The sequence below is a fragment of the Pipistrellus kuhlii genome, unplaced genomic scaffold (genome assembly GCF_014108245.1).
Source record: "Pipistrellus kuhlii isolate mPipKuh1 unplaced genomic scaffold, mPipKuh1.p scaffold_m20_p_2, whole genome shotgun sequence".
Classification (NCBI taxonomy): Eukaryota; Metazoa; Chordata; class Mammalia; order Chiroptera; family Vespertilionidae; genus Pipistrellus; species Pipistrellus kuhlii.
Genome location: NW_023425515.1, coordinates 121,860,206 through 121,929,896, shown reverse-complemented (window position 1 = coordinate 121,929,896; position 69,691 = coordinate 121,860,206). Strand labels below are relative to the sequence as shown.

The 69,691-nt window shown below is 42.1% G+C and overlaps 1 protein-coding gene and 1 pseudogene across 1 annotated transcript; both read left to right on the top strand.

The window, feature by feature from the left end:
* The first annotated feature begins 8,609 nt into the window (after positions 1-8,609).
* Positions 8,610-10,273, top strand: NHLRC1 (NHL repeat containing E3 ubiquitin protein ligase 1). The gene has a single exon (XM_036447159.2). The coding sequence runs from the start codon at positions 8,677-8,679 to the stop codon at positions 9,862-9,864; it is 1,188 nt and encodes a 395-aa protein (XP_036303052.1). The 5' UTR covers positions 8,610-8,676; the 3' UTR covers positions 9,865-10,273.
* Positions 10,274-22,575: 12,302 nt separating this feature from the next.
* Positions 22,576-53,709, top strand: LOC118723056 (annotated as a pseudogene).
* The last annotated feature ends 15,982 nt before the right edge of the window (positions 53,710-69,691 follow it).

Sequence of the window (69,691 nt, the reverse complement as noted above, 5' to 3'; positions counted from 1 at the left end):
GCCACCAATAAGTGAGGACAGCCCTGGCCAGTGTGGGTAAGTGGTTAGAGTGTTGGCCCTAACAAAAAGGTCACGGGTTTGATTCCTGGGCATGTACCTAGGTTGCAGGTTCAATCCTGAGCCCCAGTTGGGAGGCAACCAATCTATGTGTCTGTCTCACATCAATGTTTCTCTCTCTCTCCCTCCCCTCCCCCACTCTTCCACTCTCTCTAAAAAAGCAATGGAAAAAAATATCATCAGATGCGGATTAAACAAAAAAAAAATTAAATAATGAGGACAACATTACTTAGAGCAGGTGGGAAGAGAAGATAAAAAGACCAAGGATGGTGTCCTAAGCAACACTCAAATTTTTCGAATTTGAGAAACATTAAAGTCTCTAGGTTCCCATTTCAACTATCTATTCCAGCTCATTTTTCTGTGGGTGCTCAAAGCATACAGGCCTGAACCACTGGTCCCCGCTCCATCAAACCCTCACCCCTGAGGAGCCCAGCACATGGATGTGAGTTACAAAATTAGATAAGTGGTCAGAGGGGCACTAGGAAGGTAAGATGCCCCAGGGCCGTGGTCGGCAAACTGTGGCTCTCGAGCCACATGCAGTTCTTTGGCCCCTTGAGTGTGGCTCTTTCACAAAATACTAGGGCCTGGGCAAGTCTATTTAGAAGAAGTGGCATTAGAAAAGTTTAAGTTTAAAAACTGTGGCTCTCAAAAGAAATTTCAATGGTTGTACTGTTGATATTTGGTTCTGTTGACTAATGAGTTTGTCAACCACTGCCCCATGGGAAGGGCAAAGCTAAGATGTCATCAGAGCCCGGGTCAGAGTCCAAGGAACCACACAAGCTACAGAGACGCACCTATGGAGGAGGTGGGCTGAAGCTGGCCTGACCCTCCAAACTGAACAACCCAGGAAGGATTCAGAGTAACAAAGACAGCAGGGTTTTTGCTCTGTCGGCTCACAAGCTCATGCTGAAGTGCCTACTGTCTTTGTTCCTTGTCTTTCAAGAAGTTGTGCCTCTCTTCCCTGATTGAGATCATGCCATTCCATGTGTCTTGCGCCTCATTTTTTTCTCCTGTCATTGTCAGGTGCAGAATGAAAGGTCACTGTGTCACTGGACTTGCTTTGGAATGCCTTCCAAACTGCATGTGTGTGGCCTATTTTGCCACATTTGCAAAACCAGGAGCTCCCCTGCCTAGACACTAACTCCTTCCACAGGTTCTATAATACCTGTTAACCGAGCAGGACCTATAAATACGTCAAACGTAAACACTATCGGGAACGGGTAGGACGTATGAATATGTCCTTGAAATATATGTTGCGCCCTGCGAGGGACGGTATATATTTTTTGTAATCTTTATAATTGTTTGTAAAATTTATAATTTTTTAATTCGATGTTTCCATTTTTTTGTTGGTATTCTTTTCTATTTGTTTGTAATTTTGTCTTTTCCTTTCTGCTTTATATATAAATAAACAAAAAATATATATTTCATTTATTTTAAGAAAGTATAAATTAAAAAAATAATAATAAAAAATTACGTCCACTGGGCGTGACGTACTGACACGTCCTAGTGAAAGAGTATGCGCCCGTTGTACGTTGCGTAATTAAAAAGGGAACTCCCGGGTTAACAGGTTAACCCAGGTGTCCGCAACCTACGACTCCAGAGCCGCATGCGGCTCTTTTGAAGCATTGCCACGGCTCCCAGCAGGGCCGACACTAGCAGGGCCAATAGCAGGGGCCGGGCGGGGAGCTGTATCACTTACCTTCGCCCGCCTCCGCCTCCGGCGCTCCCAGCGCTCTGTGTGGCAGGTTGCGGGCGACTTAGCGTCGCTAGGCAACCACAGCGTCCCTGTCCTGGCCCAGACTCCTTCCACTCTCACTAAAAATCAATGGAAAATAAATTAATGCCATATCTACAAATGTGGATAATCTATAGGTAAAAAGTGATGGATGTGGTCATTCAGATTGTTAATAAGATAATGGTTTAAACCACTGCCAGTTCCGTTTGCTATTGGGTGAGGTGGAAAGCATATATTCTGACCTCCTGCTCCACAACAAGGTCCGGTGGCTGTCCAGAGACGAGGTGCTAAAACGCTTTGTCGCATGTTTGGAAGAAGTAAAAACTTTCCTGGCCAACAAAGAGCTCATCTTTGCTGAGCTGGAACAACCAGAGTGGCTGGAAAAATTACACTTTATGGTAGACATGACAGCACATCTAAACACACTAACTACAACCCTTCAGGGGAAAGGAGGCACAGCCCTGCACATGCTGGAGGAGGTTTTGGCATTCGAGCGCAAGTTGACAGTGTTTGTCAAAGATTTACAGGGAGGTACACTGTCTCACTTTCCCTCTTTGAGAGAGTTCAAACAAAGTCATGATACGATAAATTTGGAATATTTGAAGTCTGCAATCACCACAATGCAAAGTTCGTTTGGGAAACGATTCTGTGAGTTCAGAAAGGAAAAAACCACATTATCCTTCCCTGTCACTCCCCAGGCGATCGCTCCATCCCTATTGAATATGACTGCATTTGCAGGTGTAAGTCAACCTGATCTTGAGATGGAACTGGCCAATATAGCCGACAAAGATAAATGCTTGACCACTACTCTTGAGGATGTTGCCAGTCAGAAGGCCATTCTGGCTCAGAATCTTAATTGGAGTGATATTGAAAACCTTCCCAAACAGGACAAACTTGTATTCGAAACATGGAATGCCATCCCCAACACTTATATAAACATAGAAAAAGTATGCATTTGGAGTCCTGTCGATCTTCGGCTCCACATATGTATGTGAGCAGGTCTTCTCCAACATGAACTATATTAAAAACAAACATCGATCATGCCTCACAGATGACAACTTGCAAGCCTGTGTGAAAATGAAGGTAACGTCTTACAGCCCTGATGTGCAGACACTGTGCACTGAGGTTCAGGAGCAAAAATCCCATTAACCAAGTAAATTAAATATTTTAATTAGCTATTAATTTGCAAAAATATATTTTACATTGTTAAGTGAAAAAGTCCTTTTTTTCTTCAGATTGACAGCTAACTGCACGATCCGGTATATAGCATTAAGGTAAGAAACAATATATGCAGTGTTATATTTGTTTTAAGTGTCGCAATGGTTTTGAGGCTCCCAGGTTTTTTTTCCTTCAGAAATGGGTCCAAGTGGCTCTTTATGTCTTAAAGGTTGCAGACCTTTAAGACATAAAGGTCTGGTTAACTTATTATAAAGATCTGGTTAACTGGTTAACTTATTATAAAGGTCTGGTTAACTGGTTAACTTAACCAGTCCCCCGCGCTCCCGCTTCTCCGCTGTAACCACCTGCACTAGGTCTCCATCCTCCCTCCCCTGCGGGTGTTACTTTGCACACAGGCCCAGCCACTGGCCACATGTTCTATTCTTTAAGCCCTTTGTCCTCATACCCCTCAGGGCTCATTGTAGGTGAGAGCGGGAAGAGATGGGCAGGCTATTCCAGGACTCTCTAAATGAGGTGTGTTGGAGGGAAATGGGAGAAATCCATGGAGACTCTGGCACAGAAAGATTCACCATCAAAAACTCAAAATGTTAGCGTTAGACTCAGGGCATTTATTTTATTAACCAGTGTGTGTATTCAGGTGCTGCGGGTGTTATAATGTAAGGTATTTGAGAAAGCCATTATCATTGACTCTAGAGATAGGCAAAATGTTTAGCACTGTTCCTGGCTAAATACTACTTTCCCAATAGTGCTTCTTATAAATCCTAGAGAATCATCGAAGAAAAGATAGAACATTTGGGTTTACTACCTATAAGCAGTATCCTTCTAAGTATTCATTCGTTCATCCATTTAATTGATGTTCTTGGCAACTACTTGTGTATCAGGCACGATATGGTGCTGAGCAAAACCAGACCTGGTTCCTGCTCTCCTGGAACTTAGTTGATCTCTCCAGAGTCAGGAGCAAAGAAGAGGTAAAGGTAAAGAGCAATGTGAAGATTGCTCTTAAAAGGGAAAATGGACTCCATATACTTGGTAAAGTACAAAAAAGACAAAATGAGGCCCTGGCTGGTTTGGCTCAGTGGATAGAGCATTGGCCTGTGGACTGAAGGCCCCGGGGTCGATTCCATCAATGGTACATGCCTTGGTTGCAGGTTCAATCCCTGGCCTTGGTTGAGATGCATGCGGGAGGCAACCAATTGATGTTTCTCTCTCACATCAATGTTTCTCGCTGTGTGTCTCTCCTCACTTCCACTTTCTCTAAAAATCAATGAAAAATATCTTCAGGTGAGGATTACAAAAACAGAAGACAAAATGCAAAAGGCAGGAGGGACTGAGTTGGATTGGCAGGAATACTGGAATAGAATCTGTATGTAATTCTGTGAAGAGGCAGCAATCACTGAAGAAAATGGTTGGCAAAGATGTATGGATCCTAAATATGAAAGACTTAAACCTATGTGTTGTTAGTTCTGAAAGCTTTGTGTAATTGAGAAAACCTTAACTCCCAAATGACCCCAAATATTTCCATGCTTTAAAGTTACCATTTGAGTCTGGTCTATAATTCATGAAGGTAGATTGTCTGTTTATGTGCCAAAATGTCTTGCAGAATTACTGTGCTGTCTACCAAGAGGTAGAGGGATTACCATGATCATTCTTTTAAAAATGTCAGGTTTATTGTAGCTTTTTCTGGTTTACCTTGTCTGTTGGTGCAGTACTTCTGATTGCCCCGCAGGGGCAGCAAAGCAAAAAAAAAGAAACCTTGGGATTATCCTGGAGTTGAGCAAGGGAGCTGAGCCCTCCAGCTCATCTCTTCTGTCAGGCTAGCCAAAGTCATTGAAGGGTCTAAGCTCAGCCACAGTCACCAATGAGTTGTGGGTCTTTGGAGACATTTTATTTTATTTTTTCATATATTTTAACCTGTTAACCAAGCGGGACGTATAAATACGTCAAACGTAAACAATATCGGGTTCGGGTAGGACATCCTTGAAATACATGTTGTGCCCTGAAACAGGCGGGACGTATATTTCCGAACAACGAAGTCATCCATGCATGTCTCAACATGAATTTAAGACACGGAAGGAATCAGTATAATTTCGCTATTGAGAGTGGTGGACGTGTTCTGGGTGAGCAGTGAAGGGTACGTACTTACACTTACCTACCTATTTTCGTATTATATATTATTTACTTACATTTTTTTATATCTCCAGCCTTTATATAATAGAAAAACATATAAAATTGATCAAATCATCAATAATTTGTCAGAAAAGTTTAAAAGTTTTTATGTATGTGAACGAGAAATATGCGTAGATGAATTTCTTTTATTATGGAAAGGGAATTTATCTTGGAAACAATATATATCTACAAAAAGAGCTAGATTTGGAATGAAGTTGTTTATTTTGAGTGAAAGCCAATCTGGATACGTACAAAATATAATTTTATACACAGGCAAGGACACAAATTATGGTTTGAACTACCCCCAAGAAAAACAATCAACAAGAATTATTTTGGAGTTAACACATGACTTACTGAATAAAGGATATAGGATTTATTTAGATAATTTCTATACATCAATTCATTTGGCTGAACTCTTGTGTCAAAACAATACAGACATTGTTGGAACAATGAGGATAAACAGAGTCGGAATCCCCAGTAAAATAAAAAAATTACAGAAAAATGAACATATAGTAAGAATCAAAGGCAAACTTATGGTTTTAAAATGGAAGGATAAAAAAGACGTATTGATGCTCAGTTCTATTCATAATGACAAAAAGACAATGATTGAAAAGAGAGGAAGAAGGCAAGAAAAACCGAATGTTGTCCTGGATTATAACAAGAATATGGGCGGCATAGATTTGGGAGATGGGTTATGGTGGCCCACATGGCTGCCCGTAATAGGGTAAAAAAATTTTATAAAATTTTTTTTCTACGATTAATTGATATGTGCTGCTTCAATGCATATATTATATACAAAAAAGATAAAGGTCATTTGGATCGATTACACTTTTTGATAGAGTGTGTAGAGAAATTGGTAGATAACAACATAGTGAAAACCTACCCAAAGACATCAACAAGCAGCTCTACATCTAAACCATCACGCTTAGTTGAAAGGCATTTTCCAGAACAAATAAAAGCGATATAGGAAAAACTAAATCCAGGAAATGCCGAGTTTGCTACAAAAAAGGTGTTAGGAAAGAATCTACATACTGGTGTCTGGATTGTAAGGTAGCACTATGTATCAACAATTGTTTTAAAATATATCACACGGAAGTTGAATTTTGAATTTTTACATCTATATTTCAATTTTTTAAACTCAATATTTCTATTTTATTTGTGTGCTTTTGTTTTTATATTTTTTATTGGGTATAGAAAAAAGAAATATATATTTTTTGTAATCTTTATAATTGTTTATAAAATTTATAATTTTTTAATTCGATGTTTCCATTTTTTTGTTGGTATTCTCTTCTATTTGTTTGTAATTTTGTCTTTTCCTTTCTGCTTTATATATAAATAAACAAAAATATATATTCCATTTATTTTAATTAAGTATAAATTTAAAAAATAATAAAAAATTACGTCCACTGGGTGTGACGTACTGACACGGCCAGGTGAAAGAGTATGCGCCCGTTGTACGTTGCATAATTAAAAAGGGAACTCCCGGGTTAACAGGTTAATTGACTTCAGAGAGGAAGGGAGAGGTAGAGATAGAAACATCAATGATTGTGAGAGAATCATTAATCTGCTGCCTCCTGCAAACCCACGACTGGGTCTCGAGCCTGCATGCCATCTCGTGTTTGGAGGTTTTTAAACATCTCTGTGCTTTCCATCTTGACTGAGTATGGAAGAATTTAACCTGGTACCATTTGAAGGGATTGTTGTAGTGCAGTTGTTAGTGGTTGTCAAACTTGGCTGCACATTATAATCATCCGGGAGCTTCAAAACTTCCAGCTGCCCAGCCCACACCCAAACTAAGTAAACCCAGTTATGAGACCCAGCTATTTACCATATACAACCATATACAACCAAGTTGGAAAAACACTGGAATATGCCTGGTCGGTGTGGCTCAGTGGTTGAGCGTTGACCCATGAATTAGGAGATAATGGTCCGACTCCCAGACAGGGCACATTCCTGGGGGTTTGGGCTCGATATCCAGAATGGGTTGTGCAAGAGGCAGCTGATCCATGATTCTCATCACTGATGATTTTCTCTCTCCCTCTGCCTTCTTTTCTCTGAAATCAATTTAAAAAAACATTAAAAAATACAACACTAGGATAGTTAAGAGTGTGAGCTCTGCCATTAAACTGCCTGGCCTCAAATCCCAGTACAACTGCTTCCTAGCCATGTGACCCTGAACACGATGCTTAACCTGTATGAATTCTTTTGTAGAAAGGGGATGATGAAAATAACATGTTCTGCCTCGCCAGTTTTGCTCAGTGGATAGAGCATTGACCTGTGGATTAAAGGGTCCCAGGTTTAATTCTGGTCGAGGGCACATGTCCAAATTGTCTGCTTGATCCACAGTGGGGAGCATGCAGGGGGCAGCCAATCAATGATTCTCTCTCATCATTGATGTTTCCATCTCTCTCTCCCTCTTCCTTTTTCTCTGAAATTAATAAAAATACATTTTAAAAAAAGGAAAGAAAGAAAACATGTTCTTACAGGACTGTCATGAGGTTTAAATAAGATAATCTATATAAATCACATAATAGAAAGAGGCATGGCATAAGTTCTACAGCAATTATGATGAACAGCTTCCATTTGCTTCCATTGATTCTTCTGGGAGACATTTCCAGCCATTGTTCCCCCACCTGACACTCATTCACCTAGTGGGTTTCTTGTATTGCCCTATCCCATGCCTTTGCTCGCACATGCATCTATTTTACACATATTCACTAAGTAAGTATGCTCTGGTTTCTCTTCAGACCGCATAAATCTTTCGCCTTTTACATATTCACTAAGTATATAGTTTAACTACAAGTGTGATCAAGACACACGCCTGCCTCACCTCCCTCGAAGTTCAACTTTCCTCGTGTGTCTGTGTTTTCCAATTCAGTCAGAAGCATCGTGAACCACGAGACCCTGTTTTCCCGCCAGCCCTAGCCCCTAGCCCCCGGCACCATGAATTGGAAACTGCAGGGTTGAAAGACGAGGTTGCTCTAGCTCTGGCTTTGTCACTTACAGCCTAGGTGATAAGGAGGAACCTTCTTGTTCTCAATAGGTGCATTTCTTCATGTGAAATGTGGAGCTAACCCATCCACGATTTTGTTAAGATTAACCTACCTGAGCCGAAACCGGTTTGGCTCAGTGGATAGAGCGTTGTCCTGCGGACTGAAGGGTCCCAGGTTCGATTCCGGTCAAGGGCATGTACCTTGGTTGTGGGCACATCCCCAGTAGGGGGTATGCGGAAGGCAGCTGATCCATGATTCTCTCTCATCGATGTTTCTAACTCTCTATCCCTCTCTCTTCCTCTCTGTAAAAAATCAATAAAATATATTTAAAAAAAAAACAAAAAACAAAACATTAACCTACCTGACCATGCGCTGGAATACAGGCTTTCAAGCAGCAGTGCCGCCCGCGCCCACCAGGGGGCAGCAGATCTCGGCCTGGCGGCGCCGGGATCGACGTCAGAACCGGCGCCTCCGCCCCGTGACCGTGAACTCGGGCGGGCGGCGCGGAGGTCGGGCGCGGCGGGAGGGAGCCCCGCGGGCTGCGCGATGGGCGCCGAGGCCCCGGGGGGCGGGCCGGCGCTGCGGGAGCTCCTGCGCGAGGCCGACAGCGGCCTGCTGGAGTGCCAGGTGTGCTTCGAGCGGTTCGGCCCCCGCCAGCAGCGGCGCCCGCGCAACCTGCCCTGCGGCCACGTGGTGTGCCTGGCCTGCGTGGCCGCCCTGGCGCAGCCGCGCACGCTGGCGCTCCAGTGCCCCTTCTGCCGGCGGGCCTGCCGCGGCTGCGACACCAGCGACTGCCTGCCGCTGCTGCACCTGCTGGAGCTCCTGGGCCCCGCGCCCGGCCCGGCGCAGGCCGCCCGCCGCGCGGCCCCCGCCGGCCCCGGGGCGCTCACCTGCCGCCTCTCCTTCGGCGGCTGGGGGACCCTGGTGAACCCCACGGGGCTGGCGCTGTGCCCCAAGACCGGGCGGGTCGTGGTGGTGCACGACGGCAAGAGGCGCGTCAAGATCTTCGACTCCGGGGGCGGATGCGCTCACCAGTTTGGAGAGAAGGGAGGCGCTGCCTGGGACATCAAGTACCCGCTGGACGTCACGGTCACCAGCGACTGCCACGTGGTTGTCACCGATGCGGGCGACCGCTCCATCAAGGTGTTCGATTTTTTGGGCCAGCTCAGGCTCGTCTTCGGAGGCCCGTTCTCCTTGCCGTGGGGTGTGGAGACCACCCCTCAGAACGGGGTGGTGGTCACGGACGCGGAGGCAGGGTCCCTGCACCTCCTGGAAATGGACTTTGCAGAAGGGGTCCTCCGGCGCACCGAGAGGCTGCACACGCACCTGTGCGGCCCCCGAGGGGTGGCGGTGTCCCGGCTCACCGGGGCCATCGCGGTCCTCGAGCGCCCCCTGGCGCCGGGGGCCGGGACCTGCGGCACCACGGTCAAGGTGTTCAGCGCCACCATGCAGCTCATCGGGCAGGTGGACACCTTCGGGCTGAGCCTCTTCTTCCCCTCGGAAATAACGGCCTCCGCGGTGACCTTCGACCACCAGGGGAATGTGGTGGTCGCCGATGCTTCCAGCCACGCCGTCCTGTGCTTAGGAAAACCTGAGGAGTTTCCCGCACTGAAGCCCGTCATCACCCACGGTCTTTCCCACCCTGTGGCACTGGCCTTCACCAAGGAGAATTCTCTTCTTGTGCTGGACAGTGCCGCCCATTCTGTAAAAGTCTACAAGGCTGACTGGGAGTGATGGGCGCGTGCTGAGGATTCTGGGGCTTGGGACCAGAAGCCCTGGAGCTGCCACTGATGAATTGTTTAGCCCTGGATAAATTATTTAATCGCATACATCCAATAGGGATCATTATAACTGCCTGGCAGACTTACAAAAGGAGAGGCAATTATTCAAGAAGATTAATGAAATCTATTTATTGAATATGTGCTTCATGTGCTAAGAATTTTTTTTTTAAAAAAAACATTAGCTCATTTAATCCTTAACAGATACCCAGTAAGGTAATTTATATTATTAATCCCAGTTTAGATATGGGAAAACTAAGACCCAGAGAGCTGAAGTGACTTACTCAAAGTGACAATCACCATTGGATCTCAATTCGGACTCCCAAACACATTGTCTTAAATAAAATAACTTATGTGGGGGAAAATATGTGAATGTATATTATTGCTATGTGTATGCTATTTACAAGTAGTCATTTATTGTAGTTGGATGCACAGAGGAGACTTTACAGAGAATTCAGAAAGAGCGTTTTGTGGTGGGTATCAACTCAACTTGCAACTCGTCTGATGGCATACTGCGTGGAGTTATTGTGGTTCCGAGTTACTTGACTAGGAAAAACAACTTTACTGCTTATTCAGAAGGTAAACGTGTCTTCTGGCATCGGTATCTCCCCCACTCTGTAGGCATCAGGAAAGGTTGCCTATACTTGGTTGAGAAAAGGCCTGCTTTGGTGTCTGTTCTGAATTACTGTAGCACACACTACATTTATACAAGTGTTAGAGGGCTGGATGATACTCCTGTTACATGTTTATGTTAAACAGAGATAAATCACCACAATTAATTCGTGGTAAAAAATTATTTTGGTGGCCTTTTTATAATCAGTAGTAACCTGAAGCACTTCTGTGATGGGGTATTTGTGCAATTTAAATTTGCCCCAGGTGTTGCAAACACTGTATACTCAAGAAATACTTCCCTTTTATTTTATTGAATTTTTTACAGAGAGGAAGGGAAAGGGATAAAGAGTAGAAACATCGATGAGAGAGAAGCATCCATCAGCTGCCTCTTGCACACCTCCTACTGGGGATATGCCTGCAACCAAGGTACATGCCCTTGACCAGAATCGAACCTGGGACCTTTCAGTCTGCAGGCCGACTGAGCCTAACCAGTTAGGGCAAGAAATACTTCTCTTGATCCTAAGTCAGCATTTAAGTCACTGGTAAACACTGAAACCTTTCTTGAGCCTTGACCAAGATAACACTTGCTTAATGCTGTGATTGATTCAATGAATGGGAATTTCAGGTGAAGTAGCCAGTTTTTCCTCAGTGGTGTGTTTTTAGCTGGTGTAAACATCTCAGTTTGGTGCTGCTGGAATAGACTGAGTAACTGGCACCTCACAAGCAGCACAACATTTTTTCTCAAGGAGAAAATAACTCGTTTTGAAAGGTGAATCTTTGCTTCAGATAATAGCTGATGCTTTATCAACTACAGGATTCTGTTATACTAAGGATTTAGTAGACATAATGTACACACTAGAGAGAGTCCCAAAATTATGAGTAAAATGTGTTTCAAGATTTTAAGTTTGTTCTTTGGAACTAAAAGAGCCTGTTTCATATGCCAGTCCACAAAAGCCCATTTTGCTTCTGTGTTTTATCAACTAGCATTAATCATAAGGTCTCAGACACCCTGGATCACCTTTGTCAGTGCATTCCAAATAGGGATTCTGGGGACAACCCTTCCCCTACACTCACCCCACCCATGGAAGCCATCCTTAGGTCAGTGACTTCATAAGTATTCTCTGTTGTGTAACAAGAAAAGTCTCCTGTGGAAATATATGTTCAAACTTCTTCATTTTCAAGTAGGGCCACGTGCCTTGATCTTTAAAAAGTTTTCCTTATGCCTTCACTGGTTTTGTTCAGTGGTTAGAATGTTGGACTGAAGGGTCATGGGTTTGATTCTGGGCAAGGGAACGTGCTCAATTCCTGCCTCCAGTTGGGGTGTGTGCAAGAGGCAGTCAACTGATGTATCTCTCTCCCATCGATGTTTCTCTCTTTCTCTGTCTCTCCCCCTCCCTTCCACTCTCTCTGAAAATCATTGGAAAAAACATCCTTGAGTGAGGATTAATAACAACAAATGTTTTTTAGGAAAAATGACATTTTAATGGCTTTAGAGTTGAGTCAGTTCAGGGATTTTCTCCTGTTTGGAATTATCAGTGGAATCATCCTTGGCTGTGGTGCTGTGTATATGTCTTTTTCAGAGAGTACTTGGAGAAAAGATGGGGAACATGTGGAGATGTGTGACCAAGGTATTGCTTGTTTCCTGTGGCTTACCTCACCAGAAGAATGAGGTAAGAATCCTTGAGATGATGTAAGAGAAAACCAGAGAGGTAGTAACAAGCAAACTTGTTAACTGGTACCTCTCCCTGGGAGTGGGTGAAGCAGGATATGCAACATAAACAGATAGCAGCTCTTCCCAGGAATGGCATAACAGGTGTGTGTTTGTAGCGGGAGGGAGCGAGGAGGCAGGGTTTCCCTGGGAAAGATGCAAAGCTGGGCTGTTTTTTATCTCCTGAGAGGCAGGAAGAGATCAATACAGTGGAAAGTTAAAGGTTTCAAGATGATAGAGGAGATCCCAGCTGGTGTGGGTCAATGATAGAGCGTGAACCTATGAACCATGAGCTCACAATTCAGTTCCTCTGTCAGGGCTTATGTCTGGGTTTTCGCTTCCATCTCCAGTAGGGGGTGTGCAGGAGGCACCTGATCAATGATTCTCATTATCAATGTTTCTCTCTCTCTCTCTCTCTCTCTCTCTCTCTCTCTCTCTCTCTCTCTATCTCTATCTCTATCTCTATCTCTATCTCTATCTCTCTCTTCCCCCCACCTCTGAAATCAATAAAAATGTATTTTTAAAGAAAGGTGAAGAGGAGAGTTGGAATGACCCTCCAGGGACAGGAGATAAAAGGTTGTGACCAAGAATAAACGGTTAAGAAGAAAGTCTCTTTTTGAACGTGTCCCTCAGTAACGTGCCTTTAGGCCAATGATACCCGCTATGTACCATCTGTTGAGTCCATAAAAGCAAAAGCAGTCTCTCTCAGCAGTCATCACTTCACCTTCCATCTGTTGCAGTTTTACCCAATTCCTGATCCTTGGCTGGTCTCTTTTTACCCTTGTTCATGTTGTGCAGGGCCACTAGATCAGCCACCTGAACTTGGTTTTCTCAATTTTTTTCTCTCCACATTTTCCAAGGACTTTGGTTCAGATTCATAAATCTCTCCTCTGGCAAGTCTCACACAATAATTACCGTTTGGCAAGGGCCTTATCTAGATCTTCCCTGACTCCTCATTAAGTGGGGTGCAACCCACCCGAAGTGAATAATATACCTTTTGAGGAACAAGCAGAACATCCCATGCATCTCAGAAAAATGAAGAACCACTCATGATGGCTGACTTAATCATCCTGATACCTGCCACCGAAAGAAGAGGTGTGTATTGGGGGTTAGTGCTTTACTTATGGTGACACTGTGGTATATCTTGATTAATAAGGAGATGACTGCTTTCTTGAAGAGTTTGCAGAAAATATGACAGGGAGGCTTCCAGCGCTCACCATCACTATCACACTAAACAGTCATGGAGTCTGCTGAGCCCACAGCTACTTCTGAGAAAAACTGTGCCCCTCCCACAGGCCTGCTGACTAGCCTGCCCTTGGACACCATGTTTTCTGTTACATGATCCCCTCTAGCAATAGCTGATTGGATAGGAGTGCTCATCTAACTAAATAACAGCCCACTCATCAATGTCCCATCAAAGGTATGAATTAGACCAAGACTGCCCTACGAATTGGCCTGGGGTAATTTCCCAGAAAGCAGCAAAGAGATGGAAACACAGGCATGGGCCACTTACTGACGGGTATCCATTCTAAGCAATGCACTGGTAGGCAATTCTGTCTTTGTGCATACATCATAGAGTGACTTACACACACCTAGATGGTGCCGCCTACTACTGCAATTGTATGTGCTATACTTTTACATGACTGGCAACCCAATAGGTTTGTTCACACCAGCATCACCACAGACATGTGAATAAAGTGTTGTGCTGTGATGTTATGACAGTTTATGACATCACTAAGCGATAGGAATTCTCTAGTTTCATTATAATCTTACTAGTGGCCCAGTGCACAAAATTTGTACACTGAGGCAGTGGTTCCCTCAGCCCAGCCTGCACCCTCTCCAATCGGAGACCCCTTGGGGGATGTCTGACTGCAATCTGGGGCCACTGGCTCCTAACCGCTCACCTGCCTGCCTGCCTGATCACCCCTAACTGCCTCTGCCTGCCTGATCACCCCTAACTGCCCTCCCTTGCTGGCCTGATCTCACCCCCAACTACCTGCCTCTGCTGGCCAATTTTATTCTAATTGTTCAGTTTCTATGACAGCCAGTGTCAAAAACTCCACCTCCTAGGCAGCTGTTGGCTCCTCATAGTTGATCCAGATTTAGTTCTGATTGGTCAGTTTCTATGCCAGTCAGCATCTCTGGGCCTATCAACACGGCCTGATAAAAAAGACAGGGCTGATCAGCCCTGGTGGAGGCCTGGAGAGAATTGGATGCAGGGCTGCTGGCCAGGCTCTGAGGGAAAGAGAGAGGCAAGTGTTAGTCAAAAGCTGCCTCAGGTGCTACAGATCAACCCCTGCTTCTCTCCTCAGTTCTCTGATTCAAAGCCCCCTCAGCAGTCACTGCTGAGTCACTGGGCCTGCAACCCCAGTAATCAGTGCTAGGTTGCCATCACTGACAGCCCATGGTCAGCCTTTGGTCCTGATCTGTCCTCACACCCTGTCTCTTTATTATAGAGATGGGACCACTGACATATATGCAGCCCATTCTTGACCAAAACGTCACTATGTGATGTGTGACTATAGATTCCTATCCCTGAAATTTTGAATGGAGATATATGGAGCAAGTCAGGTGAGGGCAGCCTGGGGGGAATGCTGAAAGCATGCTCAGTGAGAGAAGCACAGAGCAGCTGTGAGCGAGCCAAAGTCACAAATGAGAAGAAGCTATGAGGCAGAGAAAAGATAACCACTATGAAGAATCCAGGTCAGAATGGGTGGAGAAAATGCACCCAGAGAAGCTAAACTGAGAGATTTTTTTTTTTTTTCAACAGAAAGTGTCTAACAAAAGCTACTCTATGTTGTTGATCTGTTTGGAAGATTTAAACGTAAACTTGTGGATTTTGATGCCATGAGCGAGGAACGAATTCTGAGAGATTCCTCACACTCCCGTCAACACATGCACCCCTCATCCTGGTGGGGCCTCAGACCAGAGGCCAGCCTACCAAAGGTCTAAATATCTGAGTTGTAAGTCAATCCACCAAACTGTTAAATAAAATATATTCAACCCTCCTATCTTGATAAAGACAAGTGTATAAGTTAGAAGTACCCTTTCATTACGATCTGGAAGGCCAGGTTCCATTTAGAATGCTTGGATGGAACCTTTGCTCACTTTGAGGTGCCAAAGTTTAAAGGAAGATCGGATAGGCTGCAGCCTGTTTAAAAGGTCTGAAGAAAAACCTCAGATGCTTGTGCTGTTCACAGCTCTATCCTAATGCCTAGAACACAGCCTGACACACTGTAGGCATCATATTTGGTGAGATATTTGGTGAGTTACTCTATGTTTTTCCAAGGACTTTTTCTAGACTATGTATTCCTTTCACTAAAAAGGAAGTGCTGTAGGCAGCTGGGTAGTGTGGGGAAGCTGGTCGAGAATGAAGACAATTTGTGGTGGATTTGCTGAGTGACTTGGAGAGAGCACAGAGCCATGATGGTGACTTTGTGGTAGCCTGGGGTGAGACCGCGTGAAGAACTTCTTGCCCTCAGTCACCGCATTTCCAGTTCTCCAAGCACATGGTGAGGTATGAGCACGGCCCGAGTTTACATGAGTCAGGTCTTTTGTCAGACCACAAAGAATGATAATATGAAACTGGGCTTCAAGCCATAGATTTTGGTACTGGAAGGAAACTTTGAAATTTTTAATTACCATGCACTCAAATGACAACCGAAACCTGCAGAGTTGTAAAAGGACGATTTTAGGTCACACAGGTAGTTCAGGGTGGAACGAGGACTAGAAATTGGACTTTTCTGTATTCCACACTGACCCCTGGAGTGGAAAAGAATCTTTGAAAGTCAAAGGCTGGGGATACACACACACACACACACACACACACACACACACACACACATATGTATGTGCTGGCACTAGATCTTTTACTGGTGAGCTTCTTATTTTCTTTACAAATAGATCTTTTGCCCCAACTTTCCTAAGTCAACTTTCATTTTATTGTTTCACTGCATCTACTGGGATGTCTTACTGTTTCTTTCTCAAATAACATCCAGGTTTGTATGCACGCTGGCCCAAGAGAACACCATAGTATTTCCAAATTGTCTGCTCTTAGGCCATAACCAGCAGGCCTGTCTCTTTAGTCATAAGTAAGCCTTACTGAGTCCAAAGCCATGAGCTCTCTCCCTGCTTCCTTCTGCTTCATGATCATCAAATGGGCTCCTGTCTGTTATAAAAAGGAGCTTCTTAGAAAAGAGTGTGATTAAAGAACTTAAACATAACTAACCTTTGCACACTACATGAAGATTGTTTCACAAAGCTGTTTATTTGGCCCTCACACTGTCTCTGAGATAGACGGGCAGGTTCTATTAGGGCAGTGTTTTTCAACCTTTTTTGGGCAAAGGCACACTTGTTTCATGAAAAAAATCACAAGGCACACCACCATTAGAAAATGTTAAAAAATTTAACTCTGTGCCTATATTGACTATATACAATATAAAGTAATTCTCTTGAATAGGAATCAAATAAACACAAAGAAAGTATTTTATAATTACTTTATTATGAAATATTAAGTAAACAAAATAGTGAAAAATTATAAAATTCTTGTCTTGTCTGCACCTACGGCACACCAGGCAACATCTAGTGTGCCGCGGAACAACGGTTGAAAAACGCTGTATTAGGGTGACTCTATAGGTGAAGCTGAGACTGACAGAAATAAGTGACGCCCGAGATCACACGTCCACATCCAGCTGTGTTTGGGGCTGGGGAGAGCACGTATTTGTAAAAACTCTGCAGCCCCCCACCCAGGTGACAGTATGTGCAGCCAGGATTGGGTCCACTGCTCTAGAGAACAAACAATTGCCAGCGATCCCCACTAGAGGGCCTACAGGAGGCAGCCAATCAATGATTCTCTTTCATCATTGATGTTTCTCTCTCTCTCCCCTCTCCCTCTCTGAAATCAATAAAAACATATTTTAAAAAGAGAAATAAGCATAAAGATATTTAATCACTTTCAATGAGAGAAAATGGCTGATAACATTTTGAATTGAACTGTCTCATCATTGTGGAATTAGCATTCCTGAAACTCACTTTATCAATCCAAATTTTGTAAAAACTGTAAACAAATCACGTAAATTGAGAGGTCTTCTGCAAGGTAAAGTTTAGGTAATGCTCTGTGGGAACGTCCAGCCAAAGTTCAAGTTTGGAGATCCCACAACCTGAGAAGCAAAAGCTCCATGGCAGAGAGAGCGGTGTTCACCAAATATTCCATCTGCCCACACAGGTCCCTGCAGTTGGGCTGGGCCACGTGACAAGCTGTGGACAGAACCCAAGATGAAGCAGTATAATTAGCTTGAAAGGGAAGAATAACAAAGTGAGGACTCAGGCTTTTCTGAGGTGAAACAGAGGTCTCAATGTCAAAGTGAAAGTACCATAATTTATAGAAATAAAATATTGTGCCTGCATTTTATAAAGTGAAATCCAAGCGGAGTCTGATTTAGCTCCTAGTCTTTCCAGTCATTCCCAAGCTAGCACTATAGCCAGGAGAGTTCAGTTTAATGTATGTTTTCAGGGTGTGCCCCTCCCCCATCACAGAGGCAGCCCGCCCCGCTGCTTTCCAAAGGGAGAAAAGCTCCTGGAAATGCGTGGACTCACGGGTCAGCAGCGGGGCTGTGAGCCGCGTGGCTCCGTGTGGCCAGTTGCATGGTGACGTGAGTAAAATCAGAGGAACCTTCTGCTCCAATTTCTGCACTTCAGCCCTTTCTGCCCTCTGCCCAGTGTGCTCTCTGATGAGCAAGGTGTTCCAAAATAGACTTCAGCAAAACGGCCTTTCTTCCTAGTCTATTTCCATTTCCAACCACCGATTGGAATATCTGAGACTGACGGTGAAACTGATGGCACAGGAGCCAAGTCCATTACATGTTGGAATTAATTTCAAGTCTCCCCTCTCCCACCCCCCCCACCCCCCACCCCCCGGTGAATATTAACAAATAAATCTTAAATTTTTCTTCTTCTGACAAATGAGTAAGAAATACTTTCTATGAACTTGCTAGGAGCATTCTCTGTCCGAGTGAAGCACATAAGATCATCAAAATGTATTTTGATCCTGTAGGAAATTTATCAGATTACTGTTTTTTTAGTAACGTCTTTGCCAGGTTTTGGCAGTCGGGTTGTGCTGCGAGTTGGAAAGTGCTCCTTCTTCCATTATTTTCTGAAATAATCTGTGTAACACGGATGTTATTTCTTCTTAAATGTTCACAGTGAAATTTTGTGGCCCAGGTGGTTTCTCTCTCTCTCTTCCTCTCTCTCTCTCTCTCTTCCTCTCTCTCTCTCTCTCTCTCTCTCTCTCTCTCTCTCTCTCTCTCTCTCTCTCTCTCTTCCTTCCGTGTGTGTGTGTGTGTGTGTGTGTGTGTGTCCAGACTATAGTTTTGTGTGTGTTTTTTTGTTTTGTTTTGTTTTTCAGTAGAATGATTGGCCAGTTGGAACTCACTTTACCATACTGGAAAAGGAAAAGGAAGTTTATCAATTTAAAAAATAACTTCTACATTTCTTTTATTTATTTATTTATTTTTTGCAAGCTTCTATCCAGTAATATGTCCTATGTGACCACTCTGTGTGCAGCAGTTTGCTAACAGTGGAGCTCTAAAGATGCTCGGAGGCACTGATGGTCTGGTGTGGAGCTGGGCAAGACGATCAGAGAACATGGTGCAGAATGGTAAGTGCTCTCTCTGCACAGGTTGCTCCAGGCACTATGAAGAGAAGAGGGAGAGGTAACCCCAAACAGCCACAACAGAGGAGGCGTATTGGAAGAGATGATGTCACCCTAGAATTCCAGACTGATGCATGTCATAAACCCTGGTTGCTTCATCCCAAACAAGCTAAAAGTAAATAGTACCCTGTATCTGGTCAGGGTTCTGGGGCCATAAAAAGAAGACAAAGATGACAGCTGTGTTCCAGGACATCAAAGGGCATTTGTTACTGTTATTTTCACATTTAGCTAAACATCCCAGGACTGAATTTATTAATATCTGCCCAGGTCAAATGTGTCCTTTTTGAATAAAGCTTATGCTGTTACAATAAAATATTCCCCACAGTGAAATCTTCTGAAATCATCTATGTGTACCCCTTATCTATCATCACGGAAACCACAAATTCTATAGGAGAAGTAAAATTGATATAACAGACACTTCCCTAATGGGAAGATACGTCACTGGAGGTGTCCTTCTGTCTTCTCTGTGCTCTTGTAGCTCCCAATGCTCAGTATCTGCCACCAGGCACCGAGAAATCAAGGCCTTGGCCCTGATTAGAGTGTCATCCTGATATGACAAAGTTGTGGGTTTGATCCCCGGTCAGGGCACATACAAGAATCAGCCAATGAATGCATCAATAAGTGAAGCAACAAATCTCTCTCCCTCCCTCCCTCCCTTCCTTCCTCCCTCCTTCCCTATCTCTCTCTTTTCCTCCCTCCCTCCTTTGCTCCTTCCCTTCCTCCCTTCTTCTCTCTCTTTTAATCTCTAAAAAATCAATTAAAAAAGAAAAGAAAAAAAGACCCCACTAGACACTTGGGCACTGATGGTCCTCCCCTTACACAACTCAGGTGGCATAGTTCCTGCACACTAACCGAGGAATCAGGGAGAGGCACAATATTCAAGATAAAGAGATTGCAAGATTTCACCTGGTAGCTCTGTTTAACTATTAGAATGTATTGTTTAAAGAGGTTGGAAACGTTAGCTAATTTCAAAGAACGATGTAGGATAAATATAAGCCTTAGGATAGCTTTGGCTCCTGGCACCCATCACTTGGTCAGGAAATCCAGAAGAGTTTCTCCAGTTTCAATGGAAACCACCCTCAATGATGTGTTGATTTGACGGGTTATTTTATAACTGAGTAAAGTTTTTTTTGTTGTGTTTTGTTTTTGTTTTGCCAGGGTGTGTGTTAAATTAAGATTGTGTCTATAAGATTTTGTCTCTGTTGTGAAACTTGCCAAATAATTTATAAATAATATTTAGCAGCTTCTCTTCATGTAATCACCGTTAATGAAAGGCTACCTGCCAGGATATGACCTTCTCTTGGGTTCCATACCCTCTCTTCCAGCTCAGTCCCCTCATTAGCATCTCCCTCGGGGAGAGTGGGCTCTCTGAAGCCGGCTCCCGCCCCAGCAGGTGCAGTGGAAGAGGCTTCCTGTTAAAGGTTTTCCTTTCTGGTGCCCGGGGTCTGCCACCCCAGACATAGACCCTGTTCCTCACTCTTAGCTAAGCTACAGTGGCAGCCCTGACCTTGTTCTTACCCGCAGCTCCATTGTCCCAACATGGATACATCTAGGTCCCAACTTTGCCTCCGGTCTGCTGTGTTGGGCTCGGGCGGGATGAGTAGTGGGGAAAGGGCGGAAGAAAGAAAGAAGAAGAAAGAAAGACAGAAACGAATAAAGGAAGTACGGAAGGAAGGAGGCAAGTGATGTAGGGGAGGGATAAGGGTTATGCTCCTGTTTGCTTTGGTTCAGTCTTTGGAATAACTACACCAGTCCACAGGTGGTGAGGTTTCGATTGTGTGAGCATATGGTGGATTCTTGGGCGTTTATGTGACTTTCATGCCGTAATTGGATTCCTGCCGTTCCTCTTCTTCTTTTCACCCCTCATTATCCCTCCTCCTCCCTCCCTCTCCCTCCATCCCTTCCTCCCTTCCTTCCTTCCTTCCTTCCTTCTTCTCCTTCTCCTTCTCTCTCTCTCTCTCTCTCTCTCTCTCTCTCTCTCTCTCTCTCTCTCTCTCTCTCTCGATCTAGACAAGGAAGATGGAAGCGATAGTTTGTTTCTTTTTGCTCCTCCTGCTCCCCAAAATAGCACGGGCACAAGTCAGTCCATTCTACTTTCCCTGTCAGAGATAGGTCTTTACGACCCATATAACGGGTAGAAGGTAGCTATATGGATCCAATTTGCGTCCGGACCTTTTCCAGCGCCTTTCTGTCCAGCTGTCACTAACGAACAATAACAAGGCAAGCAAAGACCAAGGCCACACCCACGTCAGTCCCTTCAAGTGTCCAGAATGAGTGTGACTCCATCAGAGCTGAGCGGCAGCTTTTGAACTCATTCCTCTTAGATAAGCTGCCCGGGGTTTTCTCCCGCCCCCTGTGGACCCACGTTCAGGGTGGGGGTAGCCTGCAGACTAGAATGGGAAGCACACTCTTCTGCCGCTACGAACTCTCCCACCAGCCGCACAGCAAACGGGGGTGCTCACCGACAGCTTCTCCTCCCGCCGCCTCTGCGGGTGGAGCTGTCAGCGACGTGCAGAGCGGCCAGGAGAGGTGCCGCGGCCTGGAGCGCTCAGGGTGCACTGGGGACCCAGAGTCCTGCTGGGTTGGTCTCCTGCCTCCTCCGAGGGAGGAGCGGAGCGCAGAGGAGGCGCTTACCCTGCAGCCCTCCGGGAGGCTCCAGGTCAGGACTGCGAAATGCTGGGGTTACCTCAGGTCACAGGCCCTATGGGGAGGTCCCATGGCCCCGAGAAGAGACAATGAGCCAGGGGAGGGGGGAGGGGGGTGAGTGGGGAGGCGCCTCCACTGTGCACGGCCCTTCCCCTGAGAAGGCGGGGCTGACCGCTGTTTCCCTTAGCTGGCTCTGACACTTCCTATCTTATCTTTCGCTCTCAGAGACCAGGGAATACAGGAAGTTGAATTCTTTGCACCAGTACAGGGGAAAGGGCAGGGGTGTTGGAGGAGGTCATCAGGAGGACGCGACGGCAGGTTGACCTGTGAGTGGGACCTGCACAACCCGAGGCTCCTCATCCCTCCCCTGTCCTTGGAATGTGCATTCTGCCCACGGTTCCCACCAGTGAAGCTGTTTTCAAGAATGCAGCCTTGAAAGAGCACCGTGTTGCTGATACCATCTGGACTAACACGTGACTGACCCCAGTGAAGGCCTCCATATAAACTGAGATTGTAGTGGGCATGTTGGGATAATGACATCTCCTGTGACTGGCTGCCCAAGGCAAGCCTCATGTGTACGTTGCCTTGCTTGTTAAACCTGCCACCTACCAATCTGGAGTGCCCCTTTCTTCCCTCCCTCCTGGCCCTCTGGCTACAGAGGCCAGTTTGTGAACCAACAAAGGGATGACAGACTAGTAAGTGGAAGTGGAAGCAAGAATTATCGGCTTCTCATTGACTGCAGTGCTCTTTGTGGAGTGCCACCCTTCAGTTCTTATATATCCAATTCTCACTGCAGCTTGGAAAATAGCTGTTATTGGCATTTTTACAGATGAGGAAGCTGAGACCCAGAGAGCTTAAGTCATTTGCCCAAGGTCACACATTCAGAAAGTAGGCAAACTAATCTCTCTGAGCCTTAGTTTCCTTGTCTGTAGAATGAAAGTTTAGTAATACCTGTTTTCTAGAGTTGTTGGGTGGCCTAAATAAATGCACACATGGGCATTGGATCCGTACCAGGTAAGTGCTCAATAATTCTTAGCAATCGCTGGGTTTTTTGGAGACAAGGCAATCCTATATATATATATATAAAGGCTAATATGCAAATTGACCAAACAGTGGTACCTCTGGTCACTATGACGTGCACTGACCACTTGGGGGTAGATGCTCAATGCAGGAGCTGCCCCCTGGTGGTCAGTGTGTCCTGCAAGGGGAGCGCTTCTCAGCTAGAAGCCAGGCTCATGGCCAGTAAGTTCAGCGGTGGTGAGAGCCTCTCCCATCTCCAGGGCAGCACTGAGCATGTCCGACTGACGGAGTGGGCCTGCCATCAGTCGGACATACTCCGAGGGCTCCTGGACTGTGAGAGGGTGCAGGCCAGTCTGAGGGACTTCCCCCCCCCCCCCTTTCCCAACGAGTGCACAAATTTTATGCACCAGGCCTCTAGTATCTCTATAAGCAAGAAGGTGAGGACCAGGAGCTGAGATGTACAGGAAGCCATATTTGTTCCCAGGTGGAGACAGCCTGCCTGACCATGGAGCCATAGAAAAGAAAGCAGAGTTGAGACACTAAATAAGACTTTAATTGTGTGGGTCCCCCAAATTGTTCCCAAAGCAGGATGCAACCCTGGATGTCCTAGTTATTGCTTTTATTCTTAAATAAGTTTGAGTTGGGTATCTGTGACTTTCATCTAAAGGAGCCTTAAGAGAGTCCAAGACATAAACTTCTATATATATATATATATATATATATATATATATATATATATATATATAAAATATCAATATATTATATTGATTTTTTACAGAGAGGAAGGGAGAGCGATAGAGAGCTAGAAATGTCGATAAGAGAGAAACATTGACCAGCCGCCTCTTGCACACTCCCCACCAGGGATGTGCCCACAACCAATGTACATCTCCTTGACCGGAATCGAACCCAGGACCTTTCAGTTCGCAGACTGACGCTCTACCACTGAGCCAAACCGGCTTCGGCAAGACATAAACTTCTAAAAAAACATAACATATTATAAGAATTTTGCTTTACACCGTATGTCAAGGCAGCATAATGCCAATTTTCAGTCTGTGCTCAGAGGTCTGCAGTAGAAGAAAATCATTTGGTTCCATTGACTTTTGAGGATGTCAAACTGCTAATAGGTGGTTTGATTTTTTTTAAGATATGTTTTTATTGATTTTTAGAGAGATAAGAAGGAAGAAACATCACATCGATCGTTTGCCTCCCACATGCACCCAGACACAGAATCAAACCCACAACCTAGGCATGTGCCCTGACCAGTGATCAGCGACCTTTCAGTGCATGGGATGACACTCAACTGACTGAGCCACACTGCCCAGGGCTGCTAGACTTTTTTTTAACAAATGGTTTGAGAGTTGCCTGGTACCGATTGAAAAGATGGTTTTGGATTATTAGAGCTACTTTGCTATATACGGTTTTAAAGTTTGGCAGGATCATAGAGACCTTGATGTCTAACTCCTTTATTTCCTCACTGAGCACACTGAAGCCTGGAGAGGCTAAGTAACTGGGACAAGTGATTAATCTTCTTAGGAGAAAAACCAGAATTCTAAACTCGTGCTGCCATTTGAATTCTCTATGATTTTTGGATTTTCAGCAATATAAGCTACACGTAGCGTTTTTTTCTACATAGATATGCAGAATTGAAGAGAGTCAGCAGCTGATGTCAGCTCTCCTGACTCCTAACCTAGTTTGGTTTTCCCATTGTATCATGCTTCTTCCTGTAAGTAAACAATTTCTCATGGCTGCTATATTTACTTAACACACTATAGCAGCATATAGCAAATGTGTAGAACTCTGGCCCTGTGTGATGTTACTAGAATGGGGTAATCTGGAAAAAGAGGGTCTACATTTAAACATATCTATTAATTAAATGGACTTCTTTATTGCAGTATTTCTCAGAGCCATTAATAAGTTATTTTGCTTATAATTGCTAGATATGGGATACAATGTTTTCAAAACTTATTTCACTCCAGATCTAGTTATCTGGGATATGCTGATGGGATGTCTTACTTTTTTTTTTAATTTTTTAAATTAAATTATTATCTTTGTACATATACCATTTTCCCCCTCCCCCATATATGTCCTCCCTCCTCAGAATTTTGTGTCCATTGGTTGTACTTATATGCATGTATATAAGTCCTTTGGTTGATCTCTTATCTCCCCCAGATCTCCCTAACCTCCCCGGTGTAATTTGACAGTCTGATTGTTGCTTTACTGCCTCTATATCTGTCTTTTGGTTCTTCAGTTTATAATGTTCTTTATCATCCACAAATGAGTGAGGTCATGTGGTGTTTCTGTTTCATTGACTGGCTTATTTCACTCAGCATGATGTTCTCCAATTCCATCCAGGTTGCTGCAAATGATGAGAATTTCTTCTTTTTTATGGCAGCATAATATTCCATTGTGTAGATGTACCATAGTTTTTGGATCCAATCATCTGCTGATGGGCATCTAGGCTGTTTCCAAATCCTAGCTATTGTAAATTGTGCTGCTATGAACATGGGGGTGCATATATCCTTTCTGATTGGTGTTTCTAGCTTCTCGGGATATATTCCTAGGAGTGGGATTTCTGGGCCAAAGGGGAGTTCTATTTTCAGTTTTTTGAGGAAGCTCCATACTGTTCTCCATAGTGAGGAATGTCTTACTTTTTACATTTTTTTTCAAGAGCCATTTTTCTCAAATGATTTAATTATGCCCTTTTCTTGGGTTTCCTTCTTTTGGGTCTTCTTATTTATTTATTTATTTATTTATTTATTGTTAATCTTTACCCCAGGATATTTCCACCCCTATTTATTTTCAGAGAGAGTGAAAGGGAGGGGGAGAGACAGAGAGAGAAACATCAATGTGAGAGGGATACATTGATTGGTTGCCTCCTTTTACCCTTCAGCCCACAGGCCAACGTTCTAACCACTGAACAAACCGTCTAGAGCTGGGTCTTCATTTTTAAATTCTTACCTTCAATTCTCATACTCCCTCCCATCCTTCTATTTCTCCAAGTTTCTAGATTTGGTTGCTTTTCTGGTTGTGACATTCCTTCTCAGTCTCTTTATGCGTGGCCTTTTATTTTGGAGGTAAGGAGAAGGTGGGGCAATGTCTCTGGTAGATTTAAGGAAGGCTGCCAGCTTGGGCTCCTCAGAGGGCAGGATCAACTTTGACTTCATTGTTTCTCAACATTCCCACACCCCAGCGTGGGCTTTGGGGAAGAGCAGCGCATACAGAGAGATGCCTTCCAGAACCTGCCCAGCGGTGCTTTGAGAGCCACAGCCCCACTGGTTGAGTCTCCTTGTTCTTCCAGGCACAGGCCCAGGAGAACACTTCTGCAACCTACTCAGGCTCCAGAAGCCTCTCGTCTGACTTCCAGGACCACAAGCAAGTCCGTTCCCAGCTCAGCCTGTGGCCTCTTCTTTCCTGACATGCTGGCGGTCTGTCCACGGTGGCATTTGTATTATACTTTGGGAAAATCAGCCTTCCCGAGTGAGATTTGCAGCACCTCAGTGAGTGTGGCGATGTCTTTTATCTTTCTGCAATGTTCTTCCGTGTTTTCTACGTTTGCCTTGCTGTGTCCTCAAGTTTCTAGCAGTAATTTTAAATACATCTCACACATAGGTAGGATTTATCTTCCTTTATAGTTTCACACTCAAAACCCCCTTGTTTTCACAGACCTAATGGCAGAGTTGGGAGAATCCCTGTGCTTCTTCCACAGGCAAAACCGTGCTTGCAGCAGCACTAATGCAGATCCGGTTAAACGAACACCCCTCACTTTTCTCCTTCTCATAGTTTTTCCCTGACGTTTTTCACATTCATTCTGGAACCGAGATGCATGTTTTGTGCATCTCTCATCTGAGGGGTTTCAGGAATACTAGTCAGGCCTTTGCTTCACCACAGAGACCAACAAAGCCACACAAACAAGTTCAAAGACCAATTGGGCAGGAGGAGATGTGGACATACTTTATACTCATCAATGTTCATTTCAAGTTCTGACACTATCTACAAGAAAAGTCGGTAGGTATGTTTTTAGTATTTTTCACTTTAATGGCTTTCCTAGAGTCATACATACCCTTTCACTCTTTTATATTGAACCAAACTTCGTATGGCTGATTCTTTTCACACCACGCTGTTAGCTAGTAGCTAATCATTTTTAAAAATCGATTTCAGAGAAGAAGGTGTACCTCACCAGCACAGCCAAGGGTTTGGAGAGCCTGAGGGAGGGCTGGTGAAGGATGAAGAAAAAGTCAGAGAATAAGATGGGTCTAGGACCAGGCGTCTTCAAACTACGGCCCGCGGGCCACATGCGGGGCCCGCAGAGGAGTCTGATCCGGCCCGCCAGGTTTTTTGGGCAGTGAGCGCAGCCGAGGTGTTACAGTAGGAATTAGTAGTTCATATAGTCCGGCCCTCCAGCCCTCTGAGGGACCGTGATCTGGCCCCCACTTTAAAAAGTTTGAGGATGCCTGTATCTTCTGTGCCTGGCTGAGGCCACAGAACAGACCCAGACTGCAACGCTAATGCTTTATTTTATAGTCAGAGGTAAACAAGATAATTTACAATGTTCTTATAAGTTTCACTTGTTTTGGCAGCTCTTGCTGCCCCTCCCACAGCCCATTAACTACCCAGGAAAGATCTTGGGAGCAGTCACAAGATCAAGCTTAATTATGCTTAGAGGCTGTGCCCTCCAAGCTGGGACTTGTTTGCAACTTTGCCAGCAGGTCAGTCTGAGGCTTAACCCTGTAACTGCTCCCTTCAGGAAGGGAGAGGAAGAGAGAGCTAGAAACATCAATGATAAGAGAGAATCACTGCGGATTAAGCCCCAATTGGGAATCGAATCTTGACCGCCTGGCTCATAGGTCCGGCTTCAACCACTGAACCACACAGACCAAGCAGAAGGACGTTCATTATCAGAATTCCAGAAGTAGGCTGGCTCCAAGGTGGCTCAAGTCAACTCAAGGACATCATCAGTGACCCTTGTTCTGTTAGAGCTTCCTGTACTGACATCCACAGGCTAGTGCCTCTCATAGTAACAAGAGGACTGTCCTTGTTTTAAGAGCCATACACAGTGGAAAATAAATTTAAGACATAATCTCCTCGCACCCATTAGGATAACTACAATTTTTTTTAAAATCAGAAAATAACAGAAATGTTGTTGGAATGGGGAGAAATTGGAACACTTGTGTGCTACTCGTAGGAATGTAAATTGATATAGCCACTGCTGAAAACAGTATGGAGGCTCTTCAAAAAATTAGTAGAATTACTATATGACCCAGCAATCCCACTTCCAGGGAGACACCCTAAAGAATTGAAAGCAGGGTCTTGAAGAGATATCTGTCCACCAATGTGCATAGCAGCATTATTTACAGCTACAGACCCAGTGCATGAAATTTGTGCAAGGGGCTCGGCCCTCGCAGCTCCAGCTTTGTCCTGTCTAATTAGCATATTATTCTTTTATTATCATAGATAATCAAGATGTGGAAGCAAGTCAAATGTCCAATTACAGGTGGATGAATAAACACAATGTGGTCTATACATTCAATGGAATATGACTTAACCTTAACAAGAATGAAAATTCTAACACATGCTACAGCATGGATGAACCTCGAGGACATTATGCTAAGTAAAATAAGCCAGTCACAAAAAGACAAATGCTGTACAATTCTACATGACCATCATCAAGTACCTAGAGCAGTCAAACCCATAGAGACAGTAGAATGGAGGTTGCTTGTCAGGGTCTGGGGGGAGTGGGTAATGAGGAGTTGTTATTTAATGGATACTGAGTTTCAGTTTTGCAAGATGGAAGGCGTTCAGGAAATTGATTACATATCAATGGATAACTTAATACTTCTGGATTGTACTCTTAAAATTGGTTAAGATAGTAAATTTGATACTGTGTATACCGGTATATTATATGTGGCAAGAAATGGCTCCTTTTTTGTTCACTGAGCATGTACAACGAAAAAGAAGTTTGTTTGTTTGTTTGTTTTTTAATATATTTTTGTTGATTCATTGATATCAGAGAGGAGGGAAGAGGGAGAGAGAGAGAGAGAAACATCAACGATCAGAGAGAATCATTGATTGGCTGCCTTCTGCACACCTCCCTCTGGAAATTGAGCCTGCAACCTGGGCATGTGCCCTTGACCAGAATCAAACGTGGGACCCTTCAGTCTGCAGGCTGACACTCTATCCACCGAGCCCAACTGGCTAGGGCCGAAAAGGAAGTTTTGTTTAATAGATGCAGAGCTGAGCAGAAACCAGTTTGGCTCAGTGGTAGAGCGTCAGTCTGAGGACTGAAGGGTCCCAGGATCGATTCCGGTCAGGAGCATGTACATTGGCTGAGGGCACATCCCCGGTGGGGGGGGGTGCAGGAGACAGCTGGTCGATGTTTCTCTCTCATCGACGTTTCTGAATCTCTATCTCTCTCCCTTCCTCTCTGTAAAAAATCAATAAAATATATATTTTTAAAAAATAGATGCAGAACTGAGAAAGCCACTTGCCTTCTATACCAGTGACTAGGTGGTGGCAGAACAAAAAGTAAGGATACTGTGTGGGGTAGCAGAACCCTGAAAGCAAGGTATTGCATTTCTTCAAAGAGCAATGAATTCCAAATTCCAATGATGTTCAAAAAGGGAGGGAAGGGTGGAAAATAAAAATTCTCAGAGAAATTCCAGGAATAGTTCACACCTCGTTTGCTATCAGCCTTTTCAGGGAGCCCCTGCCAGGTGTTCTTTGGCAAATGCCCCACTGAATAGCTGGGAAGGCGAGGCAGTCTGAGGCTTTATCTACTTCAGGCCTCAGTGGGGATTTTGCAAGAGGCAGGTTGAGCAGATGGCTACTCACCTCTCACTTTTCCCTTCTAAGGAAGTTGCAGGGACTGGGCAATCCAAAACCATTGATAATAGCACAGTCTCATATTTATTTGGCTTAGGGTATATTTCAGTACTGATGCTTCAGTTTGAATAGAACTAATGTGTGTGTGTGTGTGGGGGGGTGGATTTAGAGCCCTTAAAGTAAGATAATAAAGATACTTCAAAGTGCTGACTTGGTATAAGCTGGAATCTCTCCAGCTCCACAGTTTGCCCTCCTGCATCCCCACTTCTGATATGCACCGTCTGCTATTTTTTTCCCTTCACCACTCCCCAATGAGTATGCTCTGTAGTCAGATGAAAAACACCAGCTTTCCCCATTCTCCACCATCACCTCCACCACCTCCTCAGTTTACTGTTTGTTTTTCTAAGCAACTCCCAGGTCAGGGTATGCAATTAAATGTTTTAAAGGTGTTTTTCTTTGGCCTGTTATTAATTCAAGGAAAGTAGTCTTAGTCTAAGATAATGAAAGACTTTGGAGTTTTCAAATCATGTTTCCGGAAGTGACTCCGAATTACCTGGGACAAGTGTTAAAAATGGAACTTCCTGGGCAGTAACCCAGACCCAGAACACTAGAACCTCTGGGGGTGGGGCCAGGAGACTGCCCTTTAACAAGGATCTTGGGTTATTCTTAAGCCATTGCAGATGGAGAAGCAGTCTTCAGAGGAAGATTGCTGGAGATAAGCTGCCACGTGAATGAACTTGAGCTAAACATGTATGGAGGCAAAGGAGGAAATATTTATTGATAAACCTCCTTTAAGTACCTTGTGTCAACATGGAAAAATGTCCAAACCTGTAGGGAATATTTTAGTTTAACTGAGCCAAACGGATGACAATTGCTGGGAAGCAAAATCTCAATGGATTGAAAAAAAATGCTCCCCGCCTGGCCAGCATGGCTCATTGATTGGGCAGCGACCAATTTACCAGGAGGTCACAGTTGGATTCCTGGTTGGGGCACATGCCCAGGTTGTGGGCTCCATCCTCAGTATGGGGCATGCAGGAGGCAGCCAATCAATGATTCTCTCTCATCATTGATATTTCTCTCTCTCTCCCTCTTCCTTCCTCTCTGTAATCAATAAAAATATATATATATTTTTTTTAAAAAGGACTCCAAGAACTGGAACTTGAATCCAGTTTGAATGGAAAATCTTTTGCTATGTCAAAGCCTGGAGTCTGTCCACTTTGGTAGCTGTCAGTAAAGTGAGAAGGATAATGAACCGATGAAGCTGAGGGGCGGTCTCATATCTACTTTTAGGCCCTGTATTCATTTAGGTCTATTATTCCAAGATTCCATTATATCTTCAATGAAGGCCTTTCATTCAATAAGAGGCTAAGAGACCCCCAGGGTTCTCACTTCTTCCTCACTTAAAATAGAAACAAATAACTCCTCTGTATAGGCTGTGGCGTCTGACAGAAGGGAGCTACATACCCTCCAATAAGGAAGACCTTGCCAAGCCCAAGGGTGTGTTGTGGTTTGATAGCAAATGTTCCCATTCAGATCACAGTTGGGTGTGGAGCAGCTGCTGTTTTCACCCCCACGGAAGAGTTCCACTCTTTGTGCAGTCAATGCCTCCTTTGCATACTCCACCTCTGCGAGACGCTCTAGTAGTCAAGGTTCTTGGGAGATCCTGTGTTCTATCAGGTAGCAAGCCAGTCACATAGTTATTTCACAAAGGTATAGTAAGAAGCTGCAACTATGTGTAAAGGGTAAAGATAAATAAGGTGTCACACCAAGGAGCTTACAATCCAGAGCGGGAAGCAGGTCACTAGTCATAGATATTGCACCATGAGATTGGGGAGCACTGCGGAGCAGTGATTAATCATAGTGGTTCATTTCAGGACTGAGCAGTGGGGAAAGGGAAGGGTAAGCTTCCTGGAAATTATGTCCCTACAAGAGGCTAGAGGGGTGAGTAGAAGTGACCAGATAAAGTGGGCTGGCAGAAGAGAGAGCCTGAGCAGAGGCAAGGAGGGAAGAAATAACATAGTATTCGGACCAGAAGAATAAAGCTGCATCTACCACAGAGACCCCCACCAACCATTTCCTATGGCTAAAACAGTATATTGTCTTGCAGCAGGTTTTCCCCAAAGACATTATTTCCCCAAAGGTCTTTTGGCTGTTGCTGTTTGTCCTTTTCCTGACCGGAATATTAACTCTAAACGTAAGACGCAGTGGAAACTAGACTGGACTCTGAAGAAATCAAACTATAGGTAGATTATTGTAACAAGGCTTTAAAATAATTTACTTAAAATTATTTCTCCTTCCGAAAGCAAGTGATACAACCCAGTGCATACAAACATGGACAGTTGTATTTAGACACTACTCAGTGGTAAGTTACTTAAACTTTCTGAGCGTCACTCCCCTCAAATGTAGCATGAGAGCATTAGCATTCCCTGTAATGAGAAAATGCTGGTGGTGAATAACTGGCATATGTTAAATACTCAAAGAATGTTAGTTATTATTCTTATACTTACCCATATTTTGCCATTAAATTATCATTACACAATAAAGTCAAGTATGAATAAAATAGGATTCATTTATCACAGCAATTGATTCATTACCTAGAACAAAAACTGGGATTTTAGAATTAAAAGGGAGCTAAGGGTCATCTGGTCCACTTCCCCTTGCATGCAGAAATCTTGTCTTTTTCGTTTAAAGTTTAGAGAGCTAAAGTTCCACTTTCCACATGCATTCAATAATTTCTTGATATATTGCCATTCTGTTGGGAAGGTACTTTAGTTGAAAAGGCTGAAACTATCTTATTTGATTATTATGGGGTGAGAGAAAAGAAGAGCAAAACTATATGTTGAAGTAACCTCTGGAGGTAGAAAGATTTTTTTGAATAGGTGTATTGGCTCTCTGACAGAGGAGATTCCCTTTAATTCAAAACAGCTCCACTGAGGTATGAAATGCCACAATGTGGCCAACCAATAACAAACGAGAAGGATTCCCTCTTTTGTATCTAAGTCTGAACTTTAAGCTACATAATTTGTCTTTCAGAGCAGGCCCAGATCCACAGAAACATTCTTCCATCTTTCTTTTAATCACTTCCTCATGAAATCAGATTTTTGTGGATTTAGGCCTCTATTAATACCAATATTATGAGGAACAGAAATATGAGCCAACTGACTATTCCCAGATTTAGGGATTAATTGAAAATTCTGAGAAAGGTGATAAGTCATGGAAATAAAAGTGTGGAATTGAAGAAAAAAAAGGTCTGTGGAATTGAGATAATGAACACAGGCCTGGTGGAGTATTAATGATTAAATATAATAAACTTCCTTTTGAACTTTAAAAAATAATCACAATCCAAGCTATGTGATAACCAATGAAAATCACATAGAATAAAATCTAATGTAGTTCCTTACAAAAGAGTAAAGCCCAGTTATTCTCTGAATTCTGTCATGTATTTGTAATAGAATAATGAACTATAATCCCAAAGGCTAGAAATAATACAATAGATATCAAATCCTCTAACTCTAAATGGAGGTGCCAGACCATTGTCTTAAGTTGGGTTAAGGATTAACTACATAATTTGCAGGGTCCAGTCAAAAATAAAAATTATTAATAATTTCAAGATGGCAACAGCAGAAAATTAAGCCAGAAATAAGGCTCTTACAGGTTACACACCCATCAAGATGGGTTCTTCCTGTTGCAGACCCTATGATTATAGTTTATTTGAGAAGTGATTTCAGGTGAGGGAAAATGGATCTGAAAAAGGATAGGAAGCCAATTAGGCTGCATTAATAGGCAGGTTACCACTGTCCTCAGTTACAGGTCAATCCCAGTGGGGACTTCTGGGAGACAGTGTAGAATATGCTTCAGAGTTGTCCCATCTACGGGAAATGGGTAATAAATATAATCTCTAACTCCAACTTGCCATTCCTTGAAGGCCACTCCAGAGGGTGTTAACTCACAGGCACTCTGACTTTCCCTGTTCCCAAGGCTGACCATGTTCCTCCAGGCAGAGTCAAGGCACTGACAGAAGGAAACCATGGTGGGCAACCATGAGGGCCCAGAGACAGGACACCAAAAGCATCTACTAAAAGCACCATTCAGGGCATGTGGAGAGATGAAAAAATTGTTATTAGACCCAGGGTATTAGTCATACTGAGGTTATACAGAAATCACGGAGGAAAGTGGGATATTTTGGAGAAATTTTCGGTGTACAGCAAATTTCCACTATCCTCTCCACACTGGAGGACTTAACTTGAACTAAGGGAGAATGGGAGTTCAAGAGGAATACTCTTAAGAACTTGACAACTTTCTTTGGAGTTAGAGATCAGAGAGGTTGATTTATAAGACACAGCTGAGGAAGCTAAAGGCAAGAGTCTGGCTGATGTAGACAGAACCAAGAGAAGGGCACTGCACTGGGAGTGAGTTACACTTCTTACCACTACAGGGCAAAGATGCATATTCCCAGGAACTATATGGAGACCTGTATGTAGAAGGGGGACAGCTTGCAGTAATGAATCTCACCAGGAGATCACTTGGAAGGGCAGAGAGCCTCCAGTAGAGATTGGGAAGCCCGGAGACAGAGCTGGGAACCGTAGGGGCCAACAGAAGGAGAGGACTTGCCTGTGTGGTAGCCAGCCTCCAAGATAGCCCCCAATGGTCTCTATCTCCTGTGTTTATACTCCCATGCAGTCCCCTCCCATATCATCCTGGGGTTGTTTTGTGTGACTACTATGGACTGATTGTATCTCCCCCAAATTTATATGCTGAAGTTCTAACTCATAATGTGATGGTATTTAGAGATGGGGCCTGTGGGAGTTAATTAAGTTCAGATGAAGTCATGTAGATGGGACCCTCATGATGGGATCCATGCTCATATAAGAAAATATACCAGAGAGGTTATTCTGTCTCTGCCGTGAGAGGACACTTTCTCTGCCAGGAAGGAGAAGGCAGCCATTTGTAACCCAGGAAGAGAGCTTTCACTATAAAATGACCATGCTAACACCTTGGTTTTGTACTTTCCAGCACCTGAAACTGTGAGAAATAAATTTGTGTTGTTTAAGCAAGTTAGTCTATGGTATTTGGTTATGACAGCTTGATCTGACAAAGACAATGACTAAATTAAGTGATAGTGTATGACTTCTAAGACCAGGTTATACAAGGCAGTATGGCCCTAACTGGTTTGGCTCAGTGGATAGAGCGTCGGCCTACAGACTGAAGGGTCCTAGGTTCTATTCTGGTCAAGGGCATGTACCTTGGTTGTGGGCACATCCCCAGTAGGTAGTGTGCAGGAGGGAGCTGGTCGATGTTTTTAACTATCCCTTCTTTTCCTCTCTGTAAAAAAAATCAATAAAATATATTTAAAAAAATAATAAATAAATAAATAAATAAATAAATAAATAAATGGCACTATGGCATCCTCCTTATTCTTTCTCTTGGATCACTCAATGGGGAAACAACCATATAGAAAGGCCCAAGTAGTGAGGAACTAAGTTGTGACAAAAACTGGAACTGACTTGCCAGACATATGAGGGAACCATCTTAGAAGTTGATCCTCCAGCCCCAGTCTAGCCTTCAGATGACTACAGTCCCTACCAACAATTGACTGCAATCTCATTAAGAGAATCTGAGTCAGTTAAGCAGCAACTGTGTGAGATAATGTTTATAGCTTTAAACTACTAAGTTTTGGAGTAATTTGTTATGCAGCAATAGATAAATAACATGTTAGTAGGGAAATCTCACAGGAACCTGAAAAAGTGCTCACAAGGCAACCTTAGATGCCAATGCCAGGTGCAACTTAGGCAGCCAAAAAAAAAAAAAAAAAAATGGCCTCTTCCGCTAATCTCCTCCTAGTTCTGGGCCTGATCTTGGGGGAGAGAGGCAGAAGGAGGGGGGAAGAGTAGATGGAATGGAGACACATTCAGTAATAAGATCTCTTTAGTAAGGGAGAAAGCAAGTGAGCCAACCATGCCTTTATATTTCCACTCTAGGCCAAGGAGACCTCAATGGAAAATGGGAGAAATTTTAACATTAGATAATTTTGGAGTTTTGATATTATATTGTATTAGACAGGAGTTGTATGGTTCTTCAACTGGATTGGCTTTTAGGCCAGTGACCTGTGGACTTCTTATTATTCAAACAAATGACAGAAAAAAGTTTATCATTTGCTGGAAATTTCACTAAAGGGTGGTTCAACAGTTAACTTTAAATGGAGTGGAATAAAAAAAAGAATAAAGTTGCTTTCTGCTTATACCTATCCAATAAAATGGTACACACACATTTATTTATTTACTGTATATCTACTATGTACCAGACACAATGCAGCAATGAATAAGACATAATTCCTGTCTTCAGGGAGCTTATAGTTTAGAAAAAGATACATCAAGAAAGCAGGTGTCCTGGCCTAGTGTGTCTCAGTTAATTGGAACATTGTGCCGTACACCAAAAGTTTGTGGGTTCAATTTCCAGTTGGGGTGAATAAGAGAAACAACCAATCTATATTTCTCTCTCCCTCTTTCTCTCTCCCCTCTCTTCAAAATCAATGAACATATCCTCTAGTGAGGATTAAAAAAGAAAAGAAAAGAAAGCAGGCAATCCTAATTCAGAGGGATAAGAGACCTGAGACAAACAGTAACCTCAGAGTACTTGCCACCCTAATTTGGTTAGGGTGGGGCAAGGTAAGACCTGAAGAATAGGTAGGAGGTATCCTAAACAGGGAAATGCTCCAGTGCCCTAAGGCTGTGGTCAGCAAACTGTGGCCGGGAGCTACATGCGGCTCTTTGACCCCTTGAGTGTGGCTCTTCCACAAAATACCATGGCCTGGGCAAATCTGTTTTGAAGAAATGGTGTTAGAAGAAGTTTAAATTTAAAAAACTTGGCTCTCAAAAGAAATTTCAATAGTTGTACTGTTGACTAATGAGTTTGCCCAGCACTGCCCTAAGGAGTGAGCCAGAACTGAGAGAAAAAGGGAGGACAAGGAAGAGGAAGAGGAAGTGCTTGCAAAGAATTGAAACAGACTAAAGTGGCTAGATCTTGGACAACGGGGTTGGAGGGGGCAAAATTGAGGATTAGGTGCTAATCAGAGCCATACCATACTGGCTACACTCTGGAGTAAGAATAAGGTCCAGGACATGAAAATATTTAATCAGTGATTTAACATTAAATCTTAGATTATGACTTAAAGCTAAAATGTCTAGCAATACATGTTGCATAAACATGATATTTGGGAAAGTAAAGTTTCTTTAAAAAAAAATAATGTTTTTTATTGATTTGATAGACAGGGAGAAGGAGAGAGAAACATCGGGCTGCCTTCTGCACGCTCCCTACCGGGGACTGAGCCTGCAGCCTGGGCATGTGCCCTGACCAGGAATTCAACCACTGACCTCTAGGTGCATGTGACGACACCCAACTGAAAAGCTTCCCTAGGAAACTCTTATCTTCAGTGATCTGTATATCCTTTGTAGCGGACGCAGGTTCCTGGCAACAGGGCCCTCCCTTCCTTTTTCCAGAAACACTTCTAGTTATTTTGTTGGGTGAGCTGGACTTGGTGGAGAATAAACATAAAATAACTTTATTCTTTCTTCCTCTGCCTGTTCACGTCACTCCCTGGTCTCATTTTTCATGGCCATGCTCCACGGCATTCCCAGTCATCCTTAGGAAATAAATGAAAAGCCCCTTGTTTTGGCACTGAAAAATAAGGTCGTTGTAATAACTATACAGTTCTCATCTAGTGCAGTATAAAGTCAAGACTTTAGATTTTATTCAATGAAGACTTTCCTTCTCCAGTTTGGATGTGGCCCCTGCCAGAGACAGGACGGAGGGTATAATTTGTTCCTTATCTCTTTCTCTATTCTGCTTCCCCAGTTATGACTTGTTTGTAACCTGTGCAGTGTTGGGTGTTAGCAGAGATTAAGGATGAGGACACGCCCTCACCCGGCTGGACTGCTGTGGTCCTGCCGCTGGTCCCTCTGGGTGGCAGGTGCTTTCTCTCACCGTGAGCTTTTGCAGACTCCTCAAAGATCTGCCCCCCCCCCCCACTCTTCGAGGTAGATAATGTGCCTCTGCTTGGTTCCTCATGAACCCCGGGCCTCTGGTGTCTATACTCTCTGTCTGGGTCACATTGTCTCTCTAAGGAGCTGCCTTCCAATCCGATTCCCAGAATATCCCAGTGGAAATGCAGCTGCCCCTCAACGCACCCTGTCTTCACTCCACTGCAAGACAGGAACTCCAGCCATGTTCTCTCTCCTCCAGATGTTCCCTGCCACGAGACTCTGTGACCCCAAAGTCCAGCCCAAGCTCTGCAAGTGGTTCTCTTCAAACTTCCTTTCCTTGACTTAAAGTCCATTCTTCTCCTGCTTGTTGGATTGGAGTATGTAGCACACTGAAAATCACCACCACCACCCAAAAATAATCCTTCTCATATAGATTGTTCAAATTCAGTCTTAAAACAGTCAGTGTGGGTGATCAGCTAATGCTGGCAAACTTGTTGCTGATTCTCTTAGCATGTCCTGCACAAGAGGACTAGGGTTTTCCTTCAGTGCTCTGGGCGACGTGGCACTTTTGTATGGCCTTCAGCTTCTGGAAGCTCAGCTGAAACTAAGCCAGCAAGAGTCTTATTTTAACATCCTGTTATTTACAATTTTCTCCCTCTGAATGTTTTAACCTATAGTTTGAAAGTTTACAGTATCATTGCAGTTAGAAATAGGCACAATGCATTAATATGTCAGATGCTATATAGAAAAAAGCACGCCCCTTTTTAAAATTCTCACCTGAGAATATGTTTTTATTGATTTTAGAGAGATAGGAAGGGAGAGGGGGAGAGAGGGATGGAAACATCAATGTGATAGAGAAACATCCATTGGCTGCCTCGTGCATGCACCTGGACCAGAGATTGAACCTGCAACCTAAGTAGGTGCCCTGAATGGGAATCAAACCTGAGACCTTTCAGTGTAAGGGAAGACTCTCCAACCACAGGGCCACACTGGCCAGGGCTCACCCCTACCTTTGATGGAAGATCCTAAGGCTATAACTTCTGGAGACTTAATATTTACTAATTTAAAATGTCCTGCCGAAACTGGTTTGGCTCAGTGGATAGAGCGTCGGCCTGTGGACTGAAAGGTCCCAGGTTCGATTCCGGCCAAGGGCATGTGCCTTGGTTGCGGGCACATCCCCAGTGGGGGGTGTGCAAGGGGCAGCTGATTGGTGATTCTCTCTCATCGATGTTTCTGACTCTCTATCCCTCTCTCTTCCTCTCTGTGAAAAATCAATAAAATATATTTAAAAAAATAAAATAAAATAAAATAAAATGTCCTATTTCTACTATTTCATGTTACTGTACTACACTATTTGATATTAATAAAATCATTGTTGCTATTAAAATATTTCTTATTGTAATCCTCATTTAGATGAATGGAACAGAAGTAAGGCTTTTGTATTCATTTTCTGTTGCTATATAATGTATTATCCCAAAACTTAGTGGTTTGAAATAACAAATATTTATTACCACTCGGTTTCTGTGGACCAGAAATGTAGGAGCAGCTTAGCTGGGTGGCTCTGTCATAGAGATCCTCATCCGAAAGCTCAACTGGGGTATGAGGTGAGAATGACTGCTCCAGGCTCAGTTACGTGTATCCTCGCAGACTTAAATCTCTTACCAGATGGGCCTTTCCATGGAGCTGTCTCATAACAAGACAACTGGCTCCCCTCAGGGTGAGCAATCCAGGAGAGACTTAGAGAGAGTGTGGCTAAAATGCAAACCAGAGTCTTTTTATAACCAACCTAATCCCAGTGACATTCCACCATCTCTGCTGTATTTTATTCTTTAGAAGTGAGTTAAGTCTAGCCTACACACAAGAAATTACACAAAGGTGTGAACCAGAAGGCAGAGATCATAGAGAATGGGGTGGGGATGTCATTTAGAGGCTTCCTGCCATGTTTCATAGTGGTAAATTAACGAGGCTAGAAGATACTAATATTATTAACATCATTACCTCAGATATTAATATTATTACATCAGAATCTTCCAATCTTATTAATATACTAGAGGCCCAATGCACATTCAATGAGAGTCTGAAGTGGAGAGGCTGGAACAATTAGAAATGAGTTTGGGATGATAGGTTATCAGGCTCACCCTGATAATCTCCCTTCCTTAAAGTCAGCTGTGCCACATAACATAACCTAATCATAGCAGTGATTATCACATCATAGTTACAAGTCTCGGGGGTTACCTAGGGCGTCTACACCAGGAGGCAGGAATTTTAGAGGCCACCACAGAATTCTTCCTACCACAGACTCAAAATCCCTTGAGGGCAGGGACCAAGCACAACGCATTGCCATAGCGAGAACTCAACAAATATTGTTGACCTAAAGTACATTACTGAGCATGCCATTGAAAACAGCCCCTCCTTGCCGAGACCGGTTTGGCTCAATGGATAGAGCGTCGGCTTGGGGACTGAAGGGTCCCGGGTTCGATTCCTGTCAAGGGCATGTACCTTGGTTGCGGGCATATCCCCAGTAGGGGGTGTGCAAGAGGCAGCTGATTGATGACTCTCTCTCATCGATGTTTCTAACTTTCTATCTCTCTCCATTCCTCTCTGTACAAAATCAATTATATCTATATATCTATATATCTATATCTATATCTATATCTATCTATATATCTATATCTATATCTATATATATAACAGCCCCTCTTTCTGCCACTGAATGTTCCTTTACCTACCTTATCTTCTTAGTACTGACATTACTTATATATGTATGCATCTGTTTACAAGTTATTTGTTTATTTTCTGCCCTCCCATCTCTCAAATGAAAGCCCCATTGAGGCATGGACATTTTCTAGCTTAGTTACACACCATTGTGTCTCTAGTGCTTAAAGAAAACAGCACCTGACATATTGTAGAGACCCAATAATAAAAATTTGGCCCTTAGCTGGTTTGCTCAGTGGTTAGAGTGTCGGCCTTCAGACTGATGGGTCCCAAGTTTGATTCCAGTCAAGGGCAGGTACCCTCAGTTGCAGGCTCAGTTCCAGGCTCTGGTCTGGTAAGTAATCAATTGACATGTCTCTCTCACATTGATGTTTCTCTTTCTCTGTCTTTCCCCTTCCCTTCCATTCTCTCTCTAAAAAAAAAAAAAAAAAAAAAAAAAAAAAATCAATCGAAAAGATATCCTCAGGGTCTCAATGTGTCCATATATTTAAAAAGGTGCCTTTTGGCCCCACTGGTATAGCTCAGTGGTTGAGCATCAACACAGGTTCGATTCCTGGTCAGGGCAAATGCCTGGGTTGTTGGCTCAATCCCCAGTAGTGGGTGTACAGGAGGCAGTTGATGAATGAGTCATCCTCATCGTTGATGTTTCTATTTCTCTCTCCTTCTCCCTTCCTCTCTGAAATAATTTTTTTTTTTAAATGTGCCTTTGGGGGCATTATAGTTATGCGGGGAAATGTTCTAAATTTTATTTTATTTTATTTTATTATTTTTTACTTTGGCTTTGTTTTTTTGTATTTAATTTTTTTATTAAATTATTATCTGTGTACATATACCATTGCCTCCCCCCCCCCCCCTACAAAATGTTCTAAATTTTAATTCAGGGATAATACGCATGTGTTTGGCATACCCCAAAACATAAACATTCATGGAATGCATATTATATACCTATAGCATGGTGCTATTTTATCCTGTCCAATCAACAGAGTAGGTATCCAGAAAATAGGCAACACTCTAACCACTGAGAAAACCAGCTAAATCAGATCTAGTCTCTTCTGTGCTGGAAAGTCACTGTGGCTCCCATCTCTCTCTGGGAAAAAGCAAAGTCAACGCAGTGGCTGCAAAGCCCCACATGACGCTCTCCCTGCCCTCCTGACTGCCCTCTACCGCATCTCCTCCTGTAGATCTCTCTCTCGCTCTCCCCTCCAGCCTCCCTGGCTCTTCTAGGTTCTCACACCAGGCTCACTCCCAGACCCAGATCTTTGCCCTTCCTGCTACCTGGTCTGCTTATTTCCCCAGATGCTGGCATCTTTTGCTCCCTCACATCTCAGTCCCTCAGTCCTTTCTACCTTATAAGTGAAGCCCTCTGTGACCACTCTATGTCAAATAGAAGTCACTGATCACCCTTCCTCGCCTAGAATTCCCTGTGCCCCTCTCATTTCCGTTTTCTCCATAGCACTTAGCCCCATGCCACTCATTTTGTTTATTGTGCGTGTTCTCTCACTAGAATGAAGGAGGAGCAGAGATTTTGTTTGTTTTGTTTGCTACTGTATTTCCAGTATCTTTCTAGAACAATGCCTGGCACATAGTAGGTCCTCAATAAATATTTGCTGTCTTTGAGAGCTGTCAGGGATATAGCAATAATTCAAATGAACTCTGATTCAATATTTCCCCCACTAATTTAAACAAATAGGACTTTTATGCACTCTGCCCCTCATGCCAACTAAAATTACTACCCTATCTCTTATCCTTTGTCCTTTGAACAATTTATAAAACTCAGGAGAAGAGACTTTGTGTATTCGAAGAAACCTGGTCTTCCTATTCTTTTGAAGAGCAAATAGCTCAGCGACTCCCAGTAACATCTGAGCCTTGCGTTGCTTTTGTAGCTGAAGGGGAGAAGTAGGTTAAAGTAACTGAGCTTTTTATCTGAGCTAATGAAAGTACTTTGTCATTGTTAGTCAAGGATTGGCCCTCCTTAGGAGACTTGTTGAGCAAAAACACATAAGGTATCTTGGGAATTCAAAGCGAAGGTTGACAAAGGCTACCCGGGGAAAGCAGAGTGCAGGAAATGTGCAGTTATTACAGTGCCTGCGCCATCCTCCAGAAGGTTTAGGCTTGGACCGTGGGAGTGTATTTGGATTCAACACTGGCCATCGGTGATTGTCTCCCAGCCTCCACCCAGCCTCTACCTATTCCATTCAGCTCACAATAATGCAAGCTCACATTTCACACAGTTGAAGCTCACTCACAGCATACCTTTATTCTAATGAGCTAACCACATCCAGCAGTTTCTAATGGATTCTAAACTGTGGCTGAACAACTTCTCTAATTTTAGGTTTTTCCATTAAGTAAAAGAACCCGTAACAGTTCTACTGGGTTTCTCTCTGCAATGGATTTGTCTAACAGAAACTGAGCACATACTTACAAAAGCCTTAGATACCTGGAGGAATAAGCACACCAGTTGGTGTGTTTTTTTTTCGAGGACTAGCCCACTTAGAGACTGCTCTGGTTAGTCTGGCTCTCAACATCTTACCAAGATTTTCTCATTTGGTAATTAGTGGATGCTACTATGAGAGGTGAGGTCATTGGGTGGCCAGGGTTTAGACAAATTAAGATGTATGTTTTTGTGTCCTGGATGAAAGACAGGGAAAATAGAGAGAAGGAGATGGTGTGTTGTTTATAAATGCATATTATATAAATGTAAGCACCTACTTATATGACAAGTCTAGAAAGGAAAAACTATAGGGACAAAGGACAGATCAGAAGTTGCCTGGGGCAGGGAGATGAGAGCAGAGATTGAATGCAAATAGACACAAGGGAACTTTTGGGATGATACAAGATTTCTAAAACTGAACTGTGATGAGGGTTGCACAACAGTATACATTTACTAAAAGTTATCAAATTGTACACTTAAAAGGGCTACATTTTTAAAATTCCATTTACAATAGCATAAGAAAGAATACAGTGCTTAGGAATAAATTGAACCAAGAAAGTATAAGACTTGTGCTTTGAAAACTACAAAGCATTGCTAAAAAAACAAAACAAAGGCATTGGGATTCTCATGCATCGCTGGTGAGAAAGAAAAACGGTGCAGCCTCTGTGGAAAACAGTTTGGTGGTTTTTCAAAAAGCTAGACACAGAATTACCATAGAACTAGCAATTTCACTTCTAGGTATATACCCAAAAGAAATGAAAGCAGAAACGCAAACAGGTACTTATATTAGGTCTAGTAATAATTAATGTCGTTTTCTAATACTTTTTTAAATCGAATTTATTTAAACAATACAACAAAATTTAATCAACAATATAGTTGCCGTTGTTTTCTACTACTTGTGCCCAACGCTCAGGAAGCATTTTAATCTCTCTGTTGTAAAATTCTTGTGATTTTGATGCAAAAAATTCGGTCAATGCATTTTTGAGGCATTCTTCATTATTAAATTTTTTCCCAAGAAGAAAGTTTTGCAAATAACGAAACAAATGGTAATCGGAAGGGGCAATATCAGGAGAATATGCAGGTTGAGGGAGAACTTCCCATTCCAACTGGCGCAGTTTTTCAGCAGTGATTCTTGCAGTATGCAGTCTTGCGTTATGCGTTATCGTGGTGAAGAATTACGCCCTTCCGATTAATCAGCGCGGGTTCTTTTTCTCTTAAAGCTTGGGCTAACCTTTCCAATTGGGCACTATACACTGCACTTGTAATGGTTTGGTTAGATGGTAAAAGTTCATAATGAAGAATTCCTTTAAAATTCCACCAAACACACAACATCACTTTTTTCGCATGCAAGTCAGGTTTTGGCGTGGGCTGCGGAGCCTCATTTTTGTCCAACCATTGAGGCGGCCTTTTCAAATTAACATACAGCACCCATTCTTCATCTCTGGTAACAATTTGCTCTAAAAACAGCAAACGGTTTTGACGAGAGAGGAGCGAACTGCAAATTGTGACTCTTTGATTACGGTTGTTGTCGGTCAACTCATGAGGAACCCATTTTCCAAACTTTTGGACTTTGCCAAGTGCACGCAGTTGATTGGAAATTGTTTTTTGTGAACAATTTAAAGTTGTCGCAAGCTCTTGTTGGGTAATTTGAGGATTTTGTACCAAAAGAGCTTGAAGAACTTCTTGATCAAAATTGGACACACGGCCTCGACCACTCTTGTCATCTAACGAAAAATTTCCCTCACGAAATTTCTCAAACCAACGCTGGCATTTTCTGGCGCTAACTGCATCTTGACCAAGAGCACTACAGATGTTTTTTGCAGCCTCACTTGCTTTTCTTCCTAATTGGAACTCGTAAAGCATGCAGTGCCGAATATGCTCTTCATCCGCCATCTTCTTAGCCCTAGTTTTGCAACAAAAACCAAACCAAACACAAACTTTTTCAAGCAAAACTTGTTAATTGCACTTCACACGTTCTGTAGATACCACATGTTTGAAGGTTATGTCAATACAAAACAACGCCAAGCAAGATTTTAAACGAATGTTTAAAAACGACATTAATTATTACTAGACCCGATATACCAATGTTCATTGCCGTTTCATTCACAATAGCCAAAAGAAATAAACAACCCAAATGTACATCAACAGAGAATCGCTAAACAAAATGTGTTATATATTAATACATGCAATGGAGTATTAGCTATAATAATAGAAGTGCAATATGCTAATTAGACCAGACATCCTTCTGGATGTCCTTCTGGACGAAGCTGGGGCTGCGAGGGAAGCCGGTGCTGGCACCCGGGCAGGGCGGGGTGGGAGGACAGGAAGGCCTACTCCTGCATGAATCTCATGTATTGGGCCTCTAGTTCATCCATAAAAAGAAATGAAGTTTTGATACATGACACAACATGGATAAACCTTGAAAACATGTTAAGTGAGGTAAGCTAGACACAGAAGAAAATTTCATGATTCCACTTATATGAAATATCTAGACTAGGCAAATTCATAGAGGCAGAGAGTAGAATGGTGGTTGCCAGGCACCGGAGGAGGGGACAATGGGAGTTTAATGGTTACAGAATTTCCGTTGGGGAGTTGAAAGAACTTTGGACTAGATGGTGGGGATGGCTGCACAACATTGTGAAAGTAATTAAATGCTTAAATGCCATAGAACTGTATGCTTAAAAATGATTAATATGGCAAATTTTTATGTTATACATATTCACCACGATATAATATAAAATGAAAGCAACCAGGTCATCCTGGTGCAGTTAAGAATTTCTGATTAAAAAATAATGGTAATAACATACTGTGTACAAAGACTATACCTGTTTTTTGTGTTTTGTTTTTTTTTAAATTATTACTCTTGAGCAAACTTGTCCTGTCTCTTATGAGATTTGACATACATGAGCAATCAGTAAGTGTTGACTAACCCTTAAAAAAGTGGCATGATATAAAAACAATTATGAGGGGAATAGCCTTAAACTATAAGGATTATACTAAAATTTGCCAGGTAGCATTAATGGAGTGTAATCTTGTAAGCAATAAAACATGTTTGCTGAGTGAGAAAAGAAATTTCCCTCTTTTGAAGCAGTTGCTGATCTGGCATGCTGCCAAACCCCTAGAAATTATGAACATTGATGTTGGCATTTTCCATCAACATGAATGATGAAAAGTGTAAAAAAAAAAAAAGGGGGGCACCAATTAAAGCACTTTCCCTTCTTGTTAAAACAAAATATGCCCTAAAACACTGCTAATAATTTTCAGATGTCGGCCAACAAATGATGTCATCTCCAAATCTCTGCTAGAGTTTATTTTTTCACTCGCATCCTTGCCAACTTGAGCCTTTTAGACTTTGCATTCTGCCATCTTGGCTGGAGACAGTGTCCTCGAGCTGGTGATGGCATGTGGTGTGACACTCAGAGGGACACGTTTGCTGCTTTCCTCCTGTCAGCCACACGTGAAGTCCTACTGGCCTGAGAGTCGTGTGCTCTCCTTACAGAGGCCACCGACAGGAAGGAGCTTCTCTGTTTCTTGTCGCTACTGTTCTCCATGTCACCATATCCTTCTTATAGGTTTCTGGGGGATCACTAGTAGTGGTTACCCAAGAAACTGGAGGTTTATTTCATATTTGAAACATGTTTTCCAAGCTTTTGTATGTTTATTATTCTTTAGGAGTCAGGCTGGCGCTGGAGAATCACTGGTCCTTTGTAACCTCGCACGGTTACATCTTCTATTAGTTTAACCTGGCATTGGAGCAGCAAGATGACAAGACAGAATTGCATGAGTGTTAGGAGCTGAATTATGCCACGTCTCCAACTCATGTTGAAATTCTAACCCCTCATACCACAGGATGTGACTATACTCAGGGAGAGGTTAAAACAGGGTCATTAGGATGGGCCCTAATAAAATATCACTGGTGTCCCTACAGAAAGAGGAGATCAGGGCACAGACAGGTCCAGAGGGAAGAGCATGTCCGGACCCAGAGATAAGATGCCCAGATGGCCAAGGAGAGAAACTTTAGGAGAAACCAATCCTGCCAATTCTCTGATCTTGGATTTCTAGCCTCCAGAACTGTGAGGGAAAAAATTCATGTTGTTTAAGCCACTCAGTGGTATTTGTCAGGGCAGCCTAAGACAATAAGCAAGAGATTTCTTGAGGGGACATGCCAATGAAGGAAGAAGGAAGAGGAAACAGAAGAAGGCAGAGAGCCTCAGACTACAAAGCAGGTTTGACATCTGTGGAGTAAAACCGGAAAGGAAGGAGAATTGGGTAGGAAGAGCCTCAGGCTGCAGCAGTGTATGGGGAGTCTTTGAGCAAATGCTGCTTGCTAGTGAAGTCCTGCAACCCTGGCTTCAGCACCTGCCACGCTGTCATTGGCTGCAGCAGCACAGGGAGCATGCTGCAGCGGGCACTGTCAGCCACCCACACTTCCCACAGCATGTTCCCTCTTTTTTTTTTTATATATAATATATTTTATTGATTTTTTACAGAGAGGAAGGGAGAGAGATAGAGAGCTAGAAACGTCGACGAGAGAGAAACATCAACCAGCTGCCTCTTGCACACCCCCCACTGGGGATGTGCCCGCAACCAACGTGCATGCCCTTGACCAGAATCGAACCTGGGACCTTTCAGTCCCCAGACCAACGCTCCACCACTGAGCCAAACCGGTTTTGGCAGCATGTTCCCTCTTTATTGATTTCAGCAAGGAAGAAAGAGATAGAAACATCACTGATGAGAATCATTGACTGGATGCCTCCTGCATGCCCCATACTGGGCATCAAGCATGTGCCCTGACCAGGAATCAAACCATGACCTCCTGGTTCATAGATCGATGCTCAATACCTGAGCCACGCTGGCTGGGCACAACATGTTCTCTTAAAGGGAGACAGACCTGAATGGTGCATCTCCATACTGCTACACCAGGGGTGTGCAGGAGGCAGCCGATTAGTGATTCTCTCTCATCATTAATGTTTCTATGTCTCTCTTCCTCCCCCTTCCTCTCTGAAATCAATAAGATATAAAAAAAAAAAAAAAGGAAAAAAAGATAGAGTTATCTCACTATGTCATGTGAGGAAATAGCAAGAAGTCAGGAAGGGAGTTTGTTTGCAAACCCAGAAAGGGAGTTCTCATCAGACACTGAATTAGCTTGTACCTTGATCCTGGACTTTCTAACTCCCAGAGCTATGAGAAATAATATTTTAAAAATAAATTTTTATTGATTGATTTGAGAGAGAGAGAGAGAGAGAGAGAGAGAGAGAGAGAGAGATTTCTTGTTCCACTTATTTGTGCATTAATTGTTTGATTCTTTATTATTATCACTAGAGGCCAGTGCACAGATTCGTGCACAGGTGGGGTCCCTCAGCCTGGCCTGCACTCTCTCACAATTCAGTACCCCTTGGGGGATGTTGGACTGCTGGTTTTGGCCTGAAGCCAGCAGTCCACCGAGGGATGTAGTAGTGCACGAAGCAGCAGGCGGCCAGGGAGGAGCCCAAGCCCAGGCTGGGCACCTAGCTGCTTCCGCTCCTCCCGGCCGCACTGTGCCTGCCACCCTGCTGCTCAGTAGTGCTGCCTCAGAGGCATGAACTTTGCTCACCATCCCTGAACCCCGCGTTCTGTGCTTGAATAGAGCTCCTGTTGTGGGAGTGCATTGACTACCAGGGGCAGCTCCTATGTTGAGTGCCTGCCCCCTGGTGGTCAGTGCTCATCATAGCAGCCAGTTGACCAGTCATTCAGTCACTTAGGCTTTTATATATATAATTTTAAATATATATTTTTATTGCTTTCAGAGAGGAATGGAGAGGAAAGAGAGAAACATCAATGATGAGAGAGAATCATTGATCAGTTTCCTCTTGCATGGCCCACAACCTAGGCATATATCCTTTACAGGAATCAAACCTGGGACACTTCAGTCCACAGGCCGCAGTCCACTGAGCCAAACCAACCAGGACAATTGTTTGATTTTTACATGTGCCCTGATTGGGATGGGACCCACAACCTTGGTGTATTGGGACCATGCTCTTACCAACTGAGATACCTGGCCAGGGCCAAAATATATATATTCAACTAGCCTATGGTATTTTGTTATAGCTGTCCAAATTAAGATAGCCTATCACTTTGAAAAAGTGATATTAACAAAGTTAATTAGCCTCATGAGCCTTTTTCCCCCTAATTAGTTTAACTAGTTGGCACGCTCTTTGTGAGAGTGCTGAAGTAAGAGGTAAAGATATTCCCTGAAACAGCAAGAAAATTAAGGAAATAAATATTGTTCTTCTCAATCATAATGCCATTAAAGAGATTTTGTGCTCTAAGATTTCTATCATCAGTAATAGGACTATCCCAACCTCTATTATTTTCCCACACATTGCTTCTTTATTTAAAGTATTATTCAAAATGCACTCTCTGCAGTTATTTTTCAGTTTTTGTAATAGTATTTGCAAAAGTTGCTCATTCCAGTTTGCATTAAAAAAATTGAGACAAAGAAGTTATTCCATATCATGTGGAACATCATTAAGAGAAGCTTAGCTCTTCTGGTTAACATTTTTTCTTTGTTATATTTTTAAATTCTTTATTTTAACCTTTGCTTGAGAATATTTTAAAAGTACAGATATGCTTGAAAATATATGCTTGAGAATATTTAAAAAGTATAGATATATCACCCAAATCAAAATATTTTCCCATTTCCTTAAATTACTTTAATTAATATATTTTTAGGTTGAGTGGAAACAATCCTAATGACTGTCAAATGATGAACAGGTAAACAAAATGTGGCATATCCATATAATGGAATATTGCCTAACCATAAAAAGAAATGAGGTACTTACATATGCAACAACATGGATTAATCTTGAAAATATCATGCTAAGGGAAAGACAGAGACCAAAAAGACAGACTCCATTTACATGAAGTGTCCACATAGGCAAATCCACATGGAAAGTATATTAGTGGCTCCCTAGGACTGGAGGTGGAAACAAGCAGTTACAGATAGGTTGTTTTTGTTTTTCCCCCCAGATAAAATGTTCTAAAATTGGATTGTAGGGATGTTTTCATAAGCTTTGAATTGAACACTTAAAGCGTCAACCTGGCCATGTGCCCTGATCAGAATTGAACCTGTGACCTTTTAATGCATGGGATGATTCTCAACCAACTGAGCCACACTGGCCAGGGCACAACAGCTTTTTTTCTTTCTTTCTTTCTTTCTTTCTTTCTTTCTTTCTTTCTTTCTTTCTTTCTTTCTTTCTTTCTTTCTTTTCTTTTCTTTTTTTTTTTTTTTTTCAAGGCATCAGAAATCAACCAAAGCAGCCAGGCTCTAAAAGGCCAAGATCCTGGATAGGCAATACCAATATTCAAGACTGCTTTTTCACCTAAAGCACTGGCTGATTTCTAAACTGTATGAGCAGAACAAGAGGCTGAAACACCAGGCAGAAAGCAGCTACTGAGAGACTATAAAGGCAAACAAAGGATTGGCAGTCTTACAGTACTGGGAGAGAAAAGCTGGAGTCCAAGGGCTGCCAAGGAGGAGGAACCTTGTTAAATACTCATTTTCAGTTGAGAACTTTAAAGGACTATGATCTAGGGCAGGGTTTCTTAACTTTGGCACTATTGTCTTGTTGGGCTGGGTGATTTGTGTGTGTTGGGATGGGGCCTGTTTGTGCTTGTAGAATGTGTGCAGCATTATCTGGCTGTTACCTACTACAGGTCAGTAGCACCCATCCCCAACCATGACAATCAATAATGTCCCAGATATTGCCAAATGTCCCCTGAGAGCCAAAACCATCAACTGCCCTCAAGTTAAGGAAAATCAGAAAAAGAGTGGCTTTCCCAAAGCTTGGAATTCAGCTTTCATCACCTCAGTTTCTTATTGGACAGAGGCGCTTGGCTCTTACTCTGATTCTAAAAATAAAATTATATCTTCTCTGTAGGAAGATAATGACATCCAGATCCTCTATAATTTTTCACCCACAGTGTCTGGATTTTAATCAATATTTAGTAATTGTTAGAGAAGACAAGGACAAATGACTCAAACCCAAGAGAAAAAACTAGACAACAACAACAACAAAAGACCTACATATGACTAGATATTAAAGTTACAAGAAAAGGACTTTAACGTAAGTATGACTAACATGTTCAAGAAATTAATTAAAAGAGGGAGAATTTCACCAAAACAATGGAATCTATAGAAAAATCAAATGGGAATTATAAACTAAAACAAACAAACAAACAAACAAACAAAAAAACTGAATAGGCATGAGAAAGAGAACAGTCATAAACTAGAAGAGAGATAAGTATAAAATATTCAAACTAAAGTATAAGGAAAACCAAGGATGGAAAAGAAAAGAGCATAAGAGACATAGGAAACAGGTGCAAACCTCACACACACACACACACACACACACACACACACACACACACACACACACACAGGTTCAGAGGTCCAGAAGAAGAGTAGAGATTAAGCAGAAGCAATATTTACAGAAATAATGGCTGAGAATTTATGCTGATTCAAAGGCATCAAGCAATAGATCCAAGAAGCTCTATGAACCCCAAACCTGTACTCATATATATCAGTAATTATGTTAAATGGATTATATATTCTAATTAAAATACAAACATATCAGTCTGAATTAAAAAGAAACAATTATATGCTACTCAAAAAAACAATGTACTTTAATTATAAGAACATAGGAATTGAAAAAATTTATGGAAAAATTTATACTATGCATATATTGACCAAAATAAATCTAGAATAGCTCTACAAATCACATAAAGCAGATTTTAAAGCGGAAACTATTTTAAAGAGGGACATTTCATAAACTGATAAAATATCCAAATCAATAAGAAGGTATAATCATCAAAAGTTTGTATTTACTTTGCAGTCATGGGCTCAAAATATATAAAGGAAAAGCTGAGAAAATGAAAAAGAGAAATGAACAGATCTACAAATGTAACAGAAAATTTTAACATAACTGTCTCAGAAACCAATAGAACAGGAAGATAAATAAATCAGATGAGATGTAAACAACATAATTTAATGACATTGGGAAACTAAAGCTAATTGACATAAAAATAACTTTACTCCCAACATCTGTAATATACACAAACTAGTATATTGCAAATGGAATATTGAGCAAAATGGATTACACATTGGGCCAAAAATTAAGTCTTTACAATTTAAAGGATTAAAATTATACACATTCCTCTCATTCTAATAGAATTAAGCTATAACTTATTAACAAAATGATAACTAGGATATCTCCAAATGCTTGAAGATTAAGCAATATCATTCCAAATGGGTCAAGAAGAGTCCACAAAATATAAAATAGAAACAAAAAAAGAAACATTTTGAACGAAATAATAGTTGATTTTGACTGAATGTTTGTGTCCCCTGACACAATTTTTGTTTTGTTTTGTTAATCCTCACCCGAGGAGATATACTGTGTGTGTGTGTGTGTGTGTGTGTGTGTGTGTGTGTGTGTATTTACTAGAGGCCCAGTGCACAAAATTTGTGCACAGAGGTGGGGGGGGTTCCCCTCAGCCTGGCCTGCACCCTCTCCAATCTGGGACCCCTCGGGGAATGTTTGACTGCCTCTCGTAATCTGGGACCACTGGCTCTTAACTGCTTGACTGCCTGCCTGATGTCCCCTAACCACTTCTGCCTGCCTGATTTCCCCTCACCACCTCTGCTTGCCTGCCTGATCGCCCCTAACTGTCTCTGCCTCACCCCACAACCAGGACCCAGGATTTTCTCCTCTGGCCAGTCACAGGCACCTTGGACCTGGGCTTCCTTCCTTCTGGTCAGCTGCAGGCACCCAGGACCAAGGCTGGCTTTGCCTAGGTCGGTTGCAGCTACAGGTGACCGTGGGCGGGCAGCTTTGCCTGGGCCACAGCCACAGATGCCTGGGACCATCGGGCAGGTGGCTTGTCCCTCTTCTGGGCCACAGGTGCAGCTGCTGGTGCCTGGGACAGCAGGGACCGTGGGGCATGCAGCTTGTCCCTCTCCTGGGCTGCAGGTATAGGTGCAGCCACTGGTGCCCAGAACCATGGGAGGGCGGCTTGTCCCTCTCTGGGGCTGCATCCTGATTGGTCCTCATTCCTCTCTCGCAAGTTCATTTGTGCCTGTCTGGTCCCCATTCCTTTCTCTCCAGTGTTAAGTGTCTGAGCTGTTAGGGTGTGATAAAGTGAGGGTGTGGTGACCATTTTCATATTAGCTCTCTATTATATAGGATATTTTAGAGATAGTGGAAGGAAGGGGAGAGTCAGAGAGAAATATTGATGTGAGAGAGACACATTGATAGGTTGCTTCTTGTAGGCACCCCAACCAAGGTGAGAAATGGAGCCTATAACTGAGGTATGTGCCCTTGACCAGAATTGAACCTGAAAATTTTTAGTCCATGAGCTGATGCTCTATCTATTGAGTTAAACAGGCTAGGGTTTCCCTGGCAAAAATTAAGTTGAAATCAAAACCACACTTTGAGAAAAAAGAAAAAAGTAGGGATGGATAAATAAGACTAGCCAGGGTCATCAATAATGACTTTGGCATCATGGAGGGACTAATGACACTAGTCCATACCATCACTGCCACCCAGAAGATTGTGATGGACCCCTCTGAGAAGCTGTGGTGTGATGGGGTGTGATGGCCAAAGGGCTTCCCAGTACATGATCCCTGTGTCTACTGGTGCTGCCAAAGTCATCCCTCTGCTAACTGAAAACTCCCTGGCATGGCTTCCATATCTCTGCTCCCAGTGTGTGGGTCATGGATCTGACCTGCCATCTGGAGAAAACTGCCAAATATGGTAACACCAAAAAAGTGGTGAAGCAGGCATCAGAGAGCCTCATAAAGGCATCCCAGACTACACTGAAAGCCAAGTTGTCTCCTGCAACTTTAACAATGACACCCACTCTTCCATCTTCAAAGCTGGGGTTGGCACTTCTCTCACCCTCCACTTTGTCAAGCTCATTTCCTCTTATTATATGAATTTGGCTACAGCAACAGGGTGGTAAGGAGTAAGAACTTCCTGGACCACCAGCCCCAACAAGAGCATGAGAGGAAGAGAGAAGCTGCTGGGAAATCTCTGCCTCAACTCCATCCCCCAGCACACCGAGAATCTCCTGTCCTCATGCAGTTCCCATCCCAGACCCTTGAAGAAGGAGATGGGTCTAGGTAGCCTTATCTTGTAATATACTAGCAAAATGTACCATCAATAAAGAACACTGTTCCCAGGCCATCAACCCTGCAAAAAAAGAAAGACTTAATTAGATGTTAAAGCAAATATGCTAAAATGTTAATAGCAGAATCTAGAGGACAGGTATACAAAAATTGTAAAATCTTTTCATTTTCCTATGTTTGAAAACTTTCACAATAAAATGTTGAGAGCAGAGCTTACTAAAAGATTGGGATTCATAATGGAATACAGGTAGCAAGTTAATGGGAATCATGTTACTACAGTGTTAAGTCCACCTGCAAGGTAATGTGAGAAATAATTACATGTATGGACTGAGTGTGTTTACACATCACCGTCATCTAAAGACTTAATTGAGTGCTTATCCAACATGACCTTTGCTTTAATTCCTGACAAGAAATGACTAAAGGGTGTGTCAACAGAAAAACACCAATCAATTGCTACGCAGTACAGGTTAAATCCTGTGCATTGAAGACAAAGAAGGTCTTGTATTGCATTTCCCCCCAACTCAAGCCCAGGGTGAGATTATCGAATACTTTCTAATTGTTTGTAATCCAAATCGTTCTTCTGGATTTGGATTACAAACAATTAGAAAGTATTCGATAATCTTAAAGTGTAAGTGCTTTTTGTCATTCAATCATTTAACTAATTGGACAACTGTTAATTCAAAGTTTACTATCTGCTGGCACTGTACAAGGGGCTGAGGATTTTTTTAAAAGGAGGTGAGTAAGAAAATAAAATAATACCAGCTCTCATGGGGCCTACATTCCAGTGAAGAGACAAAGACCAAACAAACAAGTAAAATGTATGTCACCTGGTTGTAAATTTGATGGATAAAAATAAGAATGGGGAAGGGGGTAGCAGGCTCTGGGGTGAAGATGAGACTGGGTTGTAATTCTAAGTAGGACAAATGGTTAGGAAAAGATGTTTCCAGAAAATAACTTTTAAAAATTTGTTCTTTATTGTTCTTGATTTGAGAGAAAGAAGGAGATATAACTTTATTATTCCACTTATTGATACATTCGTTGCTTGAGTCTTGTATGTGCCCTGGCTGGGGATCAAACCCACTAACCAACTGAGCTACCCAGCCAGGGCCCCAGAAAGTAACTTTTGAGCAAAAACTAGGAGTAAGCCAGGTAGGGATCTGAGAGAGAAACAGTCCAGGTAGAAAAATTCACGCCTGTAAAGGCCCTAAACAGAACATAGCCAGTGAGTCCAGGGAACAGCAAGGACACCAGGAGGCTGGAGCAGAGTGAGTGAGGGCAAGTGGGAGGAGATGAGGACAGGGAAGTGGGGATGCAGACTGGGAAACTCTGTATAGGAGTCTCAAGATCTTGTATAAGTCACTATAGCCAGGGGAGTATTTACAGCAGAAGAGTGACATGATTGGACTTACATTAAACATCTGTTGGCTATAAGTGCTGTGAAGATGCCAAATGACTAAGATACCAACCACAGAACTAAGGCCCTGCGGTAGAGAGCTGACTGCTGAGATGCACAAACTCGTAGGACACAGGGCAGGATGTGATGAGTTACAAACTACACACCAGCCAGGGGGAGCTCATTGCCTCCTAGGTGGTCAGGGAAGGCTCAGCAGGACACGATGGGTGGAGGAGACTTTGGCTGACAAAGATGAGAGAAGGGACATCATCTGAGAAGATGTATAAGGATGAGAATGTAACATGGGACTTGGCAGGGACATGGGACTTGTGAGAAGTGATATGAAGGAAGGTTGAGGGGATATGCTATGGAGGCCATCTCTAAGAAGGTCTTTGTTCTTTTGAACGCTGTCCTAAAAGGCTTGGGCCTTATAGGCATAGGAAACCTTCAGAATCAATAAGCACAGAACTTGGTCATGAGCTGTAAAGTTAATATGAGCAGGTAAGCCCTAGCTGGTTTGGCTCAGTGGATAGCGTGTCAGCCTGCAGACTAAGGGGTCCCAGGTTTGATTCCGGTCAAGGGCACATTCCAGGGTTTCGGGCTCGGTCCCCAGTGTGGAGCATGCAGGAGGCAGCCAATCAATGATTCTCTCTTAACATTGATGTTTCAATCTCTCCCTTCCTCTCCTGAATCAATAAAAATGAAAAAATTATATATGGGCAGTGAAGTTTCTTTGTTTATTTTTTCCAATTTTAAAAATTATTTTTAATTGTGGTTAAAAAAATTTACCTCCTTAATCATTTTTATATTCAGTCGTGTTAAGTATATTCACATTGTGTGCAATAAGTCTTCAGAACTTTTTTATCTTGCGAAACTAAAACTACCCATTAAACAGTAACTCCCCAATCCATCCTCCCTCGGTTCCTCTCAATCATCATTCTACTTCTGTCTTTGATTTTCACTACACTATGTACTTCATAAAAGTGGATTCATACAGTATTGTCTTTCTGTGACTGGCTTATTTCACTTAGCATAATGTCCTCAAGGTTTATCCAAGGTTTATAACACGTGATAAAATTTCCTCCCTTTGTCGGGTCAAATAATATTCCACTGAATATATTTATCTCACACATTTTTTAAAATACATATTTTTATTGATTTCAGAGAGAAAGGGAGAGGGAGGGAGAGAGAAACATCGGTGATGAAATCACTGATCGGCTGCTGTTTGCATGTTCCTCACTGGGGATTGAGCCTGCAATCCAGGCATGTGCCCTGACCTGGAACTGAATGATGATTTCTTGGTTCATATGTCAATGCTCAACCACTAAGTCATGCTGGCTGGGCTCACACATTTTGTTCAACCATTCAACTACTGATGGACACTTGTGTTGCTTTCATATCTTGGCCATTCTGAATAATACTGCTATGATCATGGGTGTGCAGATGTCTCTTTTAGATCCTGTTTTCACTTCTTTTGGATATATGCCCAGAAGTGGCACTGCTGGATCATGTGGTAATTCTATTTTTAATGAGTTGGGGAATCACCATATTATTTCAATAGCAGCTGAACCATTTCACAATCTTCCCACCAATGCACAAGGGCTCTAGTTTCTCCCCATCCTATGAACTCTTATTCTTCTCTGCTTTTGTGTGTAGCCATTCCTAATGGGTTTGAGATTTTGTTTTTGTTTTTAATTGAAGTAATACTCCCCGATTTCCTCCACCCCTTCTCATTTTAAGCATCTCAGTCTCTTACACCAAGCGGACTTCCCATAAACTCTCTTATTTCTACTTTTCTAGAACTAGCTGTAACATGTAGGAGTCCAAGCTGGAAAAATTAGGAGTGGCCCCCCAACTCCAAAGCATTCCCCTTTATTTGCCAACTTATCTCAGGGGAACTGAGCATAAACTTTGCTTTTTTTCCTGAGGTTCTGTAAACATAATGTGATTTTTAGCATTATATTTTATCCAGATTTAACCATGAAACACTTCCCCTAAAAGTGAAAGTGGACTCTGGTGTCCTCTGGAAACAGTGATGGCAGCCTGACAGGAAAGTTTTTGGGTTCCTTACTTAATCGGCACCCCATTTTTATTGTTTGACTGTTAAGAGGTGTCTCCAGTTGATTAGATAAGGAATTCTAAGCAAGGGTGGAGGAGGAAGATGATAACATTAAAGACTTTTCTCTTTCAGTTCCTGCTCTCTGAAGCTTGCCTTCATCCTCTGAATTTCTCTCAAGGAGATCCATTTACTAACTGCATCCTTGCCAAGTTTTGTCTCTTGTTTGAAAGTTTTCTGCTTTGAATAAAAAGTCTTTGATTTTTTTTCCTTCTGCCCTTAAAAAAAAAATTTCTGTAATTAAGTGCCCTGGGTCAAATCCTGCCCCTAGTTATTATTTCTATGGCATTTGTATTACACACATAAGCAAACTCTGAGGTTGATTCTGTTACAAACTTTTAATAATAACATACTTCTGTATATTATTTTATAATGTAGAAAGTGATTGCACATACATTTGATTATTTGCTACACACACAAACTGTGCAATAGATAAGGCAGAAATATTTAGTCTTATTTTATAGGCAAAGTAACTGAGACTCAGAAAGACTGCTCCAATGCTACACAGGCATAGATGGGACTCAAACCTACATCTTCTGATTCTAAAATCTGTGCTAAGAAGGGTTTAGTTTTGTTTTGTTTTTTGATTATTATAGAATTAAATACAAATGTATGTATGGTGCTTCTAAAAGATCTGAAAAGTGAGGAAGAAAATATATCAGTGAAAGCAACCAAATTTATAAAAGCACACAGGTAAAAACCATGTGTTACGCCCAGACTTCGTGATCCTCAAGGACCACCAGGGAGCCGAGTCCAATGCAATAAACAAAAGAGCCTTTTCCATGCTAGCATGGGCTCTGTCCCACTCACGCCGACAGCATGGCGGAAAAGAGCGAATTTCGCCAAGCCCTGGGGTTTTACTCCGGTGGTGATGTCACTGCTTTGGCTGACCCTGATTGGGCTAGGGTCCACCCTGCCCCACAATGGAATCAGGAGCCCATCCTCACCCCGCCCTGCCCTCTCACATGCAGGAACTGTTTGGAAGAAATATGATAGATTGCAAACTACTAGAGGGCAATGACTGATAAATTAAAAAATAATATATGGGCAGTGAAGTTTCTTTTCTTTCTTTCTTTTTTTCTTTTCTAGATTTATTCATTTTTGTATTTTATATAATCCCCAGCACCAGCATCTTGCACTTAGTACCAAATGAATGAATGCAATTACCTGGAGTCTTACAGGAAACTTGTCAAGGGTTCGAAGGGAGAACTTAATGAAAGTGTCATAAAAAACACTTTAATTACAAGTTCAATGAATTTTTTCATGAGTGTCCCAGAAAACAAACTAACAAACAAACAAATAAACAAATAAATAAAAAAGCTCCAACTAGGTAACTGGGACTTCTGCTTCTCTACAGCCACAGACAGGAAGAGAGGAGGAAAGGGATGAAGAGCGGCTTTGGCTTGCTATGACTGTCATTCCATCTGCCTGAGGCTCCTCCAGTTGAGAATTGATGCAAAATTGGACAAACAACTTGTGCTAAGAATTTCCACTTTTCTAATCTGTCATCATTGTTTTGATGTACATAACATAGTGATGTTGATAACCCACCAATTGGTCCTAATGTCTGTGGTCTTCTGGGGCAGTGCCTGGCCCTCAGCAGGTGCTCAGTACTTGTTATTAAAACAATGAGTGAATGTCAGAGGTTAAGGAGAAGCAGACAAGAGCAGCCTGGCAAGCCGAGAAACCCTGGAGAAGGTGTGTCCTATGCACTCTCTTTCCTAATTGCCACTAAAAAGTGGGGGTTTGGGTTTGAAGAAGCAGCACTTGTCTGTCTCTCTCTCCTTCAGATTTAGGAAGGAAACCCTCCACAAATTACAAGACAAGTCCCTTGACTAGAGCTCCTTAGAGAGTTGTATGCTGGTTATATCACCAGTGACATCCACCAGTACTTCCAGAGTTTGCCTTTCCAAACATTTATAGGGGTTAGATGACTTATTTCACAATCTTATTTCTGAGAAGGTAAACTACAAACTTCTAAATGAATTCATAATTTAAATGTTTAAGGGAAATCTGTAAAAATTATTAGGTAGAGTTAAAACAGATATACCGGTACTTGTTAACTAAAGAATTATTTTGTATATTGATTTGTCAGACCTTATTGGTTTCCTAAGTATATATTTTCATATAACAAATTTTGTCTATAGTAAGGCTAATCTATATTTTGCAAATGTCATTTAGGTCCAGTTGATTAATGATGCTGTTCTGTTCAGCAACATCCTAACTGATTTTCTGCTAGCTGGGCCTATTTTTTACTGATGGAGGGGTGTTGAAACCTCCAACTATCATAGTGGATTTCATCTATTTCTCTTTATGGTTCTGTCAGTTTTTACCTCATATATTTTGATTCTGTTGTCAGGTACATATATATTACGGATTATTTGTTCTTAAAGAAATGACCCCCTTATTATTATGTATTGCCTCTCTTTATCCATGATACCTCTCCTTATTCTGAAGTCTGGAATTAACATTTTATTCCAGCTTTCTATTGGTGAACATTGGCCCACAGCTCAGGCATGTGCCCTGACCAGAACTGAACCTGGGACCCTTAAGTCTGCAGGCTGACGCTCTATCCAATGAGCCAAACCAGCCAGGGCTCTTTGTTTCTTTTTTTAATCTTATCTTTTAATTGAGGATATCAAGTAACTTCATTTTCTCTCCTCTCTTAGAATATCAATTATATTTCCTTTTTTTTTTTTTTTTTTTTTTAAGTATTTTCAGTGGAGGACCTAGTTTGCAATACATATTTGCCACTAGCCTAAGTCCACTTTCAAGTAATGTTATCCAGCTTCAGGGATAGTGCAAGTAGCTTTTTATAGAGTGTTCCTGATTCCTTTCTCCAATCCCTTATAACATTTATATCATTGACTAGAGGCCTGGTGCATGAATTTGTGCACCAATGGAGTCCTTCAGCCTGCGGGATCAGGCCAAAACCAGGTGTCTGACATCCCTGGAGGGGTCCCGGATTGTGAGAGAGTGCAAGTCATGTCAAAGGACCCCACTGGTGGATGATAGGGGCCAGGGTTGGCCACCCAGGGAGGAACTGCGGGAGGGCTCCAGGGTGTGTCCAGCCTATCTCATTCAGTCCTGATTAGCAAGACCCCATTAGCAAGCTAACCTATAGGTCAGAGTGTCAATTGCCCCGGTGATCAAATGCATGTCATAGTGAGTGGTTGAGTGGCTTAGAATATTATTAGCATATTACACTTTGATTGACTGAACGGCCGACCAGTCAACCGGACACTAAGCAAATTAGGCTTTTATTATATAGGATTTCATTTATTCATATACTATAATCATCTAATATGTTGGTATAGTTATTACTTTGAACTAACAGTTATCTGTTAGATAAATTAAGAATAAAAAATACTACCTTGTTTTCCTTCACTTAATCATCTCCAACATACTTTCTTTCTTTATGTAGATTTGAGATTCAACCTAAATTATTTTTTCTCCTCTCTGAAGAACTATAAATCTCTTACAGGCATGTCTACTGGTGATGAATTCCCTCATTTTTGTTTAAGTTTTTTTTCCCTTCACTTTTAAAAAAATTTAATAAATCTTTATTGTTCAGATTATTACAATTGTTCCTCTTTTTTCCCCCTATAGCACCCCTTCACCCAGTTCCTACCCCACCCTTGCCATTCCCATATGACCTGCATAGTTTCTGCTAAGAAATCAGCTGACTATCATATGGGTGCTCCCTTGTAGGTAACTAATTATTTTTTACCTTGATGCTTTTAATATTCTCTCTTTGTCTTTTGTTCTTGGAATTTTAATTATGATGTGTCTTGGTGTGGTCCTCTTTGGATACCTTTTGTTTGGAGTTCTGTGTGCTTCCTGAACTTGTAAGTCTATTTTTTTCACCGGTGGGATAAGTTTTCTGTCACTATTTCTTCAAACAGGTTTTCAGTATCTTCCTGTCTTTCCTCTTCTGGCACTCCCATAATTCTGATGTTGGTACACTTGAAGTTGTCCCAGAGGTTTCTTACACTATCTTCAACTTCTTGGATTCTTTTTTCTTTTTGCTTTTCCAAAGGAGTGTTTTTTGCTTCTTGGTATTTCATTTTGACTTGATTCTTGCAACTCTCTAGTCTGCTTTTAGGTCTCTGTATAATATTTTTTATTTCAGTCAGTGTATTTTAATTTCTAGTTTATCCTTTTTCATATCCTCTAGTTTATCCTTTTTCATATCCTGTTTAATTTATTGGCCTTTTCTAGGGAATTCTTGAAAAACCTTATAACTGTGGGGGTTTTGTTGTTGTTGTTGTTGTTTGTTTGCTTGTTTTTAAATATATTTTATTGATTTTTTACAGAGAGAAGAGAGAGGGATAGAGAGTTAGAAACATCAATGAGAGAGAATCATCTATCAGCTGCCTCTTGCACACATCCTACTGGAGATGTGCCCACAACCAAGGTACATGCCCTTGACCGGAATCGAACCCGGGACCTTTCAATCCGCAGGCCAACACTCTATCCACTGAGCCAAACCGGTTTCAACATAACTGTGGTTTTGAACTCTATATCCAGTCTTTTGCTTTCCTCCATTTCCTTCAATTGTGGCCTGACTCTTTGTCTCTGTATTTTAGCTGCTTCCCTGAGTTGATGGAGTTTACTTTGTGTGTTAGGTGTCCTAGCAGGGCCCAGTAGCTCAACCTCCTATTACCTGTGGTGGACACTCTTGGTGCACCACTTTGTGGACCCTAGGTGCAGTTTTGTTGTAGTTAAACCTTGATTGTTGTTGATATCACTGTGGGAGTTGATCTCCAGGCCAATTGGCTGTGACGATCAGCAGTGTCTCCACTTGAGGGCTTCTGTGCTCATCTTGGATGGGGCGGAGTCTCAGGGTGAAGCAGTCAAGCCTTGGTTTCCTGTCAATCCCCCCATTCCTCCAAGAGGTCCTTGTTCTCAGTGTCCCACAGCAATGGCTGGGCGCACCTCTGAGAGAAGGCTGTTCTGGAGTTTCACCCACTGCTAGACAATCCAGTTTCTCCCTGACCAGAGCTGGATTTCAGTGCAGTTGGGAGGTTTAGTTTTCCTCCCGGAAGAGAAATCTAGCCACACATTTGCTGCCCACCCTCTCCGAGCACCACGAGTAAGTCAGCCACGTATTCAGCTGCCCACCCTTTCCACACTCATGGGTCTCTGCACCTCCACAGCTCCTGAGTCTCAGTGTCCTTTTATCTTTCTTTCTAGTTGTAGAATTTCCACTCAGCCAGCTTTCTGGTGGTTCTGGACGATGTCTGCTCTGTTTTCCAGTTGTAGTTTTAAAATTGTTGTGGTAGGCAGCAATATAGGTGTTTACTTTATGCCGCAATCTTAATTTCTCCTTCCCTTCACTTGGTTTCTCTTTCCCTTCCACTAGATATGGAATTGTAGGTTGGTAAGGTTTTTTTCCCAACATTTTAAATATTTCATTCCATTCTTTTCTTGCTTGCATGGTTTCTGATGAAAAGTCACATATAATTTCTATATTTGCTCCTTTTTAAATCAGATTTTCCCCACCCCAGCTTCTTTTAAGATTTTCTCTCTGTATTTGGTTTTCTGCAATTTAAATATGATATTCTTAGGTGTAGATTTTTTATAGTTTTCACTTTTTATATTCTCTAAGCTTCCTGGACTTGCAGTTTTGTGTCAGTCATTAATTTTGAAAAATTCTCAGCCATAATTAACTTAAATATTTCTTCTGCCATTTTTATTTCTTTCTTCTCCTTCTGTTATTCCAATTATACATATGTTATGCCCTTTGTATTTTCTCACAATTCCTTTATATTCTATTCTGATTTTTGTTCGTCTTTTGTTCTCTTTATATATTAGTTTGGGAAATTTTTATGGACATATCATCAAGTTCACTGATTCTTTTCTCAGCTCAGCTGTGTCCAATCTATTGATAAACCCATCAAAGGCTTTAGTCTGTTCATACTTTTGATTTCTAGCATTTATTTTTTTTTATTCTTTAAGGTTTCCATTTCTCTGTTCTTCCATATTGTCAACTTATATTATTAAATCCATTAACATATCAATCATAGTTGTTTCAAATTTCCTATCTGATAATTCCAAAATCTGTATCGTATCTGAGTTCACTTATGATTATTAGTGTCTCTTCAGACTGCCTGTGTTTTATTTTCTTAGCATGCTTGTCATTTTTTTTTTTTTTTTTTTTTTTTTTTTTTTTGCTGAAAGGGGACATGGTATTTTAGATAATAAGAATTATAGTAAATAAACCTTATTGTGAGAGTTTATGTTGATTTTACTAGGAACTGGGCTATGTTTTATGTTTTTCATAGATTAAGGTGCCAGAGACTTTCATTTCTTCCAATGTTCTTGTGTTTTTTTCTGGTAACACTAAGAGATTAAATTACCAAGAAAATTAGACAAGTGTTGAAATTTAAACTACCCTGTTTCTCCGAAAATAAGACGGTGTCTTATATTAATTTTTCTCCCAAAGTTGCGCTAGGTCTTATTTTTGGGAAACACGGTACATCGCTTAGTGCTATCAGACAGCTCCTGGGCTGAGAATTGGCCTGCTTTGGCGCAGTCCTGGACCTTTCATGTGTCAGGCGACCAGGGGACCTCCAGGTTCTTGACTCACCCAGGAAAGTTTTCATGGATGGATCAGAGTGAGAATAAAGCTGGTTTTTATTCAAGTAAAGAAAAAGAAAGAAGCCAGGACACGAGCCCTAGTATGAAAGAAGCAGAAAGTACGCTTCCCAGTGGATACGAGCCAACTCAAGAGAGAGCTTGTATAGGTGGTCAGTTCTTGGGATTTTATGTATTGGGTGTGGGGAGGACGGGGGATCTTTTCAAGCTTTGTGGTGCCAAATTCTAACTCTGCCTTCTGGTTGGGAGGGGGCTTTGTTCCTAACATGGTCCTTTCTGGAAGTGTCATGGCATTCATCAACCTTGATCCCCCTTCCACTTGTGGCGTAAGTTTTTTATTATAATGGTGGTATACTGTGCTTTGGGGACAGTCTCTGGTCAAATTTTCCTTCATCTTGGATTGATCTGGTCCTAGCCAGTCTTGTCATTGACCACTACAACCACAACAGGGGTTTTCCTGCTTTAAACTGTTTTCCTTTGATCATGCCCAGCGGTTCAGACTCTGATTCGAGAGGAAGTTGACTCTTCATTCCACTTGTTGGGACTTTTCCTTAACTTCTTTCTGTCTTGTCTCATTAGTTCCTAGCTTTTTATGCTACAACTATGCATGTCAGATACATTCCTTTTTCCCCTTGACTGAGTTATGATAGAAGAAAATATCAGGAAGAGAGAGTTGCACAAGCTTCTCTATACTGCCAAAGGTTTCATTTAAACATGAACAAACAAGTTGCATAAATCAAGTGCTTCAAAGTCTGCAGGAGGGAGGTGCAGTTGCCTTGTTGAAAGAGAGCCATTCATGGAACATATATGAATAAAGAAGGAGTCACTTGGCTAGATCTCAAGATCTGACTAAACTCACTTAGATGATGAGCTTTCTCTGTTTTATACAGAAAAGGTTAGCACTCAGCAATTACCCTGGTAACTATGGCAGCCATGAGCCTACGGGACACTAGGTCTAAAGAAGAAACAATGAAAGAGGAAGCTGGAGGGTATTATTTTGGGTACCCTCACACTTTTCTGTTATTCAAGTAGCCTTTCTCCCCTCTTGGTGGCACTACCCTCTCTTCTCTTTTCTTGTCTATTTAAATAGGGAACACCCTAAATATTCAGTACCCAATTTTTGCAAGTGTAGATCTCAGCCATTGGTCAGTCACAGTAACCTTCTTGACCTTGTTCCCATCACTAACATGCAAAACAAATATTTAAATTTTGACAAATTTAGAATGAAGATGCTTCTAATATAGTAACCTAGGATGTGGAAAGTATATTTTTTAGGCAAAAAATCCTATCAGTACCCCTCATACCTCATGCCCTAAAAGGTTGCCAGTCCTCCTTATTCATAAGAATGATTTTCCCTTAACCCCTTTTATTAAGGACAATGAAAATAATAAATATTAATCTCCTTCAAAAGTAATTTTAGGAACACAGCTAAAGTACCAAAAGGGGTTATATGCCTCTATAACAGCAAACACCTGAATCCAGTCTACAGCTACCATTCTTCTCTTTGAAACTACGGCCAAATTCAATTATTCAGAGCATATATATATAATTATAACTGGTGGAAAAATTTCTCGGAGAAAGGGAAAACTTGTAAGTGGAAATTATTTAAAGCTAATGCAGAGTAACTTCCTGGTTTCACCTTTTAAAATTCTATTTTATTTTTCAAAGCAAAACTCTTCTACATTTGAGGAAAACAGCTTGAGTCCAACTTACTTTTCTGTATCATGACTTTATTCTCATCCATCTCCAACATGACTTTGAGGTTCTGAATATCAATCCTAGATAAAAGCTCATATAATAAAAAAAAATAATAATAAATCTTTATTTTTAATCAGATAAAGAATTCCAATAATTTTTTCATCATGGAGTGGGAAAGAGAATTGAGATACCCACCACCCATATACCTAGGAGTCAAACCTGCAATAGTATGTTTAATCCCAGGCATTTCTTTTCTAGAAAGATAAAAGAAAACAAAAGGTAATTCAGAGAGGAGTGAGAAATCTAACAAGATTACAGAGATACTATAAGACATTTTGGATTATAATATAATTAATTGTTTATACTATTTTATATAATTAATTATTATGGTAGCAGTGTGATTAAATTTAAAAATATTCATAACTTCTGGGATGTACACTAAATTATCTAAGGATTAAATGATATTTGGAATATGCTTTAAAACATTTTAGTTTAAAGAAAAAAAGAAGAGAGGCAGAGTGGAAGAAAGTGATGGGGGAGGAAGAAAGGAAGGAAGAAATGAAACTTTTGACTTTAGAAATGTCCCAAACTCATAGAGAATATTTATCAGTGTTTATTTGAATCAAACTAAATACATATGCTGGGGAGCAAAATCTCAAATGCTCTGGAGAATAACAGTTTTGCAACTTCTTTTATTCATTTGAGATTAAGGAGGGAATATAAATAAGATTATATGGAGAGGGTAAAAAAGTAAGGAGGGGATTAGATTACAGGATAATAAGATTACGTGCTTTTTTGAGGGTAGTTATAGCTTATACCAAGAATATGTTAACCTAGATGCACAGAAATAATGGACAGGGCTTGCTAAAGACAAAGATAAGCCTTTTACTAAAAAGTGAAATACCAGGCACTCGAACTCTGCCCTATATGACGCCAAAAAGAAAAGGAAGAGAGAAAAAGAGAAAGAAAGAGAAAGAGAAAGAGAAAAAGAAAGAGAAAGAGAAAGAGGAGAGGGAGAAGGAGAGGGAGAGGGGAGGGGAGCGAGAGGGAAAATGGTAAGGGGAGGGTGGAGGGGGGGGGAGGGGGAGGAAGAGGGGGAGGGGAGGGGGGAGGGAGAGGGGGAGGGTAGGGGATAGGTGAGGGGGAGGTGGAGGGGATCAGGGGGAGGGGAGGGAAGAAGAGGGAAGGAACGGCAAGACCGAAGGAAGGAAGGATAAGAATGGAAGACTCGCCTAATGATCAAGATACCAAAGCAAGAAAAATAAATGAACCCCGCAGATGCCTTCCCCCCTCACAACAACGCCCTCCCTTCAACAGGAAGGAAGGCACCCCCTTCCCATTCCCGTTCCTTCCATCATTCCCTTCAGTTCTCCCTGCAGCCTTCTTCTTTTTAACTACCCACCATCTCTCCCAGTTAGGGGTTTTTGATCAGATCACTCTGTGAGGTTACTTTCCATAGAACCCCTTTCTTTGTCCAAAAACAAATGTAACAAAATTGTGATTTTTGAATCTGCATGATGGGTATATGAGATATATTAGTTTCCTTGGCTGCCATAACACATTATTCCAAATTAGGATCTTAAAACAACCAGAACTTATTCTCTCACAGTTCTGGAGACCAGAAATCTAAAATCAAGGTATCAGCAGAGCTGCACTCCCTCTGGAGGCTCTAGGGGAGAATCCTTCCTCACCTCTCCCAGCTACTAATGGCTCCACGTGTTCCTTGGCTTGTGGCTGCCCGCATGGTCACATAGCCTCTTTCCTGTGCTTGTGTTTCTCTTCTTGTCTCTGTTATAAGAACACTAGTAGCTCTGCACATGAATCCATGTGCCAGTAGCTCACTGCCGCCCTCCAGTAGCTCTCCGCCCACTGCCCCACCCTCCTGCTGACGCATGATCCAGTCCTTACGTGGTTGGTCATTATGTAACACCATTTGCATATTACATCTTTATTATATAGGATTAGATAATTCAGGATGATCTCATCTCAAGATTAACTTGATTGTATTTGCAAAAACTCTCTTTCCAAATAAGGTCACATTCATAGATTCTCAGGGCTACAACATAGACATAACCTCTGGGGGCGCCATTTAGCCCATTACTATGTGTATTATACTGTTATACTATTGACTCTAATTTGTCTTTTAAAATTCTTCATAGTAAAAAAAAATTAATATTTTGGCTATGCAAAATTATATTTTACAGAGCTTGAACATGGCAGAGTTCAAAGCAGAAAATTTCATAGCCTGAGGCAGAAAGTATTGGGTGCATTCAAGGAACAGAAAATATGAACTGATAAGAAGCTCCAGCAAGAAGTGATTCCCTTCCTCTTTTTCAACAAATAAATGCATATTCAGCATGTAAAATGGTGCAAAGGAAGTGCAGACTTCCTTTCCAGCCTTACCTGACTCCACTTCTAACGTCAGTCCCTCCAACCTTTGCAACCTTTTGCTTTTCTAAAAGAGATGACAGAAGCTGATGGAGAGAAAGGATAAGAGAGCCACATGGGCCTCTGACAAACATCATTTCAACCCCCCTGATTGGGCCATGTCTGTCCTGTGCCACACTGATTCAGGCTGCTTGTTCTTGTGCTAATCATACATGACTGTTCCTACAGCGAGACTGGCAGGGGTAAAGTGATGAAGCAGGTCCGGTTTGTCTTCCACACACTGTCCTCTTTGGTTTTTAGCACTTTTAATCACCTCTGGAAAGAGAACCTTCCAGATACTCAAGTCAAGAGACAGATGGGACATACTTCTTTAATTCTCCTCCTGAAAGGAAAACTATGCCGTGATCTGAATGTTTATGTCTCCCTAAAATTCACATGTTGATATCTTAACCACCAAAGGTGATGGTATGAACAGGTGGGGTCTTTGGGAGGTGTTCCAGCCAGCAGAAGAGCCCTCACTATTAGAACTAGTGTCTTATAAAAGAGAATCCAGAGAGATTCCATGCCCCTCCACCAAGTGAGGACACCGGGAGGTGATACAGTATGGCACAGGAAGAGGGCCCTCATAAGAAGATGACACCTTGATCTTGGACTTCCCAGACAAGTTGTGTATAAGCTACCCAATCTATATTTTGCTATAGCAACCCAAATGGACTGAGCCAGAAACCTTTTACTGTTCTCCCAGGGTATATCTATAGCAGAGGGAGAATAAAATTGTAACTGGAATCAAGGTTTGGTTGCCTGTCACCACAAAAGCCAAACTTGTGAGACAGGTGCTGGCGAAAAAGGAAAGAGGTTTATTCCAGTGCTGACATCTCAGGAAGATGGAGGACTCTTGGGAAAAGCCCATCTCAACATTTTTGTGCACACAGAGGTTTTTATAAGGAGGGAGAGGGAAAGCAGAACAAGGAGATCGAGGAGAGGGGATTGAAAAGTTCTGTATATGCAGCCCAGCACAGTCCATTTTAATAAGGATCTCAAAACTGGTAAAATGATGGTCTGATATGTATCATCCTGGTCTTACCATCCTGGTTCTACATTATCCTGGTTCTATAGTTGAAGGTCAGCAAATTTCCTGGAAATTGGATGACTGAAGATCGTAGTCTGCATTTTTTGAGATTAGTTTCCAGTATTCTTTCTTTCTTTTCTTTTTTTTTTTTAAGTTCCTGATGTCCTTCACCATCTTTTTCTTTGTTTCCAATAAAAACTTGTTGTCACCTATTATCCCCCTTATTTATTTATTTATAATAGAGAGGGAGGGAGGGAGAAAGGGAGAGAGAGAAGAAGGGAGTGAGGAAGGGAGGGAGGGAGGGAGAGATCAATTTGTTCCACTTATTTATACATTCATTGGTTGATTCTTATATGTGCCCTGACCTGGGATGGAACTCACAATCTTGGTGTGTTGAGACAATGGTATAACCAACTTTGCTAGCCAGCCAGGGATCCCTCTTTTAGGTATTCTCTGATATATGTCTCTACACTAAATGTGAAAGTGACCATTGGAGTTTAATGTTCTGACCTCCATTGTAGCAACTATGAAACTACTGATAATTCCTTAATTCCTGATTTTCAAACTTCAAGGAGAGAGGGGAAGGAAAAAAAAGAAGAGAAATGCTCTCTTTATTGGGACTAGAGAAGCAGATGTGAATTGTTGTTTGAAAAGGCCAAATTCAATATTATAATACACATTTATACAGAAAAATTTTTAAATAATACTGCCAACAG

What these genes read in the sequence shown, in the direction of transcription:
- NHLRC1 (XM_036447159.2), top strand. Translation starts at nt 8,677, where the DNA reads ATGGGCGCCGAGGCCCCGGGGGGCGGGCCGGCGCTGCGGGAGCTCCTG.